Source organism: Myotis lucifugus, unplaced genomic scaffold (genome assembly GCF_000147115.1).
Source record: "Myotis lucifugus unplaced genomic scaffold, Myoluc2.0 scaffold_2, whole genome shotgun sequence".
NCBI lineage: Eukaryota > Metazoa > Chordata > Mammalia > Chiroptera > Vespertilionidae > Myotis > Myotis lucifugus.
In genome coordinates this window covers 3829463-3901551 of record NW_005871050.1, presented here as the reverse complement: position 1 = coordinate 3901551, position 72089 = coordinate 3829463, and the positions used below count along the sequence as shown (strand labels likewise).

The 72089-nt window shown below is 39.6% G+C and overlaps 2 protein-coding genes across 3 annotated transcripts; both read left to right on the top strand.

Annotated features, from left to right (window-relative positions):
• The first annotated feature begins 29479 nt into the window (after window positions 1-29479).
• BRS3 (bombesin receptor subtype 3) lies at window positions 29480-34278 on the top strand. Its single transcript, XM_006082046.3, has 3 exons — window positions 29480-30053; window positions 31610-31961; window positions 33801-34278. The coding sequence occupies exons 1-3, from the start codon at window positions 29620-29622 to the stop codon at window positions 34212-34214; spliced, it is 1200 nt and encodes a 399-aa protein (XP_006082108.1). The 5' UTR covers window positions 29480-29619; the 3' UTR covers window positions 34215-34278.
• A 6904-nt stretch (window positions 34279-41182) lies between these two features.
• On the top strand, window positions 41183-57447 carry HTATSF1 (HIV-1 Tat specific factor 1). 2 transcript variants are annotated; one of them, XM_006082045.3, is made up of 10 exons: window positions 41183-41291; window positions 41519-41759; window positions 45083-45263; window positions 46634-46681; window positions 47109-47263; window positions 48857-49020; window positions 50190-50289; window positions 53029-53118; window positions 54136-54273; window positions 55322-56428. In XM_006082045.3, the coding sequence occupies exons 2-10, from the start codon at window positions 41574-41576 to the stop codon at window positions 56426-56428; spliced, it is 2169 nt and encodes a 722-aa protein (XP_006082107.1). In that variant the 5' UTR covers window positions 41183-41291; window positions 41519-41573. The 2 variants fall into 2 exon arrangements, with proteins under 2 accessions (XP_006082107.1, XP_006082106.1); XM_006082044.3 differs by having other exon boundaries at window positions 41189-41352; window positions 55322-57447.
• Window positions 57448-72089: the final 14642 nt, after the last annotated feature.

Here is a 72089-nt window from a genome sequence, read left to right as displayed (position 1 = left end):
AGCAAAGGAGACTAAATAGTGACCAGTGAAGTTGGAAGAAAATAAAGACAGTGTGGTTTCCTGAAAGCTAAGGGAAGGAAGTGCATCAAGGAGGAGGGACTGATCCACTTAAATATTGCTGATGGGCCAAGGAAGATTATAAGTGAGAAATGACTCATGTATTAGAAATGTGGAAGTTATCAGTAACTTAATTGGAAAAGGTTTTATAGAGTAGTGGAGGCAAGAACTTACCCTGACCATCCTATTATGGAGTGGTGGAGGCAAGAAGAAAAATGGAGATAGGGAGTAGAGACAACTCTGTAATGATGTTTGATGTGAATAGGAACAACAAAAAAAATGAGTGATAGCTGGCAGATGAAGCCTTAGCTCCCTTCTCTATAAACAGGGTTCTCTCAGCGTTATTGAAAAAATTAAGAGATTCAATAAAAAATTTTTTTGAGTACTGAGATAGTACACACAACATGTCTATCACATAGTAGGCATTCAGTACACTGTAATGATTGTTTTAAAACTGTGAATACCAGAATTGAGAGCAAATTGTTATATATTTTATAATAATACAGACTTTAATGTCTTAGACCAACAGATGAGTCATTGTGTGGGGGAACAAAAAAAAAATCTCAGAATAAGTTTTGCTGTAGTGCATATCAAACCACATTTCACAAGATGACCTCCAAAGAACACATCCCCTTAGTGTTCATTGCATTTGTGTTCCCTAGGATGTAGTAATTATATGTATCTACTAGAGGCCTAGGGGGAAAAGCTTCTGTCAAAAACACAATCTTCTCTCTAAATGAGAAGTTTCTCCATTACTGAGCATGCCTTGAGTGTGACAAGGTCATAAAGTCACCCTCCTTTTTCTTGCATATATATTGTTTTTTTCCTCTCTCATCCCCTAATTGCCAAGTTAAATGTCAATGGCATTGGGTTCTGGGGAGAGGGTGCAGGTTGCAATAAGTAAACCGACCTCTGAAATTTTTCTCCTGTTCAAGCCAATGCTCCTTCTAAAATCTTTTTAAGATGGTGAACAAAGAATATTACATAAGCTATGTTAAAGACTGAGCAGAACAGAAGATATTTTAGCTGTGAAATAAAATAAAACTTAAAATAATGTTAATCTGACAAGTATGTATTGATATACACAATAGAGTGCTATATGATAATTAGGCAGAAGTGATGAGCAGTTGACATGAATGTTTCAAATTGGTTATTCTTTCACACAGCCAAGCCTGATTGTATCTTTCTTCTTTGTTAATTTTCTAGGCACTAATATTTTCTATTAATAATTATGTTTTCCAAAACACCATATTATATTTTGTTTATTTATTTGTTAATTCCTTCATGTTTCAAAGGAAAGGTCTTCTTCCTTTCTAAGAGAATCCTTCCATCACCACCTCAGGGACCTACTTCCATCAATGCCCTTTCTCCCATTACCCAAATCTGTCTCTCTCTACTCACAATGCCCAAGCCTATAGCATACTAAAATTCCTCCCCAGAACCTGTCTCCTCCTCAAATCACTACTCCATTCTTCTTTCTTCCAACACCAAACTTCTCTTAGTCCCATTTCTCATTTTGCAGTCATTCTTCCTTCCCAGGCAACCTACCTCTTTCCTTTGCTGTACCACTGAAACTGCTATGTCCAAAATCACCAAGCACCTATTAATTGACCAATCTAATAATGTCCTCTCAGTCCTTATCCTCTTCAACCTCTTGTAGCATTCCAAACTATTGACAATCCCTCCATACTGAAACTTTGTCCTCCCTCAGCTTCCTTGACACCATTCTATCCTGGCTCCTGTTGGCTTTTCACAGGGTTCTCCCCTCAGTCTTCTCTTCTTGTTTTGTGTATTCTCTCTTAGAGAGATAATTCACTTCTCTGGCTTTTGTTACCAATAATATGTGCATAACATTCAGGTCTGCATCTCCAGCCCAAACCAATCTACAGAACTCCAGTCCAATATTTCCAACTTTTTTTCTCTTCTTCTTTTTTTTAATTAAACATCTGCATCTAAATGACTCAAACTCAAACATGTCTTCACATCCATACTCATTATCTTCAGTCTTTCTGCCCAGCCTATGCCATTACCTAAACTACAAATCTAGTAACCATTGTCAATTCTCTCCAATGTCTGGTCACCCACATTCAATTTGTTCTCCAGTCCTAAAATGCCTCTAGAACCCTTACTCTTCTCTTCTTCCCTAGGTACCATGGACTTCATTCAGGGTCTCTACATCTTTTACATGAAATCTCTTTTCCCCTTCCTGGTCCCCACCAGTTCTACTGACTTCAACCACATGGAACTACATAGCCTTCCTTGAATGTCCAATAATCTTTTATACTAAAGAAGAGAGTTTAAATTACTTACATTTTTTAAATGTGTTTTTGATATTGCAGGAAATGCTATCTGTGTTCAATCTACAATATGTGCAAGCTCCAAGCCAATTATGCTACATCACTGAATATTCAGTCAAGGAGGCTCTGGTGCTGATGGGGTAAAATGTGTTTTCTTGCATTAAGAGGGCCCAGATGAGCCCCCTTTGGGTCCCTGGTTCACCAGCCTGTGACCCCCTCCCTCTGCCACTCTCTGGAAATATTATGCAGATTATAAAAGATAAACTAATGACTGAGTTTCATTCAGGGAACTCCTGCCTTGTTCTGTGCAGTGGAGGTCTGTAAAAGGAAAATGTCCACTTTCTCACCCAGAGCAAAATGGAGCCCCATGGGGAGCTGGAAAAAAGCAGGCCTAATTCCTGGCAGCAGCCTTTTCCAATGCTCTTCACTCAACCCATTTGGAGAGAATGGATGTGATTGCAGTTCACTCAGCTCATTGTTAAGGAGCATTCAGATTTAACAAAGGTGTATTTTTAAAATGTGTCTGTCTCATTGTTACATTTTTCTTTTAGACAAGAAGTCCTAGCATAGTATAGTATTTCTTAGATCTTTCCCTCATTTTTCCAGCCATAGCCCAAATGCAGATCGTAATCACATCATTCCTGGGCAATTATAAGGTCTCTCCATCTCCCGTATTCATGTGTATGACTTTGCAAAGCCATTCACTTATTTATTCAGTCACCCTGTCAGTTCGTCAGCCAGTTAATATGTGTTAATTAACAGATGTGCATTGGCCACTATGCTAGGCCCTGAAATATGGGAAGAGGAGGGAGATATAAACTAAACCAGACCCCCACAAAAGGTCCACAATTTAATAGGGAAGATAGGCATCTCTGCCTGGAAAGACACCCTTCTCTTCTCTTATGAACAATTTTTCATGATTCAACACCCAACCCACATATCACAGCCAGAGGTGTTTGCTGTTCCTCCATGCTCCCACAGTGCTCTGTTTACATCTTCACTTGGCTACCTGTTGCATTGAATTGAGCATTCTCTCTACTCTGGAAATAGTGACGTCCTGGAGAACAGGAACTACAAGCTGGACATGCAGGGGTTAGTAGTGCATCAGAGATGGCTCAGAACACAATAAATGAAGTAATAAAACAAGAGTAAATGATAATGATAAATTGGGTTCCAAAATGAGTAGCATTTGTTGGGGAGCAGGAACTTCTTTACTGAGTGCCTCTTCTGCAGCCAGACAAAACTACTTGCCACTCCATGAATAATCATTGATTCACTTGTCTTCAACTCCCAAAATTCCTGTTCCAGGCCTACCTTCTGTTGTAGCACAGTGCTTCTCAAGCTTGATATGCACACAAATCAGTTGAGAATCTTATTACAATGCAGATTCTCAGTCAGTAGGTCTGGATATGGTACCAGAGATTCTGCATATCTAACAAGCTCCCAGGTGAAGCCCATGTTGGTGGTCCAAGGACCACACTTGGAGTAGGTGAGACTCCGGCTAGATTTCCCTAGTCTCAGGCCTTCTAGTCACTTAAGCCAGGACCACCATGTATGGCTGTGTACCAAGGCACCCAGCTGAAGAGGATAATGATCATTGAAATCTAAACCATGTTCACAAAGCCCTATACCCTGTTATAGTACTGGCCATATCTGCTAGGAGAAAGAGGCACTTTTTCTCCTTTTGCTACTTCCCACAAAAGCTCTGTAAGCTACACATACCCCCACAACTGAATCCATAAGAAGCCAGCACCTTTTTTCTAATTCACACAAAGGTGCCACATGGGGTGCCATGTGTGACACCCCAGCCAACCCTGTGTCATTGCTCTTTTTTTGACTGATCACTCAAGTTGATGATTCTGTATACAATTTGATATTTTTCTGTCACTTGTTTGTGTGCCCTGTATTTCTTTGCATGTGAAAAGCAATAGGATGTAAAGGAGCACTGTCCTCTTCATCACGGGACTTGGGCTCTAGCCCTGGCTCTTTATTACTTGCTTCATAATATCAGGCAAAGCACATAAACCCTCTGAGCCTTGGTTTCCTCATTTATCAAATGAAGATTGGTAAGATCTGCTGGGCTGGATCCTCTATGTTATTGTGAGGATCAAATTGATAACCTACGGGAAATCCCTTTGTAAATTGTAAAGTTCTATACAAATGTTAAAAATTATTATGAAGGGGTCAGGTGGCATATCTTTAAATCCTTTTGTAATTCTCCCCAACTTGGAAGAACAGTGTGCTGCACGTGGTAGCTTCAGAGCCTACTACTGATTGATGGACTGCAGGAAAGAGCACTGTCCAAATTCTTTCTAACAAAGCCCCAGCTTACCTTGATGAATAGCACTGTGTGACAACTTTGGAAGGAACTGTAACCCAACTTCATCGGCTTGCAGTCTGTAAGAAGATAACATCTGTAACACAATCACAATTGTTTAACAGGAACTATGCAGCAGAGAAACACCAAAGTAAAGACACCAAATTCCAAATAGATGGTTTCAAGAGTAATCTTTCACTGAAAACTTTTTTCAAATGTAGAAGGCTGACTCACCTGTTTATATGCTAAAAGGAACCCCCTTATTTTGATTTCTGAATACTTTCTCTCCTAGTAGTCAAACTTATTATGGAATAAAAGGTTTTGATAATTGCTTTTTAATATGATGAAAGGTTGGAACCTTTTCCAATGACAAGGAAATGAAAGAATATAATGGAATGATGTCTTGTAATTTTTATAACTTCCAAATAGCAAATGAGACAGTCGTTCATTTATTCACTGAAGTTTCCTTCCAGAATTACAGAATTACTCCTACACAGCAATTAGAAGGGGGAGATGAATGTTTAAGCATTAGCTGCAACTTGTCTTTCTGGGGAGGAGGGGACTAGGTTGAAGCTGTTAGCAATGGGAAAAGTTAATTAACAATGGAAGAGCTGCTGTGCAGGAGACTCCCTTATGGGACAGGACTTGCTTCAGTGGGGCTTTGGTGCTCACTGAGTCTGCCCCTTGAGTGTGGCACTTATGGATGTGAAGAGTTATAATCTGGTATGGTCTCACACTGACCACTGGGTACACTGGCTCTTGGATCTCCAAGGAGGTGCAAAGTCAGCCACTGCCTGGGGCCACCCAGCAGGAATATGCAGATTCCTCCTCTTTGTATTGGGTTTGGAAGTGTCCAGACGAGGCCCAGCTGTGAAGTAAGGCAGGCTGCTCCTGGTGCCAGCCTTGGGCCTTCTTTTGATAGCTTTTGGGCTCTCTGACCCAGCTGCAGCTTGTTTGACAGGTTTTATGCTGAGAAAGGACAGGACATTCATATGCAAAAGCCGCAGCACACAGCTTGGGTGGGGTTGTAAATTGGGTGGGGTGGGGTCTCAGGGAATCTCCAGGGCAGAGCAAACAGCAATGGCTGCCAGTCAGCCCTGCGCCAGGAAGGTCCCAGCACAGGAACAATGAAGGCTGCGAGCACCTCAATCTGGAAGAAAGCCACCCCCGCATTCCTGCTCTGATGCCAGAGAGTCCAGTTTTTCCTCGTATCTCGCCTGGCACTGGAGCTCAGAGCAAGCGGGAGCTTGTATCTCCCTCCCAATTAAAAAAGCAGCACATACGGGTACCAGCCCGTTCTGCACCTCCACACCTCCTACCAGTCTCAATGTGCTTTCTTCTTTACCTCTCTAGTTGTAGTACTTCCACTCAGCCAGCTTTCCCGTGATTCTAGATCAGCGGTTCTCAACCTGTGGGTTGCGACCCCTTTGGGGGTCGAATGACCCTTTCATAGGGGTCGCCTAAATACATCCTGCATATCAGATATTTACATTATGATTCATAACATTAGCAAAATTACAGTTATGAAGTAGCAATGAAAATAATTTTATGGTTGGGGGTCACCACAACATGAGGAACTGTATTAAAGGGTTGTGGCATTAGGAAGGTTGAGAACCACTGTTCTAGAGGATAGTTGTTTTGTCTTTTAGTTGTAATTTTGAGGTGGTTGTGGGAGGCAGCAAGTATAGGTGTTTACCTATGCTGCCATCTTGGTTCTCTTGGTCAAGCATCTTCTTAAACTCCCTATGTCCAGGTGTTGCCTTACCAATCTCCCATTTGGCCAGGCCAGATTTCCACTGGGGGAGCAATTCCACATTCACTTGTGTGTTCTTTCTTAGTCATTTATCCTAGTGTGTCTAGCCTATGCAGGAAGAGAGCTAGGTGTCCCCTTATATAAGGAACAGAGCCAGTTCATATTTATTGACAGGCCAGGTGGGCAGGGAGAAGCAATAAGCTTTATTCAGTTAGAATACCAGATTATGTTTTGAGATACAATTTCTCAAAAGGAATTAATTCAGGTAGAATCTAATCTTTAATGTTGGCCTCTTGGAGAAGAACCTGTGTGGGGATCCTAGGCCCTGCATCCCTCTTTGGTGAGAATGCTGGCAGGCATGTCACAGAGGGGATGCAGACAAGAGCAGAATGCTGTGAGGACCTACCTGCATGCCAGGTGCAGGACACGGTTTGACCCTCAGCATGACTGTAACAATATAGGAGTAATAACTATTTCAGACACACACCATAAGTTTTCCCTCCTACCTAGTTCAAACTCACTGTGCCATTCACACAGCATTTACAAAAGCTGCCCATTCACCTGGAAAAGAAATTTCAGAAAGTTAATGCATATTTGAAGGGAAGTGCTTTAAACCAGGAAATAAAAGTGATGGCAGGAGTTTGGGTTTTGTGGTTGCCCTTCTGTGCAGCACTGCCCTGGACACCTAGGTGAGTGGGTAGGTGGGCAGGTGGGTAGAGAGGGGAGATGTCTGTTGCAGTCAGAGCCCACAGTTGAGTCCAGATCTCCACACCCTGTGCCCCATGCACTATTATAATTCATACGGGGACACAAAGATGATAACTTTAGACATGTGGTAGGCTTGTGTATTTTTATACAAAGAAAATTTATACTTCTACCAGCAATGCATGAGAGTGCTTGTTTGCTCATACTTTTGTCAATGAAATGTGTCATTTAACTTTGTCAATAGGTAAAAAAAGAGATATCACTATGAAATTTAAATAGATATTTCTCTTATTATTACTGAAGCTGAACATATTCTCATATGTCAATAATCATTTGTATTTGCTCTTCTATGAATGGCTTGTTCATCTTCACCTATTTTTCTATAAGGCTTATTGATCTTTTTCCTACTGATTTATAAAAGCTGTTTATTTAGGGAAATTTGCTCTTTATCTGATGTTAATACCACTTCTTTTCAGTTCATTTGTCTTTTTAGTTTGTTTAGGTGATTTTTGCCATGCAGAAATTCCTTTTAAAAAATGTACCTGAAGTATTGTTGGTATACAATATTATATTAGTTTCAGTTGTACAACATAGTAATTCAACATTTATATACCTTACGATATGGTCACCACAATAGGTCTAGTAACTAACTGTCACTCTGCAAATTTATTAAAATATTATTGACTATATTCCCTGTACTGTATACTACATCCCCGTGGCTTATTTATTTTATAACTGGAAGTTTGTATCTCTTATTTCCCTTCACCCTTTTTACCCATTTTTTGGGCAACCATCAGAAAAGAAATTATTATTGTGTAGTCAAATGTATCAATCTTTTCTTTTATGGTTTTGAGGTTTTCTGACATATTTAGGAAGGTCTTATTTACTCCAAGAGTAAAAACAACAGACATTTAAATAAAACCGTGATTCACAAATCTTCCTGTTTATAGAGTGTAAATACTATTTTACCTGTGGGATCTCTACATCTGACCTCCAGCACTGAACGGAATGGACTGGGTATAAAGGATTCTACATGGCCACACTCAGTTGCTCAGAAACTCAGTTGCTATGGAAATATGATCCAGTTCTGTTGTTTGAAAAAACACTCCTCACTTGTCTATTATGAGTAAAATACTGTGGGAAACAAATATGAAAGAGTGGAAAAATGAATCCTTTCCTCCAAAGAGCCTGAAATACAGTATGGAAAATAAATATGTTTTAAAAATGGGGTGGGGTCAGTGAAGAGGAGAGTGGTGTGTAGGCGTGAGTGGTGGGGCTAAATGTAGATGGAGTCCAGACTAGCTAGCTTTTATTGGCCTCCATATTGGATTACTGATATTCTTATGTAGAGCAGAGATTGGCAAGCTTTATCTGTAAAGGGCCAGATAGTAAATATTTTCAGCTTTACAACTACTCAATTCTGCCTGAACAATGAGAGTTTCTATGTTCCAATCAAATTTTATTTTATGGACACTGAAATGTGAATTTCATCTAATTTTCGTGTGTTGTCAAATATTCTTTTTATATTTTGCTTTTTTCAAACATTAAGAAATGTAAAAAAGAAAAACCATTTAGCTTGAGGTCCTTACAAAAACCAGTGACAAGCCAGATTTGGACCACGGGTCATAGTTTGCCAACCCCTTATGTAGAGAAATGACTGTGAAATTTGATTCCAGGAACAAAGATGATTTTTGAAGGCTATCAACTATTGAAAGTCTCAAAAGTAACTCTAAATTCATCATTTTAAGTTTTGCAAAAGGAATCTGGAAGCAATGAATGGGAAGGCAAGAATATGTGAGCTGCTGCTGCTCAGCTACACACTGCTTTGAGGTGGAAAGGATACAATTCTTTGAATCAAATTCACTGATTCCTTCTGTTAAACTGCCTTTCACCTAATATTTCTGTCAGAGACTCTAGAAACTATGGTGATTGATGCCATAGAAACACACTGCGAGCAAGCAGGGTGATGAGCTTGTGGATGTTGGCATGGCTAAGAGGCAAAAGCTTTCTAGCTGCAATCTAGAGGTAAAGTAATAGAATAAAATGCAATGCAGCTAGCATGCAGGGAGCTTTTCTGTTTACAGAGCACTTTCCACACACATTGTTACCTTTAATTTTACTCAAAACTCATAAGTAATAACCCTGTGTGGTAGATATTTTTATGATTTTACAGATAAGGATCTGACTCATTTTTTCCTGACACTATTCACACTGCCCTAGGTGTAAGGACAAGGTGCTCCTCAATGCTAAGGCTAAGGCCACAGTTAGTAAATAATAATGATAAAGATGATGACAGTAAAAGTGCGGTAGTCATTATGACATATTTCTTTTTTAACACAAGCTTTGGAGTCAGATGGATCTAGATTCAAGCCTTAGTTCTGCCACTTAGAGCTCTGATTTTCAGTTTTCCTGACCTATAAAAGGCAGGTGTCATAATACTACCTAGTTCTTCCAGCTAAAGCATGGGTCAAATGGGATAATGAGTGTAAAGTGCTTTATACAATGGCTCACACATCCTAAGTGCTCAATAAATCTTCATTATTACTACACAGAAATTATAATAAATACCTCTGTTAATGCTGCCAAAGATGATTAAGACAATTTACTAGAATCCACACACCTGGCATTCAGACCTTTAAAAATATTTTTACCTTGAAATAATTATATATTCACAGGAAGTTGCAAACACAGTGGAAAGATCCGCATACCCTGCACCCACCTTTCCCCAATGGTGTCATCTTATATAGCTGCAGTACAATATCAAAATCAGAAAATTAACATTGATATAATGCCATTAACTAGATGAAAGACCTTATTAAGTTTTCACAATTTTTAAACCTGCATTCATTCATGTGTATGCAATTTTACCCTAAGTATAGATTCATGTAACCACCACCACAATCAAATGGAGAACTGTTTCCATTACCACAAAGTAACTTTAAATTTGCATCCCTGTCCCACGGCAACCACTTATAAGTTTTGTCATTTCAAAATATTATATAAATGGATCATACAGTATATAATATTTTGAGATTTATTTTTTTCACTTAGCATAATGCCATTGAGGTCTATTCATATTGTTGTATGCATATTGTTGTATGCATCAGCAGTTAATTTCTTTTTATTGTTATATTACACTATATGTTTATGCAACCATCACCCATTGAAGAACATTCCAATATTTTCTATTACAAGTGAAGCTGCTATAAATATTAGTGTACACTTTTTTTGTGTGGACATAAGTTTCCATTTTTTTATGCTCAGGAGTATGATTGTTGGGTCATATGATAAGTGTATGTTTAAATTTATGAGAAATTGTCAAACTAATTTCCAGAGTGTCTGTACCATTTTTCATCTCTCCCTCACCCCTGTAGTGCATGAGTGATTCAACTTCTCCACATCCTCATCAGCATTTACTATTATCACTATTTTTGTTGTTGTTGTTGTTAATCCATACCCAAGGATATTTTCCTATTGCTTTTTAGGGAGAGTGGAAGAGAGAGGGAGAGACAGAGAGAAACACTGATGTAAAAGAAGCACATTGACTGGTAGCCTCCTGTACGTGCCCCGACCAACAGAGGTACATGCCCTTGACTGGAATCAAACCCAGGATCCTTTGGTCCACAGGCCGACGCTCTAGCCACTGAGCAAAACTGGCTAGGGCATCACTATTTTTATTTTATTTTAGCTGTTCTAATAGATATATAGTGATAATTCCTTGTGTGGTTTTAATTTGCATTTTCCTAGTAGCTAATGATGTTGAACATTTTTTTCTGTGCTCATTAGCCATACATGTCTCTTCTTTGCTGAAATATTTGTTGATGTCTTTCACCCATTTTATATTGTGTTTTTACTGTTGAGTTTGACAGTTCTTTATATATTATGACTATAATGCCTTTATTGAATACATGGTTTATGTTGTGATCTAAATTACCCTCCCCCACCCGAAGATATATTCAAGTCTTAAATTCTTTTTTCCTTTTTATTGAATTTATTTGTGTGACACTGGTTAACAAAATTATACAGGATTTAGGTGCACAATTACACAGCACATCATCTGTACACTGTATTGTGTGTTCACCACCTCAAGTTAAATCTCCGTCCATCATCATTTATCTCCTCTATACCTTCCTCCACCTCCCCCCACCCCACGCCTCCCAATCACCACACTGTTGTTTGTGTCCATGAGTTTTTCTCTTTTTTCTTTTTTGCTCAATCCCCCCACCCCCCAATCCATCCCCCAACTCGCTTCCCACAACAGCTGTCAGCCTTTCTATGAGTCTGTCTCTATTTTGCTTGATAGTTCATTTTGTTCATTAGATTCCACATATGAGCAAAATCATATATAAGTCTTAAATTCTGAGACCTATGAATTTGACCTTATTTGAAAACTAGTGGTCCAGAGCACAGATTTGTGCAGATTGAAAGGAAATTAATTAGAAGAAATATTTTAATATCGCTATTTGCCCTTTCTCTATAATAGAAGTATCAACCAAATTCACAATCGACAATGACAGATCAAAACACATGCGTGCGATTGGTGCCAGCGAGAGCTTTATATGTATCATGCATGCACGAGTCAACTTAGCCTTTTATATATAGAGAATAAACTTGCTTAATTAGACCTGCTTTCTGATTTAGCTAAACTTTTCCCAGCCCAGTGAAGCACCCCAAATTCTCTTTCAGGTAATTGACAGCAACACATCAGTAAATATCAACATGAAGCAGATTATTATTGTAGATCATGCAGGGAGAACAAAGGGTAAAATATTTAACTGCAGCAATGTTTGACTATATTCTACACAGTGAGAAAACCTGAAGTCATTTTCAAGATCCACCATTTCTTCTTTTCAGTCAGGTCAAGTTTCTAAGCTTTCTAAATCTCCATTTTCCGGCTAATGAAAAGACAATAGGATTCTACCGAATCTCCTATCTACCTACTCCAGGACTTCTGTGAGGATGAAATGAGATGAGGCATGGGAAAACACTTTAAAGATATTTGGTTAAAGTGTAAAATGTTGCCCTAACCGGTTTGGCACAGTGGATAGAGTGTCAGCCTTCGGACTGAAGGGTCCTAGGTTCAATTCCAGCCAAGGGCATATACCTTGGTTGCAAGCACATCCCTAGTGGGGGGTGTGCAGGAAGTGATTGATCAATGTTTCTCTCTCATCGATGTTTCTGACTCTCTATCCCTCTCCCTTCCTCTCTGTAAAAAATCAATAAAAATATATATTTTTTAAAAAGTGTAAAATGTTTGCACCTGACTATAAAGCAAGTAGTATTTCTGGGCTGAAGAAACTCCAAGGAGGCTAGTCACTAGGGAGAGGAAGCCGGGTGTTGCTACATTGTGTCATTACCCAGTACCCACAGCAACCGTTTCTGGGCAGGGCTGGGCTGGGCTGTGGGCCGCATTTTGCGCCATGGGGTCTCAGAAGCGTTGGCTGTGATTTGGTGGGCTGTCGCTCCAGGGTGGTGGCAGGGCCTGTGTCCCAATTGGGGGAAGCCGAGTGTTGCTTTGTCAGCTCCAGGTCCGTGGTGCCATTTCTTTGTAAATGGCCAGTGTGTGTCATGGCAGCTCCTGCGTTGAGTGTCTGTGCCCTGGTAGTCTGTGCATCATAGTGACCAGTTAGAAGGTCAGAGGGACACTTAGCATATTAGCCTTTTATATATATAGACATATTCTTTGCAGATGTCATTAAGATTAGGTCATACTGGATTAGGGTGGGCCCTAATTCAATGACTGGTGTCCTTATTGAAAACACAGAGTCACAGACACACACAAGGGAGAGTGCCATGTAACAACAGAGGCAAAACTTGGAGTTATGCAGCTATAAGCCAAGAAACACCAAGAATTGCTAGCAACCACCAGAAGCTAGGAAGAGGCAAGGAAGAATCCTTTGCTTACAGCCTTCATAGAAAGCTACTAACACTTTGATATTTGACTTCTGGCTTCCAGAACTGTGAGATAATAAATTTCCATTGTTTTAAACCACCAAGTTAATGGTAATTTGTTATGGCAGCCCTAGGAAACTAATTGTTTGTAAATGTTTTTTCCTAATCTCTTCCTGGTCTTTTCACTCTCTTAACAGGATCTCAGGGATTTAGGCATTCAGGGCTGGATGACTCAAAGATTTTGCCATGGGGCACCATGGATGGGTCTCACTAGACCTTGGAGGTTCTGCTTCTTTGTGTTAGAGAGGCAGAGACAGCAACTACAGCATAAGGCCTAAAGGCTTTGAAATGTCTTCTGTCGCCAACCCTATAAGGAAATATGGACTTCAGTATACCACAGTCCAGTAGCCTTTTCCAAGGGGGATTTGCTTGGGGGCGGGGGCCTGGGAAATGACTGACTATCAGGAGGGGACCAACTTAGGTGTAACAATGCTACCTCTCTCTAAACAAGGGTGTCTATCCGTTTAATCATGCCTTCATGCTCTGCAATCCTTCTACAATTAGGGCTAGGTAAAACCCTATGCAAGCCATAGAGCAGCGGTTCTCAACCTGTGGGTCGCGACCCCTTTGGTGGTCGAATGACCCTTTCACAGGGGTCACCTAAGACCATCCTGCATATCAGATATTTACATTATGATCCATAACAGTAGCAACATTACAGTTATGAAGTAGCAACGAAAATAATTTTATGGTTGGGTCACAACATGAGGAACTGTATTTAAAGGGCCAGAAGGTTGAGAACCACTGCCATAGAGTGTGGTACAAATAAGGGCAAGCATTCGCCAATAGTCAAGGGAGCTGTTCTAAACTTTTTAGGAAATTGTGCTTATCTAACTAGTAAGCCAAAAGCAAGAAATAAACTGTGACCAGCCTGAACTTTGTGTCATGGTCTGGATATCCTGTTTGTGATGTTACAACACTGGCCTTACTCTTGCTGGATTCTCTTCTAGGAACCATAATCTGACTTCCAGACTTTGATACCTGCTAATAGTTTCCTGTCAGTCTATTTGTATTTCTCTTGTATCTCCTTAGATTCTTCATTGCTGTAGTGCGCTCCTCCCCTATCTGTCAGACCTCCCCCTCATTTCTTTTGGCACAGATATTGACTCCATTGCCTATGCCATTTGCTTGTCATAGTCATTCTTTGCCTTCTGGTCTGGCCTTTGTGCCAGACCTGAAGTTTAAAAAGCACAGGTATTTGCACCAAACACAAGTACACCTACACTTGATTGTCCCTGGCCCTACCTGATCCCCCTGTGTCTCTCTCGTGGTTCTTCTCAGAACTTCATAGCTCAGGGCAGCTAAAGCAGACTCATGAAGGCAGCATATACCAGGCTTGCCAAGACCCCCCCCTCCCCATTTTTGTACAAAGTCTAGGAACAGAGAATGTTCCAGAAGAATCCAGTCAGGGAAGTTACCCTTTAAAGGACAGAGGCCCCACCTAAGCCCAGGAGGTCCAGCTCTGGGTGATGTGACCAGACCACCAGTCACAACCAACAGGAGCTAAAGTAGATTGCATATGCCACTCAAAGTGCGCTTCTCTCCTGGAGGCATTATGTTAGTCCCCTGACAAAGTGTCAGAACACCTAATTCTGAGCTACAATCTTGTTTTAGAAAAGTCAACCTAACAGACCTGAAGAGAAGGGGAGGAAGGCAAAGAGGGAATTAGAGGGACAGGAAAGGAGGAGAAAAGGGGGAGGGAGAGGAAGCAAGGAAAGACTACTGGAGGGAGGGAAGAGGGAGCCTTAGAGACAGGGGGAGGGACAGGTCAGCTAGTGTGGTGAGAGGTGCCAACTCTTCCATTGGGTATAGTCAATAGGGGCTAAGGAGCTGCCCCCTGAGAAGAAGCTAAATACCTCTCACAGACAATGGGGCTGTGAAGCAAGCCTGGGAATAAGAGGCCCTCCTTCCCCTCCACAAGGCTAGTCCCTAAGCCTAATCCTTTAGTGCCCCAGCGAATGCTCCCTTTCCTGCTTCTGAATGCCTTAGCATGGAAGAAGGGAGGAGTGGGTATGAGGTAGGGTTAGGGAAGGGAGGCCTTGACCTTATCCCCCAGGCCACACCTCCTTCCATTAGGAGAGGCAAAATAGTGGGAGCCACCAGGCAGAAAGGACAGAGGTGGGGCATTGGAGGGGATGCCAGTGGGAGGGGAGTGGAGGCTAGGCCAGAGGCTTTCCCAAGATGCTATCTGATGGATAGCATCAGAAATAGTTACAGCCCTAACCGGTTTGGCTCAGTGGATAGAGCATCAGCCTGCAGACTAAAGGATCCCAGGTTCGATTTTGGTCAAGGGCATGTACCTTGGTTGCGGCACATCCCCAGTAGGGAGTGTGCAGGAGGCAGCTGATGGATGTTTCTAACTCTCTATCCCTCTCCCTTCCTCTCTGTAAAAAAATCAATAAAATATATATTTTTTAAAAAGAAATAGTTATAGTCTATGCTGTCTAATTGGATGTACATTTTGAAAAGACTTCTGTGCACCACAAATTAAACTTTCTTTACCTGTTAGGCCTTCAATTCCACCACTGTTGATTCAGTCCAAAGGTGAATACTCAATTACCCCTGGGCTCTATCCTCCGTTAGGCCTTTGGTAAAGCCCTAAAAGAAGTAATCTACTAATTGGTCTATTTCCCTTATGAACCAATGCACATTTTCCCCTTCAACAAAGATACACAGAGGAATGAAAAAGGCATTAGGTACTCTAGGTCCCTGCCTCAGTAAGGCAAAAACCTAGAAATGCTTGTGAAAGGAGAAAGGCAGGGAGGTGTGGAGTGAGTGGGTCTATTGGCACATTAGAAAAGTCTCATAAAGGAGGTACTAGTGGGGACAAGGCAACAACATTTCCATTCCTGTTCCTACCATTTCACAAAATACTTCCAGAGGTCCCTAAACAGTGTTGGCTTCTAGTAAACCAGTCTTTGAGCTGTCTTCCAGCCTACCTAGCACACAAGACAATGATCACTATTGATGCAAATTGTTCTACCACAAATCACCACCCACACATCTCTTCCACATAGTTAAAGCTCAAAGATGATAGAAATGCTATGGGTAATTCCAGGCACCTGCTTCTGTACAGGCAGGAACAAAACTGCTGTATCCCACAAAAGAGATCTTCCACACCCCATGGTCCAAGGCTAAAATGTATTATCCACTGTTTCTACCATACTCTGGAGGAACAATATCAGAGTTCCCTGTCTGAGACTTCACACTAAACCCCCTCCCCTGGGGTAACACCTATAAAGAAGGAGCTAATGTGGACAGGGCAAAAAATGTGTCTGCTGTTCTCAACATTTTCTTAACTAATACCAAATCTCCTTGTCTGGACAATCCACCTGAGTGTCCCTTTGGGCTTCTTCTTGGCCACCTAGCAAGAGTAGGATGTCTTTTGATCCATCGCACTCTATTAGTGCACCATTTTTTTCTATTGGAAATAAGTCAGACTCTGGAAAAACAGAAAAGCTGATGATATCTCTAGTCCCAGCCTCGGTAGAGATCCTAAGACAACTGTTTAATCTTAGTCTCTTTTACAGGAGAGGTCTGCAGAGGCCTGTGGATGTGGTTCTGGACCTCACAAGACAGCAACATTTTCTCCACTGCTACTTACTTTCTTAAAGCTCCCTCTAATTCTCCCTTTGGGCTGCCTTCCCACCCTCCAAGCAAGGGGAGAATGACACTCGAGCCATCACTGTAATAATCACTGCCCCAACTATTTCTACTGGAAACAGATCAAGCTCTAGTAAAATGGAAAAGTTGATGGTGTCTTCTGTCCCCAGATTCTGTAAAGGCACAAATGTAACTGCCCCATCTCAGTCTATCCAAGAGATGGGTGAGATCTGGAGAGCCCAGAGTCTAGACTTCACAGGATAGAGAGAAGAAAATGGAGTGGGGAGACTGTATAAAAAAAGTGTATTGATCCTTAAGTAAAGAAGCTTACTCAGTTTAGGAAAAGTTTGAATTTCCAAAGATTCAAAGATTAGTCTTGACTTACTCATTTTAGAAACCCAAAGAGCTTGTGACCCCTTGTCCATAGTAGATTCAGCAGAAAGAGTAAAACATTACCTAAATTCCTTACTCTAGCCCTGTAAAGGCCCTAACACAGTTTCTTTAAAACATTTTTTGATTGATTGATTTGAGAGAGAGAGAGAGAGAGAGAGAGAGAGAGAGAGAGAGACCCATTGCTCTATTCATCCATGCATTCATTGGATACTTCTTGTATGTGTTCCAACCAGGGATCAAACCCACAACCCTGGCATATTGGAAGGATGCTCTAACAACTGAGCTATCTGGTCATAGTCACAGTTGCTTTTATTTACAAGGGAGCTAAAGAATGGAGCAAGGCAGATGGCTCCAAGTGCCCAGACCTGTAAGAAGTAGAATCTCAATTCTAAAGGATTCTAGAACGGCTATGTTAGCAAATTGTTCCATGCTCACCAATTTATCTCCCTTCCATACTCATGATTGTGGTAATCATATAATCTTTTCAATGTCTTCTAAAAGATCATTTTTGAGATTATGTAAGTAACTTTGCATATTGATGTGCAAAACTGATGATATCTCCTTCACATGTAGTGTGTGTGAAAGAGAACTACAAAACAGTTCATTACCCTTGTACAAAAATTGCTAAGGCAGGCTTGTTATTTACGCTAAAACACAGGAAAATTGGAGGTGTGGGGAGTCTTGCTTTGGCAGCCTTTTTCTCATCCTGCCTCTGTTAACCAACCTCAGGTTAATCTGGGGTTGTCCATTCCCCAACCTTATGTCCACTATGGACCCCTAGTTAGCTAAGGGCTGTGAGACTCAGACTGGCATCTAAGTCCACATAACCATCCCATTAAGTAACCTGGAACACAGACTCATACCAGTTCACGGAACAGGCCTGATCAGTTCCTTTGAGGGTCTGTCAGGCTCAAATCCCAAATGTGAAGAAAGAATGAAAACTTCTGGTTTAACAAATGCCTGCCCTAGGAAGCTGAAGGAAAGGCCAGTTGTAAGGAGGAATCCCAGCTAAGTCCAAGCCATTCTTAACTGCCCCCTGCTGGTGCTGAGGCACTGTGCCCTCTCCTGGGGATGGAAAAGGGGGCCCCTTGCTTTTATCAGTTAGGTGATGCAGATTGCTGTTTCCCTCAGCACTTTACTGGAAAGAAAGTGCATAGTGTGAGATCTGAGGGAATAGCATCTCAGAGTGACAAAAGAGAGAAAATGTTATTTGGAGCATGCTTATCAATTCACAATGCCACAGCAATTTGTTTTGCTTTTCAGGACTCTGTGGTCCATTTATTATTTGTGTGCAGAGTTTCAAACTATCTTTATTACTCACAACTATTATCTCAATTCATCTGCATGTTTATTTTCCTAGCATTGATATTTAGATTGTATCATGGTACCTGATGTTTTATTACTCAGGTCCTCTGCATATCTACTAGAAATGTGTTTTAGACAACCAAATAACACTCGGTAGTAAAGATGCCACAGGCATGGTATCTAGAGTCTGGAAGTTCAGGAGGAAGCACTGCCAGGAGAGTCACTCTTCTCTTGCACCAGACTCTGAAGTACTTTATATGGCCTGTGAGAGGGGGAGTGCAGATCCTGTCATACTCTGAGACTATGACGTCCTCCTGTCCCCATTCCCTGGGACAGTAGGACTCCCACTTGTGCATTCAGTCCCAGTGTCCTGTCCATACGACCAAACTTGGCTTTGAGGCAAAGAGGTATATAAAGAACTCCAGACCAGCATTCTGGGCTCAGCTTTAAGCTACCGTTCTTATTTCTAGTGGCTCTGCCTTTGCATTTAATTTAGATGACTTCAACCCTACCCTTTTCCTACCTTTTCTAAACTTGGACCTGCTTAAGTCCTTATCTTGATAATTTACAAAGTACCCTTCATTTTTATTCCCTGGATGGGGAGTTCTCTTGTTTCTTGGTAGGAGGTGGAGGTGGGTGAATCACAGTTTTGAATGCTACTCTGAGGTTCTAGAAGAATCCTAGAAATAGCTCGGAATCACCAATCCTTATCCTCCCCATTCCATGTATCCCATCTTCTCTGATTTACATACCTCACCTTCCTCCTAGAGTCTAGCTGCTTTATTGTCCACACATCCCCCTCCCATATATGAGCCCGACCTATAGAAACCAGGCCAGATCCAGCTAGTCAGAGCTGCTCACAAGAGCCTAGGGGTCCCAAGGTAGTGCCAAAGGAATCTACACTGAAGATCATCCAGGTCATTAACCAGAAAGGCCAGGCTCCTAGAGAATAGATCTTTTAAGTAGCCACACTGACCCCTATTCTGTGCACCAGGGAACTGCCCAGAAAAGGGGTGCTCCAGTACAGACTCAGCTGTTAACAGCCTGCATTTCTTGCATCTGATTTTGCTCTGCTTCCATCTTATTTTATGCTTTCTCCCTTTCTGTTTGGCCTTGTAAATAGAAGAAGAAAAAAGGAAATAGACCTTGGCATTTGAATTTGAATTCTAGGTCTTCCACTGGCAAATGCTTGTAACCTTAAGCAAATTTATTTACCTTCTAAGCCTTTAGTCATTTCTAAAATGCAAAAGCATATCATCTACCTTTCAGACCTGTCTTCGAATTAAATGCCATAACACCTGTGAAGATACATTACAGAACCCAATGCACAGTAGGTGCTCAGTGCATCTTGGCTGTTATCCCACTTCAAATCAAGCTATTGAGGCAGCACCTATTCCACTTAATGCAAGCCTAGTTGTGGTCAAATGAGAGGACGAACGAAATGCACATTCTGCAATTAATATTTAAACCCAGCGACTATTTTTATTTTAGCCAGAGCACTTCTCTCCACAACCATGTGAGTTCTCTCCACCAGCAAAGCTCTAGCAAACAGGTTTTAAAAAAATTGGTGTGGTCCCAGAAACCTCTTTTTTAAGCCCCTCCTCATTTCCAGCCCCTCACTGTAATTCGACAAGCAGTGTTTGTACGGGGTGGATTCAGAAAATGGGAACTAGAAAAGCAAAACAAGACCGGATATTAAAGTCAAATAAGACTACTTGGAGACAATGTAGTAAAAAATAAGATGAATTATGGGCAGGTCAAGGTGATGTTCGGAAATGATTCCAGGAACACAGGTCAGCACCCATAGTATACCTCTTAGATATGGTTCAGTACACTTCTTGAAAAAACAAAATGTGCCTTGTATGTTTTTAAAGGAGCCAAGCTAATCCAGACACCGACTTTAATTCACTCAAGTACACAGCCCAACCACAAGTATAGTGTGGCTGCTGTATCCCTAAGTTGTCAATCAAAATATATAAGAATGCCCCCTGGGTTTCTGGTCTGAGATTGTAAGAAGGTATCTGCACATATCACTCTTCTGCTCAAATTTGAAATAACTTCTTATTGTCTATTGAATTAAGTGTAATCTCAGCCCACAACATTCAAATGTTTTTCACAAGTTAACCTAAACCTATCTTTCCAGGCTCATTTCACCTTGCTTCTCCATTTACACCAACACTTCAGCCAAACTGCACTGTTTATTCCCTGAACATGGCCCCAAACACTCCCACCCCTATGTCTTTGCTGTTTATTTTTATTTATGATTTCTTCCTTGTCCCTCAACTCTACCTACTGAAATTCTTTAGAGTTTCTCTGAAAAAAATGGAATCTCTCCCATGAATGCTTTCCTGATCCTTCAACCCTCTGAACCATGATAGAATTTACTTTAGACCTTGCTTGTGGCATAGATTCTAGCTTGAGTCTAGGTTGTGGCCCTTGTTGGGGTTCAGACATACTGGACCGTCTGGTAAAGTGGGGGAATGGAGAGGAGCTGGTGGCCTCTAAAGAGATAAGTCCTCCTAAGGGAATAAAAGAACAAAGCATGTCAGAGCTGACTCAAGCACAAATCTCAAGTCTGCAGTAGGAAGCAATGAATTGGAGTACAATATGATGACTGAATCTGCCATAGCCCAGCCTATCTGGATGCATGCCTCCATCCTATCCAAGGACTTATTTGCATCCAGGAAGGATTCTCTTAGCAACAAAGGAAATGATATCCTGAGTCTCTCTTCCTAACACAGCCCATTGAGGTTCAAAGGCATAAATGATGTCTAATGTCCTGGGATGGTCCTGAATGAGGTCAAAATGCAGAAAAGGAACAAGAGGGAGGTGCTCTGAGAGCCTTCCAATGGAAAGAGAAAGTGGATGATCCACAGTGAGAATCAGAGTACAGGTCACTGGAGGGGTCTTGTTCAAGAAATGCAGTCATTCTGAACATCCCATGGATGTTCCTCAAAGGAAAGAGCTGCATCTAAGCCACTAAAGAGTTAGAATCCTTAGGAGCCTGGGCAGTCTTTCTTTAGGACACTTCTGACCTGATTCTGACAGAGTAAAGATGACACCTTGAGAAACCATCTTGGTGAGAGTGGATCTAGTCAGCATTCTGTGCTGGAACCAGTTAAACTGGTGGCTTGATTGGAGCCACCTCTGTTTGATAGGGGTAGTGGTTAGGAGCATGGACTCTGGAACCAGCTACCTGGGTTCAATAATATCCTCATATGTAAATGAGGATAATTGAATCAGTTAACAGAGCAGCAAGTGGGACCACCTTGGTGTTAGCAGGGCTGAAGTACACTTCAAGAGGCAACTTTAAATTGTCAGTAACCCAGAGGACTAGATTGAACAAATAAAGTAGAGGACTGATTTGTGCATGGTGGAAGCAACCTTAAAGAATTTTGGATCTATTTAAGGTGGAGACCATTAGAATTCTTTTAAGAAAATGAAATGGGTGTGTATGGGGGCCTAAATGCCAATGCCATTTTAATTTGAATGCTGAAAAATAAGAGACCTTATTTTTAAATTGAGGTATAATTGACATACAACATTATGTTAGCTTCAGGTGTACAACATAATGACTTGATATTTGTAGATATTGTGAAATAATCACCATAATAAGCCTAGTTAACATCATTGTTACATTATTTAAAAAATGTTTTTCTTATGATGAGAACTTTTAAGATTTAAGGAGACCTTATTTTTAATTTGCAGGCTTATCATATCCTATTATATTATCAGCTCCCAGAAGACCAGTTGTGATCACAAGACAGCGACTGCTGTGCTTGGTGTAATGGAGAAGACTACAAAGTCCAGCAGAGTGACATGGAACTGGAGGGGAGAGTGTGGAGCGCCCAGTGGAGCAGCAACCGTGCTGGTGGGAATATACTTGTTTGTAAGCACTGGGAAGGCCCTAGGAAAGACCTTAAAGGGTTAAACAATTGCCACAATCTCTCCCACAACCTTAGTCCCATCTCTTAGAGGCTGCCAGAGGTGCTGGAGGTGGAGGATTTTGCAAGAAGCTAAAGATCTTGTGTGAGCAAGTGTGTGTAGGAGCCGAGAAATTCAGGTTTTCTTGTTATTTGTATCCTTACCTTATCTCTCTCATTAAGTTATTTGAGGAGAGGTTCTGAGTTCTACTCATCTCTGTATCTTCCAAAAGTATGATCCCTAGTCTGGGTAAAATGCTATGGGGTGGAGTCTGATGCCTAGTAGAGAAACAGTGGTACCAGGAAGAGCAGACTTGTTCCAGAGCACAGGTGACATTCTCCTGCCCCACCATCCCTGTAGTATAAATATGTTACTCATTTCTATCCCCTAAGGGCATCTAGCCCAGGGCTTACTATTTTTTCTCATTTTTCATCTTTATTGAGGTATAGTTTGCATACCATGAATTCACCTTGTTTTATGTGTACAGTTTGAGCTTTAATAAATTTATGCAATTATGCAACCATCATTACACCACATCATTTTAGAACATCCCCAAATTTTACCTTGTGTTCCTTAGCAGTCATCCTTGCTCCAACCTTCAGACCCAGGCAACCACTGATGTGCCTTCCTAGTTTTGACTTTTCTCATTTTAAGAATCATATGTTGAACCTAGTGTCTTTCATTGAGTATGTTTTAGATTCATCCTTTGGTAACATGTACCAATATTTTGTTCTTATTTGGGATTAGTTACAAGTCTGAACTCATAAGAGTTTTCTGCTAACATGTAAGGAAACCAAATCTCTTGATATTCCCATCCTACAGTGAAGGTGAGAAAAGAATAATAAAAATGCACTTAATAATTTGTCTTTGATAATGTGCAATTTTCAATTTGCAAGTGTTACTATTTTGATTTGGGACAATTCCCACTACAAATTCTAAATCATGAAAGGGTTTCATGTCACTAACTAAATAGCCACAGAGTGTTAATATTTATGTCTCATAAAAAAGTAAAATTGATAACCAATGAACTGCATTAAAAACTAGTTTATTCTTTTTATTCCTGCATCATATTCCATTGTATAAGCCACATTTTGTTTACCCAATTGCTAACCGATGGATATTTAGGTTGTTTCCAGTTTATGAATAATGTTTCCATATACATTCATATACAAGTCTTCGTGTGAACATATGCTTTCACTTATCTTCGGTAGATACATAAGAGTGGAATTATGGGGCCATATGGTAAGTGTATAGTCTTTATTGATTTAAAGTGCCTTAACATGAATTAACCTGCAGGGGCCTGAAAGTAAGCCCTGTGGGAATGGAACACATGATCAGGGACATGAGATAATTCTAAGGGAGATTACTGAGAAGAGAGGTAGAAATGCACTAAGAGATAAATTCATCTACTTCATAATTTGTACCTCAATATTCAGGAAGCCTAAACATTTTACTGCTGCAAAACTGCCTCACTCTAATTATAGAACTTCACATTGACCCCAGCACACAATATTAGGCATGTGTGGGTGGACAAGTACAGTGATTTGGGCATAAAAAGGCAACTAAATCTGAACAGCCTACATGGTTGTCCACTTTTAGGGAGCCATTAGTTTAATCACGACAAGAATTTGCTTTAACAAAAAATTGCACTTAAAAATTTCAGTTGGAATTTCTACTATTTATAGAGCCTACCATTAAACAGTTTGTATTTATCCTAGCTGATCTCTGCAGAGGCCGTTCTGAATAGTCTCCCCTTGAAATATGAAACTTACTAGAATTATAAGGGAGAACAGAGAATTCTTTGACAACAGAAATCACTATTAATAGATCAAAATACACCCACAAGTCAAATTGTGTCCTCTTAAAATTGATCCAATCCAGTTAATTAGATAACAAAGAAATCCATCTTGTTTCCCAGCAAAAGTGTGTGTGTGTGTGTGTGTGAGCATTTGCTGTGTGTGTGTGTGTGTGTGTGTGTGTGTATATCTGCCTTGGGTGGGTGGCTCAGTTGGTTGGAGTGTAGTCCCATACACCTAAAGGTTGTGAGTTCAATTCCCGGTCAAGGCCTGTATAGGAGGCAACTGATGGATGTTTCTCTCTCTTCTCTCTCTCTCTCTCTCTCTCTCTCTCTCTCTCTCTCTCTCTTCCTATCTCTATAAAAATTGATAAAGCGATACCCTCAAGTGAGGATTAACAGAAAAAGAAGAAGCTTCTGTAATTAGAGACTTATAGGTTGAGAAATCCAGTTATTTATTTTTCAGTTCTCAAATATACAACCAGAATTAGCACTTGAGTTATAGGCAAAAAGTTTATCCACTTTACCTTTCTCCATTGGAAAGATCACCCCAACCATTTTGGGTATTGGAGCATAGGTACCCAAGAGTTCAGTAGATCTGGCTTACCAGGGACTGAAAAATAAAGAGAACATTTTTGAAGTATCCATTGCAATACAGAATTCATTTTTTTAATATAATTTTTTATTGATTTCAAAGAGGAAGGGAAAGGGAGAGAGAAATAGAAACATCAATGATGAGAGAGAATTATTGGCCCTAACTGGTTTGGGTCAGTGGATAGAGCATCAGCCTGCTGACTGAAGGGTCCCAGGTTCGATTCCGGTCAAGGGTACATGCCTGATATTGATGTTTCATATTGATGTTTCTAACTCTCTTTCCCTCTCCCTTACTCTCTGAAATCAATCTACACTAATAATAGACAAATATGTAAATTGACTGTACCCCATGATGCCTCACAGCCAATCAGGAGGGAATATGCAAATTAGTGGGACAAAGATGGCAGCGGCCATGGAGCCAGCCTGAGAGGGCAGGAGGCCTGGGTCACCCCCACTGATGGAGGAAGCCAAGCTTCCCGCCCACCTGGGCCAGCTGCCAAAGGAGGGGCCTGTGGGCAGCGGCCACGGAGCAGGCCAGAGCGAGCAGGAGGCTTGGGTCATCCGGGCTGGCCGCTGAGGGAGGGGCCTGCAAACGGCTCTCAGCCCCTCACCCAGTCTGGCCAGGCACCCCAATGGGGACCCCCACCCTGAAGGGGTTGTGGCCAGCCTGAAAACACCCTCAGCCCCTTACCCAGGCTGGCCACACCCCCATGGGGTGAGGGTTCCCGCTGAGGGGCATGGCCAACCTGCAAGCAGCCATCAGCCCCTCACCCAGGCTGGCCAGGCACCCCAGCGGGGACCCCCACCCTGAAGGGGGTGTGGCCAGGCTGAAAACAGCCCTCCGCCCCTCACCCAGGCTGGCCATGCCCCCCCAGTGGGGACCCTCACCCCATGGGGGTGTGGTTGACCTGCAAACTGCCCCAGCCCCTCGCCCAGGCCAGCACTGTCCACAGTGGGGACTCCCACCCTGATCCAGGACACCCTTCAGGGCAAACCAGCCGGCCCCCACCCATGTACCAGGCCTCTATCTATACTAATAAGAGGGTAATATGCTAATTAGACTGGGAGACCTTCCAGGAGACCTTCCGGATGTTCTTCTGGACAAAGCCATGGTGGTGGGGCCGAGGTAGAGGCAGTTATGGGCCAAGAGGGGAGGGCAGTTGTGGGTGATCAGGCCAGGATGGGACGGCAGTTGTGGGTGAGCAGGCTGGCGGGGAGGGCAGGTTGGGGCGAGCAGGCCGGCAGGCAAAGTGGTTAGGGGCAATCAGGCAGGCAGGCAGGTGAGCAGTTAGGAGCCAGCAGTCCCAGATTGTGAGAGGGATGTCCCTGTGGGATCGGGCCTAATAGAAAAATATGTAAATTTAGGCCCGATCCACAGGGACATCCCCTGAGGGGTCCCAGATTGGAGAGGGTGCAGGCCAGGCTGAGGGACACCCCCCTCGTGCATGAATTTCATGCACCAGGCCACTAGTAAAGATATATTTTGAAGAGAGAGAGAGAGAGAGAGAGAGAGAGAGAGAGAGAGAGAGAGAGAGAATAATTGATCAGCTGCCTCCTGCACGCCTGCACGCCCCACACTGAGGATCAGGCCCGAAACCTGGGCATGTGCCCTGACCAGGAATCAAATCCTGACCTCTTGGTTCATAGGCTGATGCTCAACCACTGAGCCACGTCAGCTGGGGGAATTCCTTTTTCTTTAATGAAGGCCAACAAAGCCCTAGCTGGTTTGGCTCAGTGGATAGAGTGTTGGTCTGCGCACTGAAGGGTCCCGGGTTCGATTTCGGTCAAGGGCACTTGCCTGGGTTGTGAGCTTGATCCCCAGTAGGGGGTGTGCAAGAGGCAGCTGATTGATGATTCTCTCTCATCATTGATGTCTTTCTCCCTCTCCCTTCCTCTCTGAAATCAATAAAAATATATTTTTAAAAAAAACACAGCAGAAATATCTCTTCGACCTCAATATCAGGAAAAACCATGCTTCTCTTAAACAACTGGATTATTTTTATCCTACATAAGTAGTTCTCAGAGTGTGGTTCCCAATTAGCATCATCTGTATCCCCTGGGAACTTGTTAGAAATGCAAATTCTCAGGCTTCACCCAGAACTAACAAATTAGAAACTCTGGAGGTGAAACCCAGCAATCTGTATTTTGATGAGCATTCCTGGTGATTCTGATGCAAACCAAAATTTGAGAGAACCACACTTCTGTGTAACTGATGGCTGAAACCCTTGGGGCCAAATTTGCAGTCTCTCTCTAGCAACTGTTTTCTAATCCCTCTCCCTAACTCTTTAGAGGCAGAGAAGAGTTCTTCAGCATCCTTAGATCTCCAGCTCCTTGGAGATTTAAAAAAAGATTTTGCTGACACTAAGTGAATTGGACAGAATCAGGAAACCCAACTTCAGAAAAATGCTAATTTTTTTTCAATATCCACTACTTCCTTCAAATTAAAAGGCTACATTAAATTGTATTACAGCTGCTTAATCTATAGCCAAGTAGTTGGTTTTGAAAACCTTGGATGATGATATTGACCAATTACGCACTAAAAACAAACAAACAAAAATATGTCATCATTTTGTATAGGCTAAGTGCCCTGTAACTTTAACTACAAAAGATATGGTTATGTTTTATGGGTGAATTATAAGGTAAAAGAAGTAGATATAAAAGCAGATGCATTTAAACTATCATGATTTGCTTGTTAGGCAGGAAATCTCTTGTTCTTTGGTTAATAAAACATACAGAAAACCTAAGTCCACAATGCCAAATGAGGAAATATGACTTATGGTCAGGAACTGTGTTTTTCAGCTCTTGTCACTGATTTTTATTCTTTTGGAATAGAGAGATAACCTATTTCATCTCAGCTACAGAATATTTGTGTGACCTTGCATGAGATATTTTCCCCCTCTGAACCTCATTTCTGCCTCTGAAAAAATAGAGGATTGGATATTATCATCTTTCAGGTCACTTCAATCTCTGATATTCTGAGATTCTATAATTCTAGAGATAAGAACTCCATTGTACCAACAGCACCCCAATATCACTACTCCCTCCTGACCACTCCTGACTAAAAGGAAGAAGGAGGAGGAAAGGCAGGCTGGTGGCTGCAGGCTGATGAAAAGCATGCCTGAGATTTTTGGAGTCCAGATGATTTTGGAAATCACTGGCAGGCTTTGTTTCTTGCTGTGTGGCTATCAGTTGAGGTGTGAATTGGGAGATACTGTTTGCTCTTTGCTAAATGATATGTAGGAATCCCAGAGAGATTTTATCATTAGCTTTGTGAGACTATCAGTTGAGGTGTGAATTGGGAGATACTGTTTGCTCTTTGCTAAATGATATGTAGGAATCCCAGAGAGATTTTATCATTAGCTTTGTGAGACCAAGATATGAACCATGAAATTACTTGTGTATATACTAAAAGCTAAGGGATTTGGTTTTACCCGAACTTTTCCCTTCCCCATTCCTATCAAAAACAGTTATTTAGCTGAGTAATTCAAGCTTTAGAAATAATTTCATAAAGGGTAGAGGATAGGTATGGTTTAGGGGGTTCAAATTAATGAGATAATTGATTCAATTCACGCAATTCGCTTTCCCTGTAGAATTTATTACAACTATTCTGTCAGTATAAAGAGCCATCCTTCTTTGCCCCTCCTGTTCACTGGCTAGCTTTCATTTCACTCCCCAGGCTAATTCTTATATGGGTATATTTATAAACACCTTACTACAAAAAGTTTCTCCTAGCTGAGAGATTATTTTTTGAAATTGATTATTTCAGAAAATATTTTTAGCAGGTTATATTATTAAATGCCTTCAAACTGCTGACTGCCCACTCCCAAATACCCCCTCCCCCATCCCACTTACACACACATAAATCACATAGTCACATTTTCTGTAACAAGGGCCTTTTCTTGTAGGTACTAAGGTAAATTGTCCTCATTTTCTGCCTCCTTCCATTGATATCATCTACATTCTCGGCACCTCTGGAGTAACCTATGACATTCCCTCACTTAAAAAGAATGATTTTCATTCTTATAAGTCTTTCTGTGTCAGAACCTCAAGCTGTGTTCTGTGTTATTTTGTTTTGTAACAAGGCAGATTCATTATAACCATTTCTAAAGAAAAAAAACGCTAAAAAGCATTTAAAAATAAATATCTTTAAAACAGACGGTCAAACAGTAAAAACTGTTTTATTAGGACATTTAGGGGCAAAGAAACTGGTGGTTTGCCTGCATTTTCATCTCATCAAGGTTGCTTTGCAATTGTGCAGTGCAGCCCAATATGCACAAAGTTGGGAATTACCATGTGTTAGAACAAGGTGATAAGCCCAGATCACCTGAATTATCCTTCCTTGGAGGTGACATCAGCCCTGTCAAAATGTGAGTGATGCTTGCTTCAGCACCTCACTGATATGAAATCTAGAGAAGTGGATTCAAGTTTGTGCTTCAGGGGACATACATACTTATTTATCATGCAAAAGAATACATTAGACCATCTTCTGATTGCAAAAAGTGAATGATGAGCCCCAGGTGAAAAGTAACAAGATCTGTATAGATTTTTGTGGTTTGATATGGAAACAGAGTGATTCTAATAAACAATAGGCATTATTCTATACTACCTCGTTATTCATAAGATTCCCCAACAGGGAAGAACAAGCAACTGCAGAGCATTTCCCAACCCCCCCTCCTTCTGTCACAGAAACGCCAATAAAACTCCTCCACCTCTGACTCTTCAGTGCCAGATTCGTAAGCACTTAGCCAAGCATGCTGGGAGACACAGAACAACTGAAGGAAAGCAGTATCCGGATGTCTTGAATTTGCTTGCCATTCTGCTCTGTTCCTCTACCATCTCATAACTAGATGTGGGCATTAGACGTGACAGTCAACCACACTTGAACTGAACAGAAGAAATATTAAAAGCATAGTCTTCAGAAGAAATGCCTCAAAGACAGCCTCAGTCACCTAATCAGACTTTCATTTCAATCACAAATGACACAGAATCATCCAGCTCTGTTGTTCCTAATGATACCAAAAATAAAGGATGGACCAGAGACAACTCTCCAGGAATAGAAGCATTGTGTGCCATCTATATAACGTATGCTGTGATCATTTCAGTGGGCATCCTTGGAAATGCTATTCTCATCAAAGTCTTTTTCAAGACTAAATCCATGCAAACGGTTCCAAATATTTTCATCACTAGCCTGGCTTTTGGAGATCTTTTACTTCTGCTAACTTGTGTGCCAGTGGATGCAACCCACTACCTTGCAGAAGGATGGCTGTTCGGAAGAATTGGATGTAAGGTGCTCTCTTTCATTCGGCTCACTTCTGTTGGTGTATCAGTGTTCACCTTAACAATTCTCAGCGCTGACAGGTAGGTTTCTTTTCTCAGTTATATTTGCCAGAGTGTGAAATGAGATGAAAAAAGGAAAGCTTGTACTTAGCATTCACTGGCTATTCTGCTTTTCTCATACTGTAAGCTGGGTGTAAGATTGATAAATTGGGGGCATTTTAAATAAAAGTTGGTGTAAGAATGTTAAAATTCCTGTGTTAGCATCAGAGGAGAGGTTGAAATTGTATGTTTTAGGGATAATGTTTTCTCTTTGAAGTGAAATTTGTTTGCTTGAAAGAATATGTGAACGATCCCCGATCCCCCTCAACCCCCCAGTTTATAACGGAAAATTGTTCCAGGTGTAAAAGAAAAACAATTCATGCTTTATACGTTAGTGCAGCCTAGTGGTGCAATATTGTCAACATTTAAAAATCAGCCTAAGTGTGAAATTGACCACATATGCATTACTGACTACTGGAAGACCAGTAAAAAAAATAAAAAATACATGTATCTAATTTATTTTAAATTCATCAAATTAATTAGTGGCAGAAAAACAGTGAGGTTTTCAGCTTCCTGATAAATCAGTGTAATATCACCACTTAATTGTATGTTTTCTCTATAAGCATTCAATGACATTTTCGTTTCCAGAGAAATAAATTAATCTTGTTTAACTTTTAGATCTCTATGTATAAAGCATGTGAAAACCTCTGGCAGTTAGAGTGTTCAGGCTCTGTTAGGATATTTTCAGTCTAAGTATTGTGTTTTTCTGTATTCCTATTGTAGAATGGTAACTGAAAACATGAACAAAATTGAGGCTCTAAATGTTAAAAGTGATGCTTAAGAAAGTCTGCAAGAAGCCTATAAGTAATCAATGCCTGGCAATACCAGAAGAAATAGCTTCTTCAGATTCTCAATCTGAGAGGAGGAAAAGCTTTCCTGGTGCCTTTTTTTTTTGTCCTGATTTTTTATTTTCTATCTGAGGACAGATTTATTGAAAGGCTGTAGATTTTTAAGGTGGATATGTCAGAATAAAGAGGCATCTTTGCAAGGGCACAAGGTTTCTGATTTCACCCTCGCTTTGCCCCAAATCTACCTACAACAGGCTTGGGCAACAAATTAGCACTTTTCAACAGGGAAGAAATTAACCCTCTCATCTTTACTGCATAAATTCATAGAATTCTTTTCTAGTAATTCATGATGGCTCACTCATGAAGAAAGTAGAATTAGGTTTCACATCAGTCACTTATATAAAAAGTATTTTAGAATACTTAAGGTAATACACAGGTAATGAATTAATCTCAATCACACATAAAATTATGCTGGAAAAAAACTTATTTGTCCTAAATAGAAGATCTACACATAAAATTATAAAACCTCAAACCTGCAATATCTCATACTGAATAAGGGAAGAGGTGATTGACACAAATAAAAAATACTGGGATGTATTATGTGTATTTGAAACCACAACTAATTCCAGGTGGTTAATGTTGACTTAGTTATATACATTCGGATAGGAGTAGAACTGGATGACCACTTTTAACCCTGAGTCTGTAATTTTGATATTTATTTGATCTTTGCCTATGCTTATGTGTTCCTAGATACAAGGCAGTCGTGAAGCCTCTGGAGCGACAGCCCTCCAATGCCATCCTGAAGACCTGTGCCAAAGCTGGCTGCATCTGGATTATGTCTATGATAATTGCTCTACCAGAGGCTATATTTTCAAATGTATATACTTTTCGAGATCCCAACAAAAATATGACATTTGAATCATGTGCCTCTTACCCTATTTCAGAGAGGCTCCTGCAAGAGATACATTCTCTGCTGTGCTTTTTAGTGTTCTACATTATTCCACTCTCTATTATCTCTGTCTATTATTCTTTGATTGCTAAGACTCTTTACAAAAGCACCTTGAACATACCTACTGAAGAACAAAGGCATGTCCGCAAGCAGGTATGTATTAATCAGGACTCATTCATGAATTTATTTATGTGAAAGGTCCTAGTTTAGCACCTGTGAGCAATAAATACAATAGCAGTATGGTATTTTGTTATGGTCATGGGCTCTGGAGTCTGTCAGACCCAGAATTTAATTCCAGCTCTATCACATTCTAGTTGAGCGATCTTGAGCAACTTACTTAACCTCCCTGAGCCTCAGTTTCCTGGTCTGTAAAATGAACATGGGGACTAGATGTTCTATATGAAATGCTTAGCATAGTTCTTGGTGCATAGTAAGAATTCAATAAATAGTAGAACTACTACTATTAGAAACGGGATAGCTGAAGTTTGGGAGCAGTCAAAATTATTTACATAATGGAATAATGAGGAACATTATACAAGGTGGTTCTATAAAGAGAAGTATATTTTGCTTTAAAAAGTGTAACAGAATGATAGAAAAACACAAGATGATAGAACTGGCAAGAAGCCATAACATTATTCAATGCAAACCACTTACACACAGATGAGTAAACTGAGGTCTGCAGGTATGAAGTGCCAGTGGCAAGAGAACACAGAGACTCACAGAAGCTTGTTTAAGGCTATTGCAAGAAAGTTTAAAAGAAGAAAAAAGACTATTGCAAGAGCCAGGCGTGCTCTCCTCCCATAAATATTAACAGAATAAAAAGAGTGTTGCCAAAACACTGTTCCCTTTTTAAAAATGCAACAGGATTTCTATATTTCTTGGGGGAGAGGGAAGATTCCATTTATTTCTTGACATGTTTGCAGAGTTCAGCGCCTTTTTTGGAGCTGGTTCATTTGGATGGTTAAACAGTGGTGCTCATTAGGCTAAGTTGCATATTTAATGCCCATGTGAACAGTTATCTTTGCCCTGTGACTATACACAATGTCTTCATTTCATCTGGTTCGTTTTTCTTTTTTTTTTTAATATATATTTTATTGATTTTTTTTACAGAGAGGAAGGGAGAGGGATAGAAAGTCAGAAACATCGATGAGAGAGAAACATTGATCAGCTGCCTCCTGCACACTCCCTACTGGGGATGTGCCTACAACCAAGGTACATGCCCTTGACTGGAATCGAACCTGGGACCCTTCAGTCCGCAGGCTGACTCTCTATCCACTGAGCCAAACCGGTCAGGGCTCGTTTTTCTTATTAATGAGTGTAGGATTGGCCCTGACTGGCTAACTCAATTGGAGAGCATCGTCCCCATACACCAAGGTGTGGATTCAATCCCTGGTCAGGGTACACACAAGAAGCAATCAGTGAATGCACAAATAAGTGGAACAACAAATCAATGTGTTTCTCTCCCCCCCCCCTCAAAATCAATAAATAGGTGTAAGATTATTTTCACACATGAAGAAGGAACATTGATATTTATTCCTTTGACTATATATTTAGAATTCCTACAGATTAAAAGCAGTTTTTGGTACCAACTTGGCAACTTTCATAAACCCCAGAATAATATTCTAACCTAGTCAGCCTCTGCTGATATGGTGAAAGCAGTCTTGTATAGTATCTCTCTATTGTTAATTTAATTAAAATGTCCAACATTTCATAACACTCCTTGAGATCACTGGAGACATCCTAGAGTACCTCAAAACCAGGGGTGGGAGTCCCTGAATTGGAGCTAATGAAACCAAGATCACGGGTTACCATGTGTATTCTATAGCCACAGGCTGCCTTCCCACACATCCCAGGCAGTTATCTCTATAAATGCATGTTTAAAGAGACATCAGCTTGTTGACTATACATTTCTAGGTAAATCTAGAGAATGGCTTTTTTAAATCTGCCAGCTAAATGAATTTTTTCTTTTGCCATTTTTCTTCCCTCTTATAGATTGAATCCCGGAAGAGAATTGCCAAAATAGTGTTGGTGCTGGTGGCTCTGTTTGCTCTCTGCTGGTTGCCGAATCACCTCTTGTATCTTTACCACTCATTCACTTATCAAACCTACGTGGACCCCTCTGCCATTCACTTTATAGTCACCATTTTCTCTCGGGTTCTGGCTTTCAGCAATTCTTGTGTAAACCCCTTTGCTCTTTACTGGCTGAGCAAAACCTTCCAAAAGCATTTTAAAGCTCAGTTATTCTGTTGCAAGGCAGAGCTGCCTGACCCTCCTCCTGAAGATACCCCTCTTGACAACCTGTCTGTGATGAGAAGGGTCCCCTGTGCTGGGAGCACGCAGGTGTCTGAAATTAGTGTGACCTTGTTCACTGGGTGTAGTGTGAAGAAGGAAGATGACAAAGTCTAGCTTTTAAATTAAATTGGTATTTTTTCCTCCCGGCGTGTGTATCCGATTCTGAGCTGTGTGTAGGTGTATGTTGTCAGGAATTTTGTTGTTTGTAAACTGTGTTGAAATCTTAGGAGTGAAGGACCCTTATAAGTAAAAGACAAACCATGATTTTTTAAATGTACAAATATTAACGTTATTGGGCTTTCTAAATAAAATTAAGCCCCCTAGGTTAGAAAGATACATTTATATATGTCAGTGTGTCCTAAGGGAGCTTGCATAGAAGGGAAGGTAAAACAAACAAGATAACAAAAGTCTAATTTGTTTCCATCCCATCTATAATGCTTTTAATTTCTCATATATTCCCATGATCTTCATAAACTGTGTTTGTGTTGATTATGTGCTGTAAATCTAGACATTATGTCTTGCATATGAAAAGGGGATAAAAAATATCTCTTCTGCACTTTTCTTAAAAAGGAAAGTCCTTGTCTGGCTGGCATGGCTCAGTGGTTGAGTGTTGACCTATAAACCAGGTCATGGTTTGATTCCTGGTCAGGGCCCTTGCAGGGGTTGTAGGCTCGATCCCCAGTGGGGGGGGGGGGGGTTTGTGCAAAAGGCAGCCAATCAATGATTTTCTCTCATCGTTGATGTTTATATCTCTCTCTCCCTCTCGCTTCTTCTCTAAAATCAATAAAACTATGTTTTTTTAAAGTCCTAAAAAATAAACCTTAACAGGTTTTTTTTGACTGCCCTTTTCTATTAATCTCTATTCCAATATAACTAAACCTGAGCACTTGCAATGAAAATGTTTTGGGGGTCAGTGAGTATAAGGTAATGAGTAAGGATCTGGGACAAGGAGCTTGCCTTACTGGGTCAACACTTACTGACCTAATGTAGTTCTATTTAAAACTACCATTGGTTGATAATCGGGCAGCGTTTTCTTTCACAAATATTTTGAAGAACTTGTCTTTACAAGCAGAATAAGTGGACACGTTTATGGTGTCATTTGAGAGCCCTGGAGAAGGACGAACCCCTGTTGAAAAATCTGCCAGCCTGCCTGTGTCTGAAAGCTTCCTTTAAGGAAATTCATTTCTTTCTGGTAAGCAGTGCCCTCTTTCTAAAACACGCAGAAGTACCACATGAAATCCCTAACACCTGGGTGTGCAGTTGTTATCTATCAGATCATCTTCCTGCTTGATTTCATTAAAGCTGATGGGGTGCTTAAGTACTGTAAGAGTATGACCTACCTAATCTCTGCCCTTGGAAATCAGATGTAAGGTTCTGGTTTCCTACCCTCTGCTCCTACTTGCTAATGCTATAAACTTGTTAATCATTTTTATTTCAAACAACTGTTGACAGTAGACATCAGATTTAGATTTGTGATTTCAGAGAATGTTTTCTTGGGGGTAATTTAAAGCATATGTTTTTTATTTTCAGGTGTGCTTTTGAGCGTTCTTTAAATGGCTTGTGTATTGTAAACTTTTGGATAATGTGGCTTAAAATGGGATATATATTACCACTAGACTTTACATTTCTGTAAAATTGGTTTACTTAAGTGAGGGTGCCAGTATTGTATTAGTATTGCTTTAAGTTGGACATTGTAATAAGTGGGGCAAAACAAATAAATATTAAAGTTTCAAATAACTGTGTAACTTTCTGTTCTAAAAACAATACTTCTGGCCCTAACCGGTTTGGGTCAGTGGACAGAGCGTCAGCCTTCGGACTAAAAGGTTCCAGGTTCGATTCTGGTCAAGGGCATGTACCTTGGTTGCAGGCACATCCCCAGTAGGAGGTGTGCAGGAAGCAGCTGATCAATGTTTCTCTCTCATCGATGTTTCTAACTCTCTATCCCTCTCTCTTCCTCTCTGTAAAAAATCAATAAAACATATTTAAAAAATAAAAAATAATAAAAGGAATACTTCTGACAGAATATAACTGAGAACACACTTTAATCCCAAAATTTAAGTTATTTTCAAGTCACAAAACTCCCAAATATTTTACTGTTTTCCTCACTCTAGGTAAAAATTACATCTTTACTCTCCTAAGTACAACATTTTAGAAATAACTTGATATAGGTACCAGATTACAAAAGCCAAGAGAGTGCCTTTTAGCAATTGATAAAACTAGAGCTCAAAGAACTTTCATTTTCTTCATTTTAAGTAACCCCAAGGTGACTTAGGGATCTGATATAAAATACTTCCCTAGTTTAATAGGGCATCAGTCTCCCTTCCAGAGTTAAAGAATTGGGATTAAAATTTGTGGTGCTTTTGTTGTTGTTTTTTAGGGGGTGATTTTTTTAAAACATATTATCCTTGTCAGAGCTAACCTTACAAGTAGGCTCCAATATCTACATTGTCTTTCACACTACCTATTGTGGTGCCAAAAAGTTATGATGGAAGATTTCATTTCTTTGGAGAGGGTCTGAAATGGGGGGAGAGATGGGACACATGAAAAACAAATTTTATATACTTCTCAGTTTTGCTCAGGGTCTGCCCTGACCATGACTAAGAATAATGGACCAGTGTGGGGGGGGCAATGGGGAGATAAAGACACATATGTAATCAATAAAAAAAAAAAGAATAATGGACCATAATAATATGCTCTAATGCAGGAAAACAAAGGCACAGGCTTAGGTATAAACAAAATGTTCAGTGAGTAATTGTTTATCAATGAAGTTGAAAGTGTCACAAAACATTTAACATGGTATATCTACTGAAAATAGCAAATTTGGGTTTAAGAATTTCCATAGTTATAACCACTTTAAGTCAGGGATCCACCAATCGCTTGTCAAAAAGAGTTACTTATTTCCACTAAGTTTTGAGATTATAGGAAGTGGGGACAGAAAAATACCCAAATAGAGTTAGTTTGAAAAGGCCATTAAAATAAATCTCATTTGGTGTAGTTCAGTAATTTTCCAGAAAAAGTTTCTAGGCCAGGTAGGTGACTTCTCTGGCCAAGCAGTTACTGTTTTTGTAGGTTAATGTATTTTTTATCTACCAAGAAGGTCGTGGCCTGTCAGACCAGGAGTACAGCACAGATCACCACTTACAGAGGTCAAAGACAGAAGAATGAAGATATTCTGAAATAAGCCAGCTGTCTGGGTTCCAAGACAGGTTCAGCTTCCTGGGTTCGGCAGCCACTCATGTGGCCCATCTCTATTCTGGTCCTGGAGTTTCAAGAGCTATTCTCTATCTTATAATAATGAGTCCCCTTTTTGCTTGTTATCTTGAGCATTTCTGTGACTTGTGAAAAATCTTTAAAAAGACAGGTTACCAAGACAGAGATGCTTCCAGATTACCTTGGTTACTAGGGAGTTAATTCTACGAATACATAGGGAAATAAGAACAAAGAAAAACCAGGCCTGATACAGACAATAGCATTGTTTAAAAAATAACTGTCAGGTCTCATGGTCAAATAGAATACCATTTAGGTACAAGTGTGCTTAGCTTCCAACTCCACTATTACAGTGACTCAGTGACCCTCTCTCACTGTGTCAGCTACTCCTCTCATCTCTGGGAAACTGTACAGCAGGCCTCTGTTCTGCTTATTACAATTCTTATATAAGCCTCCCTGCTTCTGTGCTACTTGGACCATGTCACTGTCTGTTCCCGACTCATTCCTCTCACTGAGAGAGGCTTTTATTGGCTCAGTTCATCAAATTGTCTAGAATGCAGGGCTACCCTGCCAAGTCACTTCACAGGCCTCTGGATAGCCTTTGGGCTAGGATGGCTGGGTCACATGGGACATAGGCATAAGGAACCTTTGTGACCACCTACTCAGAGGAGCCTGTGGATACATGCAGTAGGGCTATGTAGCATATTATCACCTATGCCAGTGATGGTGAACCTTTTGAGCTCGGCGTGTCAGCATTTTGAAAAAACCCTAACTTAACTCTGGTGCCGTGTCACATATAGAAATTTTTTGATATTTGCAACCATAGTAAAACAAAGACTTATATTTTTGATATTTATTTTATATATTTAAATGCCATTTAACAAAGAAAAATCAACCAAAAACATGAGTTTGCGTGTCACCTCTGACACACGTGTCATAGGTTCACCATCACTGATATGCTATCAACTCACCCAGGAATGAAAAGTATTCCATAACACATTGCTGAAAACAGCTGTATACTATTTTTGGATCCAGGAACAAATATTTAGCGATGCTTAAATGAGCCTAACACAACTCACGTTATCTATATTATAAAACTGCATGCAAGTTCAGTTCTCTAATAGTTCCTAACACAAGAACTTCATTAAAAAATGTAATTGAAACAACACACCAAAAACCCAAGATATGATTTAAAAATTATTGTTATGGTAGAAACCATATTCACACAGCTAGTAATTGGGGAGTCAGGACGTTTAGAAGCAAAGAAATAGAAATTATTTCTTTTGGGACACTTTTCCCCACCTTCAACTTTATGTTTACACATAATGGGTTTATTATATCTAAAATAATTAATAAATAATTTTAAATGGCTGATTTAATTTTGGTGTGACAAATATTGATAAGTATGATCCACATAAACAAAAATTCTTAGAGATCTTCAATAATTTTTGCATGTAAAGGGTTCTGAGATTTAAAAATTTGAGAACTGCTGTTGGCCAGCTTCCAGTATTTCCACCCTATCATTTCCCAACCACCATGAATGTGTATCCCCTGAGCTGTACCTGCATTGTTGACGGTTGAGTTGCCAAAGCATAATACAGTGCCTGGCACTTAGCACAAACTCAATAAATATCCACCCAACTAAAAGTTATACACTTCATTTTCAGCGACATGTGTAATTTCTAGAAAAAACAAGTTGTTTTGGTGAGAAACATTCTGTGTCTTTCTCAAAGAAAGACAAGAACCATGAAGTTAGTTGGCCAGTATAGCTGGTGTTTATACTTGGATGTTTATATTTCAGGATTGGAGCTTGAGCACCTCTGAATCAAGAAAGCCCACTGCATGGGAGAACGTATTTGCCAATGTTATCAACAATAAGAGTTTAATCTCCAGCATTTACAGGGAACTCATACAACTTAACAAAAGGAAGATAAACAACCCAATCAAAAAATGAGCAACGAACCTAAATAGACACTTTTTGAAAGAGGACATAAGGAAGGCCAGGAGACATATGAAAACATGCTCAGCCCTGACTGGTTTGGCTCAGTGGATAGAGCGTGGGCCTGCGGACTCAAGGGTCCCAGGTTCGATTCCAGTCAAGGGCATGTACCTTGGTTGCAGGCACATCTCCAGTAGGGGGTGTGCAGGAGGCAGCTGATAGATCAGTGAAGGCGAACCTCTGACACGCGTGTCAGAGGTGACACGTGAACTCATTTTTTTGGTTAATTTTTCTTTCTTAAATGGCATTTAAATATATAAAATAAGTATCAAAAATCTAAGTCTTTGTTTTACTATGGTTGCAAATATCAAAAAATTTCTATATGTGACACGGCACCAGAGTTAAGTTAGGGTTTTTCAAAATGCTGGCATGCTGAGCTCAAAAGGTTTGCTATCACTGTGATAGATTTTTCTCTCTCATTGATGTTTCTAACTCTCTATCTCTCTCCCTTTGTCTTGTAAAAAATCAATAATATATATGAAAACATGCTCAAAGTCACTAATCATCCGAGAAATGCAAATCAAAACTGCAATGCAGTACCATCTCCCACCAGTCAGAATGGCTATCATCAACAAATCAACAAAGGACAATTGTTGGAGAGGATGTGGAGAAAAGGAACCCTTCTGCACTGCTGGTGGGTATGCAGACTGGTGCAGCCACTGTGGAGAACAGTATTGAGTTTCCTCAAAAAACTAAAAATGGAACTCCCATTTGACCCAGTGATCCCACTTCTAGGAATATGTCCCAAGAAAACAGACACACCAATCAGAAAGGATATATGCACCCCTATGTTCATAGCAGCACAATTCACCATAGCTAAGATCTGGAAACAGCCTAAGTGCCCATCAGCAGATGAGTGGATTAGAAAACTGTGGTATATCTACACAATGGAATACTACGCTGTGGTAAAAAAGAAATTCTTACCATTTGCAACAGCATGAATGGAACTGGAGAGCATTATGCTAAGTGCAATAAGCCAATCAGAGAAAGATAAATATCACTTGCTCTCACTCATTTGTGGAATATAATGAACAACATAAACCGATGAACAGAAACAGATCCAGAGACAGAGAAGCATGGATCAGACTGTCAAACCTCAGAGGGAAGGTAGGGGAGGCTGGGGGTAAGGGGTAGAGATCAACCAAAGGACTTGTATGCATGCATATAAGCCTAACCAATGGACACAGATACCAGAGGGGTGAGGGCATGAGCGGGGGGTGGGGACCATGGGGGGGGGGTAAAGATACATGTAATACCTTAATCAAAGAAAAAAAAATGTTTGAAGAGGCAAGCTGCCCTCCCTCCCTTTCCCCAGAGTGTATCGTCAGCCTGAGGAAAGTACCAAAAAAATAAAGCAGGGGGCTGAGGCTTGGAAAAGGTTTATGTTTCCACCTATCGCTCCTTCGTTCACTCCTTCATTCACCACGCATTATACATCAGACTCCATGCTAAGAGCTTAGGCTACCAAGATGCACCAGAACCGATGCCTATCCTAGGGAATCAGGAAGAAACTAGTAAAAGACATGTTTCCCACGCGGCGGAGGGGCCTTTGGGCGAAGGCGGCGCGGCAGTTTCTCAGCAACACAATCCATTTCAGTTGGTCCCCAGCACCGCCCCCAAAATGGCGGCGCTCCGACATCCGTCCGCCGGGGGCAACTATTCCCGTGCTTTCAGGCTGCCGCCCCGGCCTGGCCCAGCCCTGCCTGTCGCGGGACCCAAAAACTAAATATTCCCGTACCCCTTGCCCTCCCAAGGCGGTCCGCGTGGGCACCTGCGCTTGGCAGCCGCGCGCGGCCCCTAACGCCCCGCCCCTTGGGCCCCGCCCCCAGGCCTGCGTCGGCGCTCCTTGACGTCAACGTGGGCGTGTCGGCGCGACCCGCAACGTCTCGACGTGCCAACGATGGCGACTGCGTCAGTGTGAGCGGGCCTCAGTTCTCAAGTCCGTTCCCGACGTTGCCTCAGGATCTGCAGTCTTTTCAGACCCAGTAGGCGGTGGCGCGCGCCCTGGGGGTGGTAGCTGCTCAGAGACCCGGGGAAGCGAGCCAGGTGGGCGGCGGCACAGCCGGGCGCGCGCGGCGGACGGGCGGTGGCGGGGGAGCGGTGTGGTCGCTGTGTGGCGAGACCTCCCGGGGGCTGCTGGGGCGCTGCGGGGAGGCGCGCCGGGAGGGGAGGGCCGAGCTTGGCAGACCTCATTTTCTTTATTCCCCCCTAGTCTCATCTCGGCCTTTGCGCTCCTCTGGACTGTTCCCCTGGGCTAAGTCGGCAACATGAGCCACAACAACTTGGAAGGGAAAGACGACTTTGAGGAGCAGTTGCGATTGCAAAAATTGTACGGAGACACCCACGACGGAGACACCCAGAAAGGTCCAGGTAGAGAAAACAATTCTTTCGGGCAGCAGCCGGATGACACTCCCTACGAGTGGGACCTGGATAAGAAGGCTTGGTTCCCCAAGGTAAGTGTGTGTTGCCGGTGCCTCTGCAGAGCAGGCCGCTCATTTTCTTTTCGAGGTCTTGGGGTAGACCCCCCATTAGTAGTGGCCTTTCTTTTTGTTCTGTTGTTGCGGAACCAGTGTGTAAAGGAAGGGAAATCTTTAGGGAGATGTCGTAAATGTAATTTAATTCTTGTCTTTTTTTTCTATGCCTTATTAATTTTATCTGTGAAGGTCGTAGTTGGTTGGGTATTACATTAGTGACTGCTTTTTATTGCAAAGGGGAAAAACACCAAGAACAAACTTGGTAGCTGTTACTCTCAGGGAGCCAACCTCACTTATCCTGGGAATTCAGATGTTTAGCTTATATACTATGTGCAAAATGCAGCTTCTTGATTTTTTTTTTAATCTAGCCATTTATATAGCATTACTGATAGAATTTTGCACCTCTACTTTCCTATTAAGTTTTGTCCCTAAACACATGCTTGAACCAAATAACCCCAGGAATATGACTAGAGGTGCACAAAATACAAATGGAAAAGATATGTGTATATTTATTTAGAGTATTTGGAAATTATTAAGCATTTTACTTCAGCTTAATTTCAGTAAAGTAATTGGTGTTAGACTTGGTTCTATAAACTTCTCTGTAAAAGTATCCTGTTAACCAGAATCTCATATGGTTGGGGAAAAGGATACCAATAGCACACTAATTGACTTGGAAGCCTGAAATAACAAACCATGTCTCCATTGTGTAACTTTAAAAATTATTCAACTTCTTTCTTTCCCATTTTGTGTTTGTGTATGTTCCAATCCCTTCAAATTGTTAAATGTACTAGTTGATTCTTGAACAACCAGGGTTTGAACTGAATCCACTTAGACGCAAATTTTTTTTCATCTTGTAAACAGTTCACATAAACTTATGGTATCAGTAAATGTAGTACAGTACTGTAAATGTATTTTCTCTTTCTTATGATTTTCTTAATCCTTTCTGCAGCTTTAAGAATACAGCATACACCCTGGCCAGTGTGGCTGAGATGGTTGGGCATCATCCTGTGCACTGAAGGGTTGCCACTTCCATTCCCAGTCAGGGCACATGCCTAGGTTGTGGGCTCAATCCTGGGTAGGGGGTGTGCCGTAGGCAGCCAATCAATAGCTCCCTCTCAAATTGCTGTTTCTCTTTCTCCCTCTCCTTTCCTTTCTCTCTAAAAATCAATTTAAGCCCTAACCGGTTTGGCTCAGTAGATAGAGTGTCAGCCTGCGGACTGAAGGGTCCCAGGTTCGATTCCGGTCAAGGGCATGTACCTTGGTTGCGGGCACATCCCCAGTAGGGGGTGTGCAGGAGGCAGCTGGTCGATGTTTCTCTCTCATTGATGTTTCTAACTCTCTATCCCTCTCCCTTCCTCCCTGTAAAAAATCAATAAAATATATTTAAAAAAATAAATAAAATAAAAATCAATTTAAAAAAAATGCAGTATGCAATATACAGGGTGTCCCAAAAATGTATACACACTTTGAATGATTGTAAAGTCATTGTTTATTAACATATAGTTCATTTTTAAATTTTAAAAGAATCAACAGAACGGAATAATTTTTTCATCAATGCCTGTTTTCAAACTGGTCCAGGCACTGCTTATATTGCCAAGCAATGGAATTGCAAACAAGAATCATTTCGTTTGGTATTTGTATGCCTTCAGTTGGTCGACTGTTGCCAATTTTGTACTGTAAACATTATCTTTTATATTAATAAAAGTTTAGTGGCACTTTAGGATAAATTTTCTGTATTCAAAGCTTAGTCTGGCTTCACCCATTATTTCAAATTAGTTAAACCTGAAAAGTTGTAAAGTTCTTGGAAAGTTAAAAATTATAAGTAGATTTTCTACTGAGTAAGGTGTTGATGTCCCTAACTCCTGTGTTGTTCAAGGGTCAACTATATTTCACTCTTGTACTGGCAGTGCCAGACCTAGCGCAGATTTGGTTTCTTCAGCCTTCTCAGTTCTTTTAACAATAGTCTGATAATTAGATTAACTTGTTACTCTATCTTTTATGCCATGGAAGCCCATATCTGTTCAAACTTTGAGTTAAAATGTTTCCCATTCCTATGTGGTATAAAGACATAACTACATTTCTTGCATTGTGAAATTGTGCTTTTCCCCCCTGAAAGCCAGGATAGATGTAAGTTGGATTAGTCCTTAATTTTTTTTACAGTAAATGATAAAGTGATTTAATTCATTATAACGTTAAAACAAGCATTTAGATTTACTGTTGTTAGCCCTTTTCTTTAAACACCAAATAAAAATTCTGTTCTGTTCTCTTTGCCTACAGATATATAAATATTTAGTGTACATATACTTTGTACATCTATATAGTTAAAGAAAAATTAATTCTGGCCTGGCCAGTGTGGCTCAGTGTTTGAGCATGGACCATGAACCAGGAGGTTGCTGGTTAGATTCCCACTCAGGGCACATGCCCGGGTTTCAGGCTCGATCCCCCACTGGGCATGCAGGAGACAGCCAATCATTGATTCTCTTTCATCGTTGATGTTTCTTTCATCATTGATGTTTCTAACTCTCCCTCTCCCTTCTCTCTGAAATAAATACAAAAAATACGAATTTGTTGGCTATTGGTTTTTATCCTATTTTATTATCTGGTACTTCCTTTGTTATATGTTCTCATAGCCTTGCTTAAGTAGACTGTGGAGAGGTAGTAATTTATAAATGAAACTAGGAAGGTGTTAACATCATTTAAAATAACAGTAATATCTCAGACTTTTGTGTTGGTAATCCAAGTTCCCATGTCTTATTTCTTATCATACACAGTTTTCTATATACAGGGTGGGGCAAAAGCAGGTATACAGTTGTGAGCATGCGAAACAGAGTTTATTCTTATATTATTATTTATTAATTAATGTATTATCACCCGGCTGGTGTGGCTCAGTTGGTTGAGCATCATCTCATGCACCAGGAGGTCGCTGGTTCCATTCCCAAGCAGGGCACATGCCCAGGTTGTGGGTTCGATCCGTGTAGGAGGCAGCCAATTAATGTTTCTCTCTCATTGATGTTTCTCTCTCCCTCTCCCTCTTCCTCTCTCTGGAATCAATAAAAACATATTTAAAAAATGATATTTAATTGATGTATTATTTTCCATACAAACAATTGTAAACCTACATTTGCCCCACCCCTAAGGTGATGGTTCTTGCATTTACACTTTATTACTACAACACTTCTATGTTAAGTTGTATAACTTAACACAGTGTAAACTTTTTACAGGAGAAAATAATTTTTTAATTTGTGTGTGTGTGTGTGTGTGTGTGTGTGTGTGTGTGTGTGTGTGTTGAATTTCTTGTTCAGATCACTGAAGATTTCATTGCTACATATCAGGCCAATTATGGCTTTTCTAATGATGGTGCGTCTAGCTCTACTGCAAATGTACAAGATGTTAATGCTAGGCCTGCAGAAGAACCTCCGCAAAGAAAAAACCCTGAACCCACTGATCCCAAAAAGAGAGGAGAAAAGAGAAAGGCTGAATCAGGCAAGTGGATTTAGCTTGCAAAACATGAGTGAGAACATTAAAAATGTGAGTGTGTGTGTATATAGTTACTTTCTGGAGAATTATAATGGCTCTGAAGGAATCATTGAGATGGGTTTTTAAAAATTATTATTTGGGTTCATATATTGGCTCTCTCACTAATTTACGGGCATGGAGTGAGTTGTTTCAATTTTATTCCTCAGTTGCTTCCTTTGCAAAATAGAGCTACTATTAGGGGATTATCAAAAGTTCTGTTTGTAAGGTTATTTTTTTACAATTTTTGAGTTTAATTAAATTGAACTTAAGCCAGTTTTGCTTCAGCTTAGCCATGTCTAACACAGTAGATTGGAGTCAGAAGCAATTTTTGTGAAGGTCTAAAGTCAATACAAGGGTGGTTTTTTTTAAGGAAGCATCAGAATCATAGCAAAGATTTGGAAGCAGCCCAAGTGCCCTTCAGTAGGTGAGTGGATATAAAAGCTGTGGTACATTTACACAGTGAAATACTTCTCGCCGTAAAAATAAAAGGAAATCTTATCTTTTGAGACAGCATGGATGGACCTAGAGAGTATTATGCTAAGTAAAATAAACCAGTCAGAGAAAGACAAATACCATATGATTTCACTTATATGTGAAACAAAATTAACTAACAAAGCAAAATAGAAACAGACTCATAGATACAGAGAACAGATTGACAGCTGCCAGAGGGGAGGGCGATTTGGGGGCTGCGTGAAAAAGTGAAGGGATTAAGAAAAACACTGGCTGGTGTGGCTCAGTTGATTGAGTATTGTCCCTTGCACCAGAAGGTCGCTGGTTCAATTCCCAGTCAGGGCACCCCCAGGTTGTGGGTTTGGTCCCCATCAGGGTGCGTATGGGAGGCAACTGATTGTGTTTTCTCTCTCTCCTTTCCTCTCTAAAGTCAATTAAAAAAATACCTCATAGACACAGACAACAGTATGGTGATTACCAGAGGGAACCCGGGGGATGGGGAGAGAGAGAAGAGGGTAAAAGAGATAATTGTTGAGAAGGAGACTTGAGTTTGGGTGGTGAACACACAATACAATATAGAGATGATGCATTATAGAATTGTACACCTGAAACTCATATAATTTTATTAACCAATGTCACCCCAATACAATAAAATTTTAAAAATATATAAATATCTCTCTTTTTTTAGACAGAGTTCTGAAACTGATTATCTGTCAAAAGAGCCATATACATTGAAAGCTGGACAGTAGTTTGAATTTGTCTTGTTCTCAGGGTAAAAAAAAACAAAACTTCCTGGAAGTTTTGAGAGACTGCCACACTGCCAAGATTTTATAATGTGACTTTTACCTTTTCTTGCATGCGTTTTATTTATTCATTTTTATTTTTAGGGTGGTTTCATGTTGAAGAAGACAGAAATACAAATGTATATGTGTCTGGTATGTATACCTTTTTAAACAGCTTTAGAATAGAAAATATTTGATTTTTATGTTTTTCACACAGTCATTTTTAGTTTTCAGTTTCTCTGAAGCCTGTTTCTTATGATTTTGCCATTTTTGATCAGTTGTTTGCATTAGTGAGGAATATGTTTGTTTATTACAAAACTAAGAAAAATTAAGTGTATGTAACTTTGCATGCATGCCATCCTTTTTTTCTGCTTTAGGTTACTTGTGGCAGTTTGTCCCTTCAGAGTCATTGAAACATGAAATTTCCTCAATTCTATATATGTGAGATTTTTACATACATTTAGAAATTCAAAATTGTGTTCATCTAAGTTGTAGCTTTCTAATTGGTAGAATGCTAAATAACCCTCACCTTTATTTAGATGCCTTTATAAATTAAAATTTTTTTTCCTAATGTTGATAGGTTTGCCTCCAGACATTACACTGGATGAATTTATACAGCTCATGTCCAAGTTTGGCATTATTATGAGAGATCCTCAAACAGAAGAATTTAAGGTCAAGCTTTACAAAGATAATCAAGGAAATCTTAAAGGAGATGGGCTTTGCTGTTATTTGAAGGTTAGTTATGTGGTCAGATAAGTTTCTTTTCCATTTTTAAATCAGGAACCAGGGCTATAATTTTATATCGATTATTACTAAGATGGAGAACTATTCAAAACAGGACATGAAGAAAACTGAAATTTCAGATTGTGCCTGTGTGTAATTGGTAAGATTATTCATTTGTTCGTCAGGTCAAAGTATTATGTAAGTTATATGACCAAAGTGCTTTTGTCTTAAAAAGAATTCTCACTGCAAAGAGCTCTTTCAGAGTGTATGCATATAATCAATTCAGAACACATTTTCAAAGTCCACAAGGAAGAAAAAGCCAGTAATATTTTATTTGCCTATTTGAATGAATTAGACCAAGGATCAGCAAACTCCAGCCCACTGCCTGATGTTGTTAATAAAGTTTTTAATATTAAAATGGCTGCTTTCATTCATTTACGAATTTGTCTATGTCTACTTACATATTTGAACAGCAGAGTTGAGTGGTTGCAGCACAAACCATGTGGCCCACAAAGTCTAAAATATTTATTAACTGGCTTTTTACTAAATAAGTTTTCTGACCCCTGAGTTAGACCACAAAGGAGCTGATAGCTTATGCTTACTACTTCAGAATATCTTTTTTTAAAAAATATATTTTATTGATTTTTTACAGAGAGGAAGGGAGAGAGATCGAGAGTCAGAAACATCGATGAGAGAGAAACATCGATCAGCTGCTCCCTGCACACTCCCCACCGGAGATGTGCCCGCAACCAAGGCACATGCCCTTGACTGGAATCGAACCCGGGACCCTTCAGTCCGCAGGCCGACGCTCCATCCACCGAGCCAAACCGGTTACGGCAGAATATCTTTTTAATGGGAGAGTATGGTGTTAACAGAAATTGGTAGAACTCTATCCATGGTGTCATAAATTGCAAAGGGAAAACTCCGTGTTAAAGGCATTCATCATTTATAGAACACCTATCATCTTAGAAGCAAGTGCTACCCATTATTGCAGGATATAAAAGAAATGGGCATGATGATGACATACACATATGTCATAGAACTTGGAAATAATTACAAAGTAAAATCAAAGTGATAAAAAACAACAGTACCAACACCATGGGTATGTTGTGAGTATACAGCATATCAATGAAATTAGAAGGTGGTAGGATTAAGCTGACAGCTTTTTGGAAATACCTTATAATTTTAAAACTGGCATGCACCTTAGAAATCACACAAGTTCATTTGCCTTATTCTCTAGTTGAAAAATCGAGATGTCAAGAAACAAAACTACTTCAATAATGATATTAATTTATTGAGCGACTACCATATGCCAATCACTATCCTTTATGTGTATTCCATTTAATTTTGTCAAGAACCTATGATGAAGGCATTACTATTCCCATTTTACAGGTGAAAAAACGGGTTCAGGAATCTTGAATAACTTGCCCAAGTTCACATGGCTGGTTGGAGGTAGCTATATCTTGAATGCAGGGTCCCAAACTGGGTATTATGCTTAAATTATTATTGCATATATAGTCATCATTCAACTAAAAATAAACAACTCCTGAAGTTTTATTTCAGTGTGTACCTTACTGACTGTGTCTTGTTTTTTCCTTTATAAAGAGGGAATCTGTGGATCTTGCATTAAAACTTTTGGATGAAGATGAAATTAGAGGCTACAGATTACATGTCGAGGTGGCAAAGTTTCAACTGAAGGGAGAATATGATGCCTCTAAGAAGAAGAAGAAGTGCAGGGATTACAAGAAAAAGCTATCTCAGCAACAAAAGTTTGTGTTCTTTTCTTCTTCGAAAGATTTTTATAAATATCCTAGAGTATTCTTTTGGTAATAGCCACCTAGTTTTGTTCATATAGAACATCTCCTAAATATACCTACAAATTATTTTTAAAGAACCTTCATCCGGAACCTTCAGTAATCTGTACCACAAGATGATTTGGCAGCAGTGGTGTTTTTCATTTTCTGGGGTGTTCATTTGTAATACAACAAGGACTTAAATGAGATAACAAAGCTATCTCTTCGGAAGTTTTTGAACATCAGATTAAACAAGATAGTTTAGGCCTGTATATCAGTCATTAGTTCATTTTCAATGTGTATTGAAATCAGCTACACCAGGAGCTAAATTTTTACATACAGGTTTGTAATAGAAATTTGAAATGATAGGTTTTATCATTGTATTTATAATGTATTACATATACTAGTATATGCATAATGCCATCAAGTTTCTGTTAACCCATTTGTTTAATATGTGTTTTGAAAATATGCTAGTTTTAAGAAATTAGCCAAAGTGATAAGTACCTTTATCACAGTGAGTTCTGATGACACTTTTAGCACTGCTTACACTATTGATAAAATGATTATGAAAGCATTTAGGTGATCTTCTACAGTTTTTTACAGGAATAGTTAAAACAGATACCTACAATTTTTATAAACAGTAAAATTTAAGATTATAACAAAGAATGAGTAGTTTTACATATTTCAGTGCAGTTTGTCATAATCAAAGTACCTAAAAAACAGTACAATTTGAACATATTTTTTGGCCTGAGTATATCTTCTTAGATAATCATACATAGTGAATAATTCGAACTTTTTCAGGAATGTCATTGGAATATTTGTAACCAGACAGCAGTTCTGAAAAAAAAGCAGGGTGGGGCAAAAATAGGTTTTCAGTTGTGAGTATGCAAAACACAGAATTTATTCTTGTATTATTATTTATTAATGTATTATTTTCCATATGAACAACTGCAAACCTACTTTTACCCCACCCTGTATATTCTGGGGATTTCAGATATTGGGTCCATCTTTCACCTGCCTGTTATTTTTATTCCAGAAAGTTCTCTGAATAGAACTGTGACTAAAATATACATTGTTGTTCTGGAATCAAATAATCATCATTTTATAATAATCAATAAAGGATTATTTCTACTTTGTGTCATTAGGCAATTGGATTGGAGACCTGAGAGAAAGGATGGGTCAATCCGAATGCGCCATGAACGAGTTGTCATCATCAAAAATATGTTTCATCCTATGGATTTTGAGGTAGGGTACAATATTCTTACTGATTAAAATGTTGATATGCCTTCTTTTAAGGGAGCCCAAGCTTGCCTCCCCCCATCTTTCTCATGTTACATCCTGCACATTTATGTAGTCCTCAAGATAGAAAAACGTAGCCAAGAATCAGTCAAACTTTTCAGATTTTCTCATGTTTAGCTCAGTGTTTCTTTAATTGTATCATAGCTAAGACTGTTTAATGCCCATACTGTGGCCCCAAATGGCAGCTACTTGGTATGGGAAATTATAAAAAATATAATCATTAAAAGATTTATGGGAGCTGCAAGTATGGGTTGATTTTGGTGGAGGACCAGTTTCACACTTGAAGTGAAAACTTCATTTTAGTACTAAAAATTTGGTCTTAGAACTCCTGGGGTTAATGAAATAAAGCCCCTGATGTTTTAATATTGGAGGTTGTTTTTCAGGACCTGTTTTTTTGTTTTGTTTTTTTAAATATATTTTATTGGTTTTTTACAGAGAGAGGAAGGGAGAGAGATAGAGAGTTAGAAACATCGATGAGAGAGAAACATCGATCAGCTGCCTCCTGCACATCTCCTACTGGGGATGTGCCCACAACCAAGGTACATGCCCTTGACCGGAATCGAACCTGGGACCTTACAGTCCGCAGGCCGACGCTCTATCCACTGAGCCAAACCAGTTTCGGCCAGGACCTGTTTTTTACACAAGTCTTTAGTGGCTATTAGGAGGACTTTATAATATTAATGTCCATGTAAAATTCCAGGAACAGCAAATGAAGAGCTACTAGAGAGTTTTTTTAAAATATATTTTTACTGATTTCAGAAAGGAAGGGAGATGGAGAAATAGAAACATCAGTGATAAGAGAGAATCATCAATTGCCTGCCCCCTGCACACTTTCTACTAGGTATCGAACCCACAACCCAGGCATGTGCCCTTGACCTGAATTGAACCCGGGAGCCTTCAGTCCACAGGCCAATGCTCTATCCACTGAGCCAAATCAGCTAGGGCCTAGAGAATTTTAAGGAATGTTAATTGCCATCAGGGTACCTTCATATTGCATTCTGCCTCTTGTTCTTATCTCTGTCTTTTGGCATAGACCAATGGAATTATTTGTGGAAGAACAAGTCTTTACTATTTTCCTGGATTCTTACACGTAAGAAAAAATGTTCATAATGTAAAATTCCAGGTTTACGAATGATCTAGTTGCAACCAAAGACCACTCTTGTTCCTTTTGTGCATTTAAACAGAGTCAGAATGTAAATATCGTTTTCCCTTTAGATACTAAGGCCCCAGATTGGTCTTTGAGCTCTGTCTGGGTGAATCGTGATATGATAGGGTTTACTATGCACCTATGGAGTCTGTATCTTTTGAGATCGTTGGTAAGATACATGTGACCTACTTAAGATTTTTTTATGTCTCTTCTGACTGAAATTCTGAAGAATCTTGAAGTATAGCAGAGCTGCTTTAGACTTGCAGTGATAATGAAGTATGTTTAAAAAGTACACGTGTACACATGCACACTAAATGCTTTTTGAAATGTAGTCCTTGTCAGGTGGGGCTTTAAAAGGAATGCATAGATGGATCATGATATCTAGTCTACTAGGTACAACTCCAGAATTGACTACAATAAATCACATTTTACCCCCCCTGGTAATAATTGATTTTTTAAATTAGGATACCTATTAGTATCTGACTTAAGGTCCTTGATTCACACATATTGCATACTCCTAACACTTGAACGTGACTATAAATGGAAACCTAACTCAAAGTATCTGGAAGCTCTGTAAGTAAGGAGTCTGTTGTGTAATTACATTGTTTTTGTTTCTGCTTCTGCCTCCTGTCTTGCTCATTGAAACACCTTGAGTCTAGCTATCACCCTGGCCAGATTTAGCTTTTCCTACCTTAGCAAATATTCTTTCCTCCAAAAGCCACATTTATTCTACGTTGACTCCTAGAAATTCCCTCCAGTGGATATTTTTAAGGATAGAAGTTTCATGCTTATAAATTTTTGATTGTTTAAAAAAAACACCCTTGTTGGTTTAGTGTAAATTTTACTTTAGAGTTATAGAGCTTTATATTATACCCTTTGTTTCCTTCATCACATTTCATATTATCAGAAATAATTGAATCTCCTCTACTTGAATGTGTGCTCTATGAGAGCCAGGACTATCTACCTTGTTTGTTTGCTGTTAATATTCCCCATGTATAGAATTGCGCCTGGCACCACAATAGGCTCTCAATATATTAATAGGTCCTTGGTATTTATATGAAGAAATCGTACAAGAATGATTGAATGAAACCCCAGTTAATCACAAGACAGAATCTTTTCATTCCTGAATGGATAAAACATTTTCTCTTTAGCATCTTTGCACATAAAGGAAATTTTTCTTTTCATGTGCTTATACCACCTAGCTGGAAGGGCAGTAGTGGACTTGAGAGTTTACAGGTAGAGAAACCCTTGATGCTGTCCTTGTTTGCCCACCTGCCTTGGTCTGGTTTGGTCTGCTGAACTTAATGAGAGCCTGTCAGTCAGAGGGACTACAGACAATCTTGTTTTTTATTCAGTGTCTCTGTGGGCCTGAACCTCAAATTATTTAGTGTAGACCTGTCCAATTTAGTAGAATCTAGGCTCATGAAGTTTTTTTTAAATTTTGTAGACTACAGACAAACATAAATAACTTAAAGCCTTTTTTATTTGTTGGTATGTCAAAGCAGGACATTTAATTATCGGAATTTGTATTTTTTCAGGATGATCCATTGGTGCTAAATGAGATCAGAGAAGATCTTCGAGTAGAGTGTTCGAAGTTTGGACAAATTAGGAAGCTTCTTCTGTTTGATGTAAGTTCATGGCTTGGACAAATGATTTCTGGAACAATCATTCTTCCAGTTAAAAGTTATTACCAGTTGTCAGTATGCCCTAAATTTTACATTAATGTTCTTATATAGTAGGTCTTCCATCTAATGGTAGGCATCTGTTAGCAATAATTAGATGAACATGGATTGTAAGTCAAGGCTTTGATAGATTTGGTACGCTGTGATTATTTCCCTTTATCATCACTCTAGAGCAGCCGTGGGCAAACTACGGCCCGCGGGCCGGATCCAGCCCGTTTGAAATGAATAAAACTAAAAAAAAAAAGACTGTACCCTTTTATGTAATGATGTTTACTTTGAATTTATATTAGTTCACACAAACACTCCATCCATGCTTTTGTTCCGGCCCTCCGGTCCAGTTTAAGAACCCATTGTGGCCCTCGAGTCAAAAAGTTTGCCCACCCCTGCTCTAGAGTATATGATCAGGTAAAGAAAGTACAAGAAAAATGTATGGTTTCCTATTTGCCCATATTTTCCCCTCTTGAATGATTCTCCTCCTCTATATTTGGAGAAAAACAATCAGGGAAAATATTCTCTTATATGTTTCCTCTTCTCATCCATTTTTTCCTTTGAGGTAGGTAGGTGTTGTTATACCCATTTTACAGATGAGGATGCTGAAAGTTTAGAGATTGAGCACCTTTCCCAAGATCATTCAGCTGCTAAATGGTGGAGCCAGGATTGAATCCCAGGGCTATTCAACTTCAGAGTCCACATTTAACAACTATGCTGCCTTGCCTGTCCTAGACAGTGTTGTTAGCAGAAACATTTCCAAGGACATCATGCTTGGTTCTTCCTAGAAAAGATTAAGTTGAAGAGGCAGCTAGCTATGTGTTACTGGCTAGGGTAAAAGGGAAGAAAGGCTTCATACATAGTATATTTTACTCAATTTGTCAGAAAAAACAACTCCCCTTACCTACTTTGTCAAATGTGTATGTTTTATTTTGAATTTTCTCATTCTTTTGTTTTCTTCCTTATTTTTTCTAGAGACACCCAGATGGTGTGGCCTCTGTGTCCTTCAGGGAACCAGAGGAAGCTGATTATTGTATTCAAACTCTGGATGGACGGTGGTTTGGTGGTCGTCAAATCACTGCCCAAGTATGGGATGGAACTACAGATTATCAGGTAAATTCTGCAACTATCAAGGGAACATAATTTGTTACCAACAAACACTGAACTAGCAGTCCTTCAGATAAATTTTGGATTTGGTTTAATCTGTGTATTGTAATAGTAGTACTTTTATTTATTTACTTACTTATTATTTACTTATCTATTTATTTTAAATCCTCACCCAAGGATATTTTTCCATTGATTTTTAGAGAGAGTGGGAGAGAGAGGGAAAGACAGAGAGGAATATCGGTGTGAGAGAGAGACATATCGATTGGTTGCCTCATGCACAATCCCTGACCAGGGCCCAGGCTGGGGAGGAGCCTGCAACCAAAGTATGTGCCCTTGATGGGAATCGAACCCAGAACCCTTCGGTCCCCAGGCTTACGCTCTGTCCACTGAGGCAAACCAGCTAGGTCTAATAGTAGTACTTTTAAATAATATTTTGCATTCAGAGCATAGAAAGAAAAATGTTCAACTTTTCAGTTTACAAGTCTGAAATTTGAGGCTTGCTCAGAATAGTGATAAGAAAAGAACATATTAATCAAAATGTTCCTCTTTTTTTCTGTGTTGTAAAGGCAGAGTTCAAATATTAACTTTTTTTTTTTAAATATATTTTTATTGATTTTTTACAGAGAGAGGGATAGAGAGTTAGAAACATCGATGAGAGAGAAACATCGACCAGCTGCCTCCTGCACATCTCCCACTGGAGATGTGCCCGCAACCAACATACATGCCCTTGACCGGAATCGAACCCGGGACCCCTCAGTCCGCAGGCCGACGCTCTATCCACTGAGCCAAACCGGTTTCGGCCAAATATTAACTTTTTAATTGATGGGACATTTCTGCAGTACTGTGGTGTTGGGAATTTATTTAAATGATCTTAAAGTCAACTCTATAAATCAAGATGTAAAGTTTTGAAAACTGAAGATAGGGAATTGCTTTGATTTCCTAAGAAGCAATGACTTATAAAATCAGGATACTTTTGTCAATATTAGTAATGCTCAGAGATGTTAATACTTTTAGCCTAAAACTTATTTTAATGGAAATTTCCATTTATGCACAGGTGGAGGAGACCACAAGAGAAAGGGAGGAAAGGCTGAAAGGATGGGAGGCTTTCCTTGAATCTCCCGAGGCCAATAAAAGTCTTCGGCGTTCAAATTCCATCTGTGCTTCAGAAAGGGCAGGGCCTTCTAGAGTAAGGCATTTTTCAGAGTGCCCTAGCACATCTAAAATGAATGATGAAGAAGCTGAAACTCAAATGGAATTTGAAGAGCCTATAGATGAAAAGAAGTTTGAAAAATCAGAAGATGGGGGAGAATTTGAAGAAGATATTGAAGAAAGTGGCCTCAAAAAAGAGGCTGAGAAACGCTACGCCCAGAAAGAATCTGAAGAAGGCTGCCTTGAAAGAAAGTCTGAGGAAGGCTGTCCCCAAAAAGAGTTTGAAGAGGGTGGTCCTAAAAATGAGTCCAAAGGGAATGGCCCCGGAAGAGAATCCAAAAAGAAGCTACTCAAAAGTGATTTTGAAGAGAATGGCTTTAAAAAGGAGTCTGAAGAAGACGAGTCAGAAAGAGAAGCTGAAGAAGACTACTCTGAAAAGCTCTTTGAAGACGGCTCTGAAAAAGAATTTGAAGAAAATGACCTCAGAAAAGAATTTGATGAGAATGGCTCTGATGAGTTTAATGGAAGCTTTCTCGAAAAAGAGTTAGAAGAAAATGACTCTGAAAGATCACAATTTGACGATGACAGCTCTGAAAAAGTTATTGATGAGGAAGGCTCTGAGAGAGAGTTTGACGATGAAGAATCAGATGAAGACGGAGAAGAAGATACTTATGAAAAAGTTTTTGATGATGAGTCTGATGGAAAAGAGGCCAAAGAAGATGCAGATGAAAAGGGGCTTGAAGATGCTGATGAAAAGGAGGAAGATGATGATGCAGATGAGAAGATGTTTGAATATTCAGATGAAAAAGAAGGTGAAGTAGATGCAAAGGAGGATGAAAACATGTTTGAAGATGATGAGGATTCCTCTGAGAAGTCTGATGATTCTGATGAGAAAGGGACTGTGTATTGTATGAGGAATGTTCGGGGAAAAGGGGCCCAGTCCACATGCAGCAGCTTTATCCTCAGTAGTGGTGGTGGTGGTGGTGATGATGATGATGATGATGATATTTAATCCCTTAAACTTGCTTTTGAGGGAAATTCCTCCATCTACATTTTGCCTATGCTCCAGGGTAATTACTAGTAGTGTTAATAAACATTGCGTAGTGATAGGATGTCATCAGATTAATGCATTTACTTTTGCATTGTTACCTCTACTTAATGATCTCAAATATATGTTAATTGGCTGTTCAGTTAAAACTTCATAGTATAATACAAGTAAACTGATTACTCATCCTTTGTCAGATTTGTTAAATGCATGCAGAATATTTTTTAAAGTATTCTGATTGAAGTTTGTGATATTCAAAAATAAAAATAAGTTGTTAATATGCAGAAACTGAAAATTGGACTTGCGTTAAGTTGCATTTTATGTTCTTGCTATTGCTTTATTCATACTTAAGGTTTTAGTTGTTTAAGGATTTGAAAAATCCTATAGGAGTTTCCTTGCTTCCAGCTTATATTACCACTTAGGTCCCCATTTCTCCTCTCTAAACCAGAACATGTTACTAAACTAATAATGTAAACAGCACTTTGGAGTTTTCCCCTGCCCAGTCCTAGCAAGTTACTTTTATTTGTTTTCCTTTCTACTCTCTTTCCATGAAAATTGACTCTTACATATGCAAGAGTAAACTTCCTGAGGTCCATCCACAGCTTTCTTTACTGAAAATATAGGGAAGGGCATTAGAATTCTGCTCTGTACTGTTTGGCCCCTTTAGAAGTTGATTGGAGTTGTGGAACCTCTCCCCAGAAAAGTGCATGCACTACACAACTTTTTATATACAGTTTTGGGAGGTTCATTGATCCCCTGGAGTTTAAGAATGTCTGTTATCATTCATACTTAAATTTTGTGTGTGTTTTTGTTCTAGTATGGTGCCTAGTACTGTGCTAAATTGTGTAGTCCCAATAAAATGTTGGGTCTTTCTTGCTTATGCTTTCAAAGTTGAGTATTGATTCATTGACTTCTGATGTAGCATTAAGAACTTGTTCTCATAAATTAGAAGTATTGAAATAAACTGCATTGATGTTTTTTCATTATACCGCCTGTAAGTGTAATCATTACCCCATTCAGATCGAAAAGAATTCTTGTACTTGAAGCCAGGTTTCAGAGAAGATTTTAGTTGATGTCTGGGATTTCTTAAGATCTGCAGGATTTTCACCAGGGATAAATCAGTAAAAGAGGTAAAGAGTTAAATTGAAAGTTTGCAAACCAAAATAGGATTCCCTTTAAAGATAAGCCAGAAGGACCAAAACACAATTTTTTGGAAAATTGGTTTTCTAAGTGAAAGGAAAATAAAGCTTTATCTTCCATGTACAATAGGTGGGACACATAGCTACAACTTGTAAATGAGCTCTTTAAGACCATTAGAAAGAGGCTGTTTTCATTCTGACATCCCTGCTCACTAATTTGGCTGGTATCAAAATACTCAATGCTCTTTTCACATAGACACCTGGAAACGAAAGTTGCGAACACCTGTAATTGGTTAATAATTTATGAGGTGTTATTGATAAGTTAGTGTCAAGAAGCACACACAGAGTCACCTGTTTTCTAAGTAATCAAGTTTTCTTTTTCCTGAAAATAAAGTTTATTGTGAGGCAACAATACATCCTCTTATCAAAAGAAAAGAAAAATAGAGGGTTGGATATTAAACACAGCAATGCTCAACAATTAACCCAGCATTTTCTAAATGTAAAGTTCCTTAAGGGTATATATAAACTCTATAAATATCAAATAATGTTTTCAGCCCTGAATGTGTGAACCAGAAGTGTCTTCAGGGATGCCTTTGAAAGGCTTTTATGCCCTGCTCTCTGAGTCTAAAAGTACCTTCATAGAAACAAACTTGAAACTTTATTTTAGAAGATAAAAATATTACTGGTCTTGCCAGTATTAATGAAATATTTGAAATCATTACTGCTTTCTACAAAACAACCTGATGGCAAAATTGGACTAATTTATTCCAAGGATCTCTGTTTTTCTTAAGTGATGATAGCCCTGATCCATTTGTGCCACACTGCCTCTTCCTTTTTGGAGTGGAACCTATTTTCCATATGTAAATTATCTGGTGTTTCTGAGGTTTGGAAAAGGAAGGATTTAGCTAATTTTCTGCATACGCCTTTCTGAAATAACATGAATCTTATTTTTTAAAGTAAACCAACCTTTCAGTGTAATGCCCAGAAGCGTTGTTAAATTGAACAAAACCGTGGCTTGGTGAACAGCAGAAGGCTTATCAACTTGCCCTTTGTGAATATTTGTGCATACATTGTTTTTTCCTTATTGGGCCTCTTTCAGATACAAACTGCATGCCTTTTTGGTGGTTGTTGTTTTCCAGACTGTCACTCCATTTAAAATCAGTTTGCTCAAATTATTTTTCCTCTTATCACACCTCATTTACATGACTGGATTTACATCTCTCTGTAAAATACTAACCTGATGTAAGAAAAAAAGTTACTGGGTGAAAAAGGTAAAGGGATTAAGAAGTACGAATTGCCCCTTATAAAAACAGTCACAAAGGCCCTGGCTGAGTAGTTGATACTGTTAGAGTTTCATCCCAATATGCCAAGGTTTGATCCCCAGAGCACATACAAGAAGCAACCAATGAATGCATAAATAAATGGAACAACAAATCTATGTTTCTCTCTCTCTAAAAATCAACAAATAAAAAAATCAACAAATAAATTAAAAACAGTCACGGTGGCCCTAACCGGTTTGGCTCAGTGGATAGAGCATCGGCCTGCGGACTCAAGGGTCCCAGGTTCGATTCCGGTCAAGGGCATGTACCTTGGTTGCGGGCACATCCCCAATAGAGGGTGTGCAGGAGGCAGCTGATCCATGTTTCTCTCTCATCAATGTTTCTAACTCTCTATCCCTCTCCCTTCCGCTCTATAAAAAATCAATAAAATATATTTAAAAAAACAAACAAACAACAAAAAAAAGTAGAGCATACGGAATGTAGTCAATAATATTGTAATATTGGAAATATTGTGGGGGTCATGTTGTAAATTACATAAATGTCTAATCACTGTGTTGTATACCTGAAACATATAATTTTGCATGTCAAGTGTAATTGAAATTAAAAAAAAATTAAGTGTGAAACATTTTCCTAAAATCACAAATTGATATTGCAAATAGCCGGAAATTCTTGAACAATTATCACAGGAAGAGATTGAGAAAAATATTTCATAGTTTAAAGTTTAGTTTTAGGTGTTCAGAGACCTACAGACAAGTTTTACTTTTCATTTGGAACCAAGAGGATCCTGATACGGTTTGTCAGCTGCATTATTCTCAAGTAGAAAGCATAAGCAGGTTGGCTTGTGTTTATAGTTATCAGTAGACTTTACAGGCTGTGATATTAAAATGCACTGGCAGTCCCGGGCCAATAAAGAAAGCTAGGACAGCTACAGCAGCACAATGGTGGCTTTTGTGCTGCCAGAACTCTATTTTTGTACCACTTCTTTTTTTTTTAATATATTTTATTGATTTTCCACAGAGAGGAGGGGAGAGGGACAGAAAGCCAGAAACATCGATGAAAGAGAAACGCCAATCAGCTGCCTCCTGCACACTCCCCACTGGGTATGTGCCCGCAACCAAGGTACATGCCCTTGACTAGAATCGAACCCGCAGGCCGACGCTCTATCCACTGAGCCAAACCGGTCAGGGCTTGTACCACTTCTTAATGTTTCTACTGAAATAACCATGATAACATTAGAAGAGTAAAGCTCTAAGAACAAGTATTTTTTTTGATTTGCCATTTCCAGCTTTCTAACAGAAATTATTTAAGTCTAATTTCTAGTGATAAACTTGCAACACCTTAATGTAAAAATTTCTAGGCTCAACTCTATGTCTAACTTTAAAGTTTGAAAATGTGATATCTTAGCCCTAGCCCGGTAGCTCAGATGATTAGACCATCATCCCAATACACCAAGGTTATGGGTTCCATCCCTGTTAGGGCACATAGAAGATTCAACCAATGAATACATAAATAAGTGGAATAACAAATCATTGTTTCTCTCTCTCTCTCTCTCTCTCTCTCTCTCTCTTTCTCTCTCCCTTTCTCTCTCAAATCACTACATAAAAAAATAAAAAGTGATATCTTTACATCCTACCTTATTTTTGTAAAGGAGAGTTTTTCCTTTTTTAAAAAAATATTTCATTTTTATTTATGAATTTATTTTTATCCTCACCCGAGGAAATGTTTATTGATTTTAGAAAGAGTGGAAAGGAGAGAGGGAGGGAGGGAGGGAGGAAGGGAAGGAGGGAGAGAGAGAAAGAGAAACATTGATGTGAGCGAGAAATATTGATCAGTTCCCTCCTGTATGAACCCAGAACTGATCAAACCGAAACCTAGGTATGTGCCCTGACCCAGAATCGAACCTGCAACCTTTTGATGTACAGAACGATTCTCTAATCAACTGAGCCACCTGGCCGGGTATTTAATTTTTAAATTTTTTATTGATTGATTTTAGAGAAAGGGAGAGGGGAACATCAATTTTTGTTGTTTCACCTATTTGTGCATTCATTGGTTGATTCTTGTATGTGCCCTGACTAGGAATAGAACCGAAACCTTGGCATATTGGGACAATGCTCTAACCAACTGAGCTAACTGGCCAGGACTTGTACTGCCATTTATTTGTTTGTTTGTTTATCTATCTATTTATTTTAGGTTTCTAGTGTGTTTTTTGTTTGTTTTGTTTTAAATATGTTTTTATTGGTTTTTTAGAGAGAAAGGGACAGGGAGAGAGAGAGAGGAACATCAAACATCAATGAGAGCAAATATCAATTGGCTGCCTTCTGCAGGTCCCCTACTGGGAATCAAGCCTGAAACCCAGGAATGTGCCCTGACCAGGAATCAAACCAGCGACCCCTTGGTACATGGGCTGGGCTATGCTACCTTTTAAATAAACAATATAAGCTTTTGTTTTTAGATGATTCTTAAGAAATTATAGATTGGGATATTAAAATTTTGTCATTTAATGTTTTTCTATCACCTTTTGCTAGGAATATATTGATTGCCATATTGAGATACTGATAGTATTAGACTATTGATTTAGTGTATTTTTACTCACTATGAAATCTTTTCAATGTAATTTTGTTCAGTTAATTAGCAAGTATATATTGGGCTAGTGTATGTCCAAGACTCGCAGGGGTCCTCAAACTACGGCCCGCAGGCCACATGCAAATACAAATATTGTATTGTTCCCGTTTTGTTTTTTTACTTCAAAATAAGATATGTGCAGTGTGCATAGGAATTTGTTCATAGTTTTTTTTAAACTATAGTCCGGCCCTCCAACGGTCTGAGGGACAGTGAACTGGCCCCCTGTTTAAAAAGTTTGAGGACCCCTGTAAGAGTATGCTAGATGAGGTGGAGCAGTGAGAATAAAGGCAGCATTAGACATGGACCCTTTTCAAATAGCAGTTGTAATCTATATTGAGACAAGGCAGCCAAAAAAAATGTGGCATTGATTCACTAATACACCTTCTACAGCCTAGAACAGTGCCTGGCACATAATAGAAGCTCAATAAATACTTGTTGAATGAATGAATTTATCCTATGGATATGCTGGCACACTCCCATTCATTCATTTGCAGAGGTATTATTAGCTTCACCACTACCTCATCACCATTCTTTTTTGTTAATTTGAAGATTCAATTGACTTTATTAAGCAACATCCCATCTAGCAACCATCTCCTTCCTCATCACCATTCTTGATTATTTCAATATCAAAGTAAATAATCCTGTTCTTTCTCTAGTCTTCCCAGCTCAGCAGCCCAACTGTCCAAACCAAAAATCTAGGAATCATCTTTGATTTCTCTCTCTCTCCTTTATTTGTCACCCCCAAGCCCTGTTGGCTCTAACTCCAAAAAACCCCCAAATCTGAATACTTCTCCCCATGTCTACTCCCACCACAGTACTACATGACAACCAGGGTGATAAAAAAAAAATCACTACTTAAAACACCCTGATGGCTTTCCATTAAAACACTCCAGTAGCACTTAAAATAAAATCCAAACTACTTGCTATGGCCTGCTCACAAAGCTCTGAGTGATCTTGCCCTGCCTGTTTGTGCAGACTCATTGCAGAACTCTCCCTAGTGCACCACTCTTCAGTCACACTGACATTATCTTGGGTTTACATTCTTACCTCAGGACTTTTGCACATGCCTCAGCCTGGGATGCTCTTTCCCCAGCTAAGCTGGATGAATCTCTCTCATCTTTCAGACTGCTTAAGTATCACCTTTCTTGGGAATTTTGACCACCCCACCTCCCTCCCTTGATGCTTACTGTTGAACCCTTTGAGCAACAAATTATCTTGTTTATTTGCTTACTTGTCCCCAATCCCATCCTTCCACCACTCTAGCAGCATGCAAGCTCTGTAATAGCCAGGGCTTTCTCCTGTTCTCTGCTGTCTCCCTAGTCACTGGAACAGTGACTGGCATATAATAGACCACCATATATTTTTTTTCAGTTTTGAGATAATCATCATGAATGCACTGTATTCTGTGAGGAGCTCCATGTCCTTAGAAGAATGTTCAGAACTTCAAGTATGGCAATGGAGGAGGAGTAATAGTTATCTGTAACATAAAACTGATAAGATAAGATTTTGAAAGCACAGGGCTTGCGGGTAGAGTTAATCTCTACTTGGGGCCATATTAAGTTTGAGATGTGTATATGACATCTATGGGGATGTATCAAATAGGTGATTTGAGATATGACTCTGAAACTCATGGATAAAGTTAGAGCTAGAAAGTTAAATTTGTTGACATCAGCATCTAGATGACATTTAAAGCAGGGGACAGGGTGAGGAGTCCCCAATGAGAGGCCAGTAACAAGTGGACAAGTGGAATAGGGAAACTGAGACAGCTGAACAAACTGACAGAGCAATTTATAGCAGATATAGAAGGTCACCTGCCTAGAAACAACATTTAGGCCTCAGTTGTATTCCAACTCTAGACCCAGAAAAGCAGCAACACTGGGTGGGTGACACAGGACCAGCTGTGATGACTGACAACCCCCTTCCCTGACACTGACCAATCAGTGAAGACCATGGACCTGGAAGAGTACACCTAAAAAATTGATTAATATTCTGCTAAAACACTCCCCTGAGGCCTCCCCTAAGATTCCTGCCTGTGAGAAAGACATAAAGCCTCAAGACAAAGGACCCAGCTTGTGCTCTCTCTCTGAGGAACAGCCCCCGCCATTCCCTCTCCCCTCTTCTTCCTCCACTTTTCCCCCACAGGCATCCATCTCCTAAATTCCAAGGGACCTCAGGAGTCTTGCAACTTGGGGAGCAGTGGTCAGTGGCTGCTTTTTGCAGGCTAGTCCCCTGAACCTGTTCTCAAAGCTCCGTTTCTCTGACTTCCCAGACTGCTAAGGCAGACCAGCCTAGGCTCTTCTGTTGCTTCTTCTAAACTAAGCCCTTTCTTGTTTTACTGTGCCCCAAGCTTTAATAAATGCTCCCTCATAGTCACCTGGACTCGTGTTGTGAAATTGTGAAATTTTTTCTGCACAAAGTCAAGAACACACACACTACCAATCTGCCTTAGGCAGATTCACTCAGGGCCGGTCCTCTGTCCAGTAACACTAGGACACACTGAAAGGACCAGATCAACCCCTCAGTTATGCGAGCATTTGGTGGTGAGACAAAGGAAGAGGGGACAGAAAAAGAGATTGAGAATGAGTGGCCAGTGATATGGGATGAAAAAGCAGAGCTATGGGTTTCTGGAGGCCAAGAAAAGACAGTATTTCAGGAAGACAGAAGTGATCAGTTGTGCCCAAGGATGCTGGGAGGTAAAAATGAGGACAGAGAATTGACCATTTTATTTGGAAAATTGGATTTGGTCAGTGATAGTTTATACGAGCCATTTCAGCAGAATGCTCAAATTGGGGAGCGGGTGAGAAGAGAATGGGAGGCAAGAATGTGGAGACAGCAACTATAGGTGATTATTTGGAGGATTTTTGCAGAGAATGGGGCAAATTATAGAGGAGAATATAAGGTTAAGGGAAATATTTTTTCTAAACCTGTACTTATTCCTTGTCCAATGTTCTCCTTTTCTTTATGTCGATCTGAGTTTCTAACTACTCTGTACCACCTAAGCATCTAAGCGGGGAGGGAAGAGCCCTGAGAAATACTGGTTAAGTTCACATTCCAGGAACACAGGCTCACTTGAAAGACTGAGACCTAATCACAGAACTTTAAAATGCGTTCCATCCATTCCAACTCACTACCACAATACTGAAGGCCTATGCACAGCAGTTCCTTTTACCCAGCAACTCCTCTCCCCTGTAACCCTCCCCAGGAAAAGTTTGCTTTATTTAATTGCCACAAGCTCTACCCATCCAATAAAGAGAGAATTTTACTTTACCTCTCTATAGACTTACATGCTTTAGTTTTGTTTTTGAATTAAGCAAATACCAACAGTGTTATCAGTCTCTCTCAAGGTTTGCACAGATGAGCCGTGTTTATGCTAAAATTTCATAACTGACTTGCAGTTATCTTGTTATAAATCAGAAATTTGTTTTTTCAAATAGCCAGTTTATTTTAAAATATAGGTTAATGCTTCATAAATCCTGAATTTTAAGTCTTGATCCATTAGGCCAAATTGCCCTCCAGAAATATTGAACTCACACACACCACCACTCCAAGTGTGTAAAACTGTTTGTTTCCAATATTGTTATTAATACTATTATTAATCTTTAAAATTTTTGCCAATATTATCATTGAAAATGGTATCCTATTTCAATTTGTATTTCCCCAATAACTAGAGAAGTTAAACAGCTCTTCAAATGCTTACTATTTTTACTTATTTAGCTTGGATTTGGTTATTCATAGACTTTGTCAAGTTTTCTATTGGCTTGTTTGTCTTTTAATGATTTGTAAAAGTTCTTTTTGCATTATAGATAGCAACCATTTGTTATAGGTACTGCAAGAAATTACTTTCAGCCTGTCCTTACCCTTGAAATTTTATATTGGTTTTAGGCACACATGTTCACTGTGTGTCAATTGGTAAAACTTTCTCTTTATGACTCCTGAGTTTTGTGTCATGCTTAGAAAGACCTTCCCCAGCTCAATATTATACTTATTGTAATATATTCCCACATATGTGTTTCTATCTATTCTTTTTGTAGTTTAAATTTAATTTGTATGTTTATATATTTAACCCTTATGGTATTTACCTTTGCATAAAACATGAAGAACAAATTGGGGTGGGGGAATTAAGACTCAGTTTTAGACACATTACATGTGAGATGCCTAAAGGTAGAGGAGAGGTCAGGGCTAGAGATGTGAATCTGTTAGTCATAGTAACATAGAAGATATGTAAAATCCCTCTGGGGCTGAAATCATCAAAGGAGAGATTACAGAATCAAAGGAGAGAGCTCAGAACTAGTCACTCCTTGAGGCAATCCAATATTTCGAAACTGAGCAAAGATTAGAAAGAAGCCAGTGAAGTTAGGAAAAAAACAAGACAGAGTGGTGCCATGGAAGAAGCCAAGAGAATGTATGAAGAATAAAAGGAGTTATCAATCCTGCTAAATGCCTCTAAGAGGTTGAGTAGGATGAGCACATAGAGATGCCATTGGGTTTAGTAACATTGAAGGGATTGGTGACTTTGACAAGATCAATACATTGGAGTGGTAAAAATGGAAGTCCCACTAAAGTAAGGAGGATCACAAGAAAAAGTGAGAAGTAGAGATGGTGACCAACCATGGCCAACAAGTTCAAGAAAGTGTTGCTGTGAAAGGGAACAGAGGAAAGAAAATGAAGGTAGTTGGGTTGTTAAAAATGGGAAATACATGGGTATATTTGAATGATGATAGAAATGATTCAGTAGAGATGGAGAAATTGAAGTGGGAGAGAAATGGGATAACAGGGTTAAGATAGGCCTCTAACTGGATTTGTTTCCAAATAAATAGCCAATTTTCTCAATGCCATCAGTTGATTAATCCATCTGTTCTCTACCAATTTGAAATATTTAAAAATATGAAATTCCTATTTGTACTTTATAGTCTGTCCCACTAATTTTCCATGACTTGGGCTTGGGAGGTACTAGAACAGTTTTTAAATTATGTCCATTGCTATTTATCTTTATTAATTTCAGCAATTGTTTTCAATTTGTAATAACTCTGTCACTCTCTGATTACTTCTTTTTCATAGTGGACTAATTTTGTTATATGGATGCAATATTCTATTGGACACCTCTCAAGATACTAGTTAGAAATTTAAAAAATTTTGCACATTAACTTTTCCCTCAAAAGTCAGTTGTTTTGCTTGTTCATCCTAGTGTTTCTCTTTCATGCTCTTGGTTTTTCTTAAATGTCTGGTGATTGCCCATTCATTTGAAGGATTAGATTGCTACATTTTGGTGACTGTTTTGGAGCCCTCAGCCATTGTGAAGGTCACTATTCATCTGAGAGGCTTTTTCTCTGAATATGACAGAGCTGTGCAGGTGAATGGCTAGGGGTGTGCCAATAGGAAGATTCCCATTTATGAAGCATGGATAGGGAACAGGTTGAGTCAGAGGTTGGGAAAATGCCTTATTAGATATAAAGTGCTTTAGAGGATTGAACTGCTGTGCCAAGATGCCTTTTGTGTCATGCTTATGGTGATCCCCGAATTACTTGGGCTCTCCCAACTTCTCTATCCAATGACAAAGTCCACACCGGGCTCTGTCTCTGTGAATAAGAAGTATTTTATTGAGAAAGAGGTTCTCACTGTGTACAGGGTTGGAGAGTGGCCCAGTTGCTTGGCAGATCTTTAACTAACTTCTCTGCTTTTTGCTCCATGACTTACTCTAGTTACTAGCTAGCCCCTACTAATTCTGAGCTATTTCTAGGGCTCTATTTGGAAGACTTATAATCATTTCTCCAATAGCTTTCTCTTATTCCTGTGTTAGCAGAGTGTAGATTCCACATTATAATTGCATAAATTTCTTATTGTTGCTGAAAGGTTACATAACAGTGGTTTACCATGCAGACTCCAGAATCAGACTGCCTGGCTTGGACAAGCTCTTAACTTCGCTGTAGTTCTGTTTACTAATTTTTAAACTTGATAATAATAGTATCTATTTTGTAGAGTTATTTATATGGTTTAATACATGTAAACTGTTTAGTGCAGTAGCTGGCCCATTGAAAGCACTGAATAACTATCAGTAATTTTGTTTCTTTGGTCTGAATATCTTTTCTGGCTTTGTAACATTGCTCTGGATTTTTCTTATTATTTTTATATTTCTTCTGGCATTTTAGTAGGATTTTATTTTATTTTTTAATATGTTTTTATTGATTTCAGAGAGGAAGAGAGAGTGAGAGATAGAAACATCAATGATGAGAGAGAATCACTGATCAGCTGCCCCCTGACATCTCCTATTGGGGATTGAGCCCCCAACTTGGGCATATGCCACTGGAATCAAACCAGAGACCCTTTAGTCCCCAGGCTGACACTCAATCCACTGAGCCAAACCAGGTAGGGCTAATGGGATTTTAGAAGGAAGATGAGATTAAACACACTGGCTCAGTTCATCACCTTGAACGGAAAGTGAGCACTTGCATTTGAAAATAATAAAAATGAACATTCTAGGTTGTTAATTTTCTGCCATTTTGAATTTCACATTCTTTTGATTTGCTTAGAGTAGCACAGATATAAGAAACCTTAGAGATCATCTAATAGAGCACTCTCACTTTAAAACTGAGCAAAGAAATGAGAAATAACTTCCCTAAAGTAGCAAATCTTTCTAGGGGAAGATCTTATACAAGAATCGAGATCTCTTGCCTCCTAGTCAAATTCTCCTACCACTAACAATAAGTAAATAAATATCTACCATAGGTGCCAAGGTTATACATTTCATATGTCTGTGCCCATCCAATGCTCATTTCCTCCTATTCAAAGCCAATCCTTCCACCTGTACGTTGATCCCATCCTCTCCTTCTACTTTCTCCAGAATTTTATATTAGTAATAATTCCTTCTTTTTTGTAGTATATTCAACCTATTGTTCTTAACTGGATTATTTCCATTGGCCTTTAATCATGTCGAAATCTATTACTTTAAGAAAAAGGATAGTGTTGATTTGGGGGTGGGTGGGTAGGAGCTGGGAAGAGGGAGGTAAAGGGGGGGGGGTAAAATGGGATATATGTATAATACCACTCCGGTGTGGGGTGAATTTCCCGCCAAAATATAAGATGGCTCTGTCTTTTGGTTTTGTTCCATCCACCAAAAGGGTGGATTACAAACAAATATTTGGTAATACGCAGTTACAATCGGCCCGAGTTTACACGTTTCCCGCATTCCACCGCAAATCTATATGAACCGAGTTAAAGACGGCTCCCGCGGAGTACGCGCAATTCACGCGAGCCGACTTAACTCGTTTCCCCCACTCCAAGTGATACTATCAACAGTAAAAAAATATATATTAAAAAAAGGAAAAGGAAGAGCAAACTCATTTGACCCTCCATACTCCCACTACCAAATTCTGCTCTATCTTTTCACAGTCTTTCATCTCCAAACTCTTGCAAAGTACTCTCCATCCAGTGATGGTGAACCTATGACACGCGTGTCAGAGGTGACACGCGAACTCATTTTTTGGTTGATTTTTCTTTGTTAAATGGCATTTAAATATATAAAATAAAAATCAAAAATATAAATCTTTGTTTTACTATAGTTGCAAATATCAAAAAATTTCTATATGTGACACGGCACCAGAGTTAAGTCAGGGTTTTTCAAAATGCTGACATGCCGAGCTCAAAAGGTTCGCCATCACTGCTCCATATTGTCAGTGCTTTCCTCTTCTTTCATCCCACTTGACTCTATCTCTGACCTCACAATCCAGCAAACATTTCTCACTAAGGTCACTTATGACCTCCATGATACTAAATCCAACAGAAATTTTTTAGGCATCAGATTCTCCTACTTCTCAGCAGCATTTGACCCTTGTGACAAGCTCCACCATCTTGAAACATGTTCTTCTTTGGGCATTAGTTTACAAACACTCTCCTGATTTTTATCCCACCTCTTTGCCCATTTTTTCTCAGTAATGTTTGCTGGCTTGTCATTTCCACCTAGGCAGTAAATGCTGTGGTTACACAAGGCTTGGTATTAGTTCTTCTTTTTGTCTCACTCTCTCCTCTCCCTGGGTGAGTTACAGCACAAGGCTTCAATAACCATCTGTGTACCATCAGCCCCCAGATTTATATCTCCAACTCAGATCTCTCTTTCCACTGAAAAATGTAATCTCTCTCTTTTTTAATAATCCTCAACTGAGGATATTTTTCCATTGATTTTTAGAGAGAGTGAAAGAGAGAAGGAAAGACAGAGAGAAATATAGATGTGAGAGAAACACACCAATTGGTTGCCTCCTGCATGAACCAGGACCAGGGCCCAGGCTGGGAGTGGGAAAGCCTGCAACCAAGGTTTGTGCCCTTAACTAGAATCAAATCTGGGATCTTTCAGTCCACAGGCCAACACTTTATCCACTGAACCAAACTGGGTAGGGCTCATCTCTTCTTAGATGGCTCAAAGACTCCTCAAAATCAACATATTCAAACAGAAATCTTTATTTTCTTTACTAAAGATGACACTCTTGAAATGTTTCATAGCTCAGTGAAAGTCACACTCATCAATCAGGTTATACAACCCCCAAACCTAGGACTAACTTTGATATTACTCATTTCTTATATCAATTCCATACCAAATCTATCGATTTTTTTTCTTACTACATCTTAAATCCATCCACTTCCCTCTACTTCCACCTCCTTCCTCCAATCCCTACATGCTGCTACCATCATCTCCCCACTAAGTGAATACCCCTCTAACTGGTCTATTCACTTGCTCTCTCAATCCTTGGTTTATACTGCAGCCAGATTGATGTTTTCAAAATGTACATCTGATTATGTCACTTCCCTCACCCTCCACTTCCCCACTCTCCTCAACACATATCTCTAAAACACTGTAAAATCTTCTTGTTCTTCTTAGGAAAAAGACAAAATTCCTTCATAGGGCCTACAAAGCCCTGTTTCCTCTGGCCTCTGCCTACTTCTTCAGCTCATCTTGTACCATATTCCCTCCCACAGTTGCCATTCTAAATGCATATGGCTTCCTTTTTTCTTATTTGAGCATAATTATCAGACACCTCCTACCACAGGGCTTTTGCACAGTTGGTTTCCTCAGCTGGGAACACTCATCCCTCTCTTCTTTGCTTGGTTAACTCCTTCTAGGCCTCTCAGATATCAGCCCAAGCATTATTTCCACAGGGAAGACTTTGGATGAAGTCAAGTATCCTTATCAGAGCTCTACTAGTACCAGATATTGATTTATTACCATTGCAGTTGTACATTTGTATGAATACTTCAGTAATTTCTCTCTTCACCACTACACATTCGTTCACTCAACAAATATTTACCAAACCCCTTACTATATTCCAGGCATTATTTTAGAAAGTTCGACAAACTGTAAAAAATAAGCAATATGATATCAAGAGGTGAAAAGTGCTATGAAGAAGTAAAAAGAGGTAAAAAGATTTGAATGAAGCGAGAGAGCAAGTCCTGAGGGTGTCTGAGGTGGTGGTGGTGAGAATTTCAGGGAGAAAAAATAGAGAGGGTAAAGACAAGAGGGTATTTAACCTGTTTGAGGAACAGCCAGGAATTCAGTGGGGCTGGAGTGGAGCAAAGGGGAGAGTGGTAAGAGATTAGGCAGAGAGTGAGGGGCCAGGTCACTCAGGGTGGTGTAGCCATGAGACAGGGAGAGATGTCATTGGAAGCTTTTAAACAAGGAGTTCCTGAAGTCAAATGCTCTACCTCTGAGCTATACTTAATAATATTGTATTGTATATTTGAAAGCTGCTAAGAGAGTAGATCTTAAAAATTCTTCTCATCACAACAAAACATTGTAACTACGTATGGTGACAGACGTTGACTTACTGTGGTGATCATTTTGCAATATATACAAATACTGAATGATTATGTTGTACACCTGAAACTAATATAATGTTATATGTCAATTTTATCTTAATTTTACAACATCTATCACACAGGGGAAAAACAAGGAGTGATTGACATAATTCTATATGCCTGTTCTAAAATGATCTCTGTGACTGTTTGGAGGTGAATGGATTGGAGAGAGCTAAGGGTGGAAGTAAATCCAGCTGAGGCTGTGGCAGTGGTCCTGGGGAGAAATAACGGGGACTTGGACTAGGGTAAGCATGGTGAGAAAGAACAGATTGGAGTGTGTTTTGAAGGTAGAGCTTTCAGGATTTCGATGTGTTTCTCAGTGGGTTTAGAAAAGTCAAAAGGCTTAACCTGGCCGATGAGGCCCTATATGATCTGCCCCCTGCCCCCTCCCTCCCGCCACCCCCTGTCTCCCCCTTAGCTCCCTCCTCTCCAGCAACATGGGCCTTCTAGCTCTTCTGTGAAGAGACCAAGCATGATCCCACCTTTTGCATTTGATGTTCCCTCAAATGTCAGAAAGCAGGTATCAACATGGTTTCCCTGCCCCACCTCCACCGCCCAGGGTTCTGCTCAAATTTCTTCTTATCAGAAAGTCCTTGACCACCCTATATAAAGTATCACCTCACCCCTGCATTCTGAATTTTCCTGATTAATTTCTCTTTGTAATACTTATTGCCACCCCACATATACATGTACTATACATATGTATATGTACATACAAACATGTAACGTGTCTATATTTATTCCAGG

Bases quoted from the DNA above. Each gene is read 5' to 3' on its own strand.
- BRS3 (XM_006082046.3), top strand. From the start codon at position 29,620: ATGCCTCAAAGACAGCCTCAGTCACCTAATCAGACTTTCATTTCAATC. The intron at 30,054-31,609 runs GTAGGTTTCTTT...ATGTGTTCCTAG, and splicing joins ACAATTCTCAGCGCTGACAG to ATACAAGGCAGTCGTGAAGC. The intron at 31,962-33,800 runs GTATGTATTAAT...TCCCTCTTATAG, and splicing joins AAAGGCATGTCCGCAAGCAG to ATTGAATCCCGGAAGAGAAT.
- HTATSF1 (XM_006082044.3), top strand. From the start codon at position 41,574: ATGAGCCACAACAACTTGGAAGGGAAAGACGACTTTGAGGAGCAGTTG. The intron at 45,264-46,633 runs GCAAGTGGATTT...TTTTATTTTTAG, and splicing joins AAAGAGAAAGGCTGAATCAG to GGTGGTTTCATGTTGAAGAA. The intron at 47,264-48,856 runs GTTAGTTATGTG...TCCTTTATAAAG, and splicing joins GGCTTTGCTGTTATTTGAAG to AGGGAATCTGTGGATCTTGC.